This window comes from Erythrolamprus reginae, chromosome 3 (assembly GCF_031021105.1).
Source record: "Erythrolamprus reginae isolate rEryReg1 chromosome 3, rEryReg1.hap1, whole genome shotgun sequence".
In the NCBI taxonomy this organism is placed as follows: domain Eukaryota; kingdom Metazoa; phylum Chordata; class Lepidosauria; order Squamata; family Dipsadidae; genus Erythrolamprus; species Erythrolamprus reginae.
Window position 1 is genome coordinate 238,133,144 of NC_091952.1, and position 72,089 is coordinate 238,205,232.

Genomic DNA, 72,089 nt, shown 5'->3' on the forward strand with positions numbered 1-72,089 from the left:
CTGAAAAATACGGTAAACACTTTTGTTTCCCCCACTTCTGAACTTCATGCTTGATGTGGAAAAGAATGTAACTCTGACTTTGGGTTTTATGGATTGGATTGATAGAGCTTTATGGAAATAACTTGTTCATACAATCAATTTTACATGCTGTTGTGCACATTCAATTTTGTACAAAATAAAGTATTCAATGAGAATATTTCATTCATTCAGATCTAGGATGTGTTATTTGAGTGTTCCCTTTATTTTTTTTGAGCAGTTTATTTTAACAAACTGGGTTACTATATCTTATAGCAGCTGATCTTTATTATTAGGACTTTAATATAAGATTCATCCTGGACTCTTCTGCCATTAGCTACTGAATACTGGCTGATAGTTGTAGAGATTTATTGTCTTACTCTGGGGCAAATCTTTGAATGAAGGTTGGGTCATCCCCAGAGCTAAATATTCCGGTTTGATACCTCCAGCCTTCCTATTTCAAGGAGTAAGGGCACCTGCTTTGTGAGAATAGAATGAATGAGTTGGAAGGGACCTTGGAAGTCTTCTAGTCCAGCCCCCTGCTCAAGCAGGAGAACCTATACTATTTTAGATAATTGACCGTCTAGACCAGGGGAAGGCAAAGTTGGCTCTCCTATGACTTATGGACTTCAACTCCCAGAATTCCTGAGCCAATCATGCTAGCTCAGGAATTCTGGGAGTTGAAGTCCACACATCATAGAAGAGCCAACTTTGCCTACCCCTGGTCTGGACTCTTCCAGTGATGGAGCGTCCAATATTTCTGGAAGCAAGCTGTTCCACTGTTGTGGTTAGCTCTGGCCCAGCTCCTGCCCCAAGGACTGTGGATGTGGGGGAGACATCCACATGCTGCAGGCCTGGTTTGCCCCCGGTGGAATCTGAAGATGAAGGCTCCTCTGACCAAGAAGACATGAGTGACAGGGAGGAGGAGAGTGTGGTAGACAGCTCAGAAGGAGATCAATTATCTAGCTCCTCCTTGGATTCAGAACAAGAGTTAATGATACAGCCATGCATGCGGAGAGCGATGCATAGGCAACAACAACTGAGATTATTATCAAAGAAAATGAGGCCACCTGTGGTTGGGTGGGGCTGTGGTAATTAGTGAGGCTGCTATAAATAGCAGCCTGTGGGTTTGACCATTGTGGAGGATTATCTGATTGTTGTGTTTCGTAACTGCTTTGCTGGCTGACTTTTTGTGTGCTGATTTTTCCCTGCTTTGAAACTAAACCAGAGCAAAGTGTGTTTCACTTTGTGAAAGAAGGACTTTGAATTGCCTCACAGCTGCAAGCTAAGTATCACAGGACTGATAAAGGACTTGTATAAATTACCAGTTTGTTTGGAGACAAGTGCTCTTTGCTATACCAAAAGAGGGCTTAGTTTAAGTGAATTTTCATTATAAAGAACATTGTTTTGAATTTTCAAAGGTGTGTGGGTCTGAAATTTGTACCTGTGAATTTTTGGGAGGATTCTACCAGAGAGCCCGACAGAACATCCACTGGTTAATTGTCCTTACCATTAGGAATTTTCTCCTTAATTCCAGATTGCTTCTCTCTTGGATTAGTTTCCAGCCATTGTTTCTTGTCCTGTCCTGTGGGGATTTGAAGAATAATTTAACCCCCTCTTCTTTGTGGCAGTACTGGAATACTGCTATCGTATCTCTCCTAATGATTCTTCTCTTTAGACAGCCTAACCCAAATCCTGCAGCTGTTCTTTAGAAGGCAGAGAATTATCTGAAAGAAGGTATTCCCCTTATTTTCCAAACAGCCATGGCACACAGATCAAATGTGTTTTCAGCATTGAATGTAAACAGTCAAAAATTGGTAAGAATCCAAGACACCCAGTATCCAAGATCTTCAAGCATTCCAGGTGAATTTAAAAATATCTCTCCAGCAGAAGTAACAACAGGGCACAAGCTTTTACTTGCAAGCTTGATTTTAAAACCAGGATTTTGGTTTTTTAAAGCAAGACAATAAAATAAGAGAGAGGGGGGGGGGGAGAAGAAGGGAGGGAGAGAAAGGAAAATTGTGTGAATGTGTGTTTGGCAGCTATGTTTTAAAGTCCTTTTGATATTTATAGATGCTTTTTAATGTTAGAATAATATGAGATCTTTACCCACCAAATGCACCACAGGTAAAAAGTAGTGTTCCCTGTTTTTAGACATGCACATTAAAAACTGCTCAAGAATTACCTAAAAATTAAGCCTTTTGCAGGGTTTGTGAGTGAAATAGCCTGTTCTGCAGGGCATGACTAATGAAATAAATTACTCCACACAGCATGGATTCAATATTGTATCTCAAATTTAGCACACCCCCATGGTTTTTGAAGTTTATAATTCTATAGAAAAGGCTTTGTATCTGTCATGAATTAATCTTGCGCTAAAACCTATGGTCCATTTTTCTGGAAAGTGTCTTCCTTTTAAGAGAAATTTCTTTTTTTTTAAAAAAAAGAGAAAATGAACTTCTCATTCTCAGGGTGGTCTTGAACTTTTTATTCGATTAGACTACAAGCTCCATCAAACATAACAAGGTGTTTGAGGATGTCCCATGCACACAAACCAGGGATAAAAATAGAGATAATAAATAAGGAGCACATATATAAGGCTTTTAGTTAGAGCAGAATTAACTATAGAGCAATTTGAAGGTACCAAAAATATACCTATGAAAATATGGAAGATAAACAATGCATTAACCTTTAAAAAGGATGGATGAGAACTAAATAATTGATTCCCAGGATATGCGTACAAGACTGCAAATTCTACATCGTGTTAGTGGCAAAATCCTTGAAGTTGGGTCATTCCAGATGGAGACTTCTTCAGAATTAATAGATGGCAATACTGTACACCATTCAGTAGCAAAATGTAAGCATCTTCGTGATACCAAGTGCCCAGGATACAGCTATTGGCAGCTGATGCTTGTTAGCATTGTTTATTCTTCCATGCAGAAGAGGAGCCTAACTCAGATTGCTAATTATATGCTGTATTTCTTCAAGCACCTCTGCCTCTGACAATGACAAATGTGCGAGCTTTAGCAGGGCCCAGTTTCCCAGATACATCACGCAGGTTGAGCAGATCACGGTTAGACTTATATTCATGCTACATTTAAATCTATCTATCTATCTATCTATCTATCTATCTATCTATCTATCTATCTATCTATCTATCTATCTATCTATTTTTCTATCTATCTATCTATCTATCTATCTATCTATCTATCTATCTATCTACCTACCTACCTACCTACCTACCATCTATCTATCTATCTATCTATCTAATCTATCTATCTATTTTTCTATCTATTTTTTCTATCTATTTTTTCTATCTATCTATCTATCTATCTATCTACCTACCTACCTACCTACCATCTATCTATCTATCTATCTATCTATCTATCTATCTATCTATCTATCTAATCTATCTATTTTTCTATCTATCTATCTATCTATCTATCTATCTATCTATCTATCTATCTACCTACCTACCTACCTACCTACCTACCTACCTACCATCATTATCTATCTATCTATCTATCTATCTATCTATCTATCTATCTATCTATCTATCTACCCACCCACCCACCCACCCACCTACCATCTATCTATCTATCTATCTATCTATCTATCTATCTATCTATCTATCTATTTTTTCTATCTATCTATCTATCTATCTATCTATCTATCTATCTATCTATCTATCTATCTACCTACCTACCTACCATCATTATCTATCTATCTATCTATCTATCTATCTATCTATCTATCTATCTATCTATCTATCTATCTACCTACCTACCTACCTACCTACCTACCTACCTACCTACCATCATTATCTATCTATCTATCTATCTATCTATCTATCTATCTATCTATCTATCTATCTATCTATCTATCTATCTATCTATCTATCTATCCATCCATCCATCTATCCATCTATCTATCTCAGTGGTTCCCAACCTTTCTAATGCCATAATCCTTTAATACAGTTCCTCATGTTGTGGTGACCCCCAACCTTAAGTCTAGCGCCAATTCTCCCAACAGAGCTTTAAGCGGATGGGCAGGAAGGTCAAAGGGACCCCCCCCCACTGTAAACGCCTGATTGGTCAGATTGTAAAAATATGTTCCAAGGCGTCAGAATAGAAGCTTTAGTTCCTAACACCATGGGAAGTTTGTCATTCATTACCCATGGTCTTAGGTGAACCCTGTGAAACGGTCATTTGGCCCCCAAAGGGGTCCCGACCCCCAGGTTGAGAACCACTGAATCCCAAGTATCTTTCATTTTATATATATCATCTATGCATCTTTCAATCATCTATCAATTTAAGAGCTTCGGTGGTACAATAGTTAGAGTACAGTACTGCAAGCTACTTCTCCTGATCTGCCAGCAGTTTGACAGATCGAATCTCAGTAGGCTCAAGGTTGACTCAGCCTTCCATCCTTCCAAGGTTGGTAAAATGAGGAGCCAGATTGTTGGGGGCAATATGCTTACTCTCTGTAAACCACTTAGAGAGGGCTGTAAAGCATTGTGAAGCGGTATATAAATCTAAATGCTATTGCTAATCTATCAGTATATTATCAAATCCATCAGTCTATCTCTCTTTGTTTTTTCCTGTCTCTCCCCCCCATCCCCGTGGAGATTCACACTGCCCACACTCTCCTGGCCTTTTGAAAGGCCTTAAAAACAAGTCTTTGCTGGCAGGCCTGGGGCTGTTGAGTGCGAACTCTCAGCTCCGGCCAATGGCATGGTTGAGGTATGATTTCTTGTTGAATGGTTTTTAAGTTTGAGATTTTAAATTTTGTACTGTCTTAATACTTCCTTTTACGTTTGAGTTTTTAAAATTGTATTATTTTATCTTGTATGCCACCCTGAGTCTACTGGGGAAGAGCAGTCTATAAATGTATGTGCATGTATGTATGTATGTATGTATGTATGTATGTACATACATTTAGTTCCTCTACTTACGAACTTAATTCCCTCCGTGACCAGGTTCATAACTAGAAAAGTTTGTAAGAAAAAACAATTTTTCCCATAGCAATCAATGTAAAAGCAAATAATGCGTGCGATTGGGAAAACCACAGGGAGGATGGAGAGACCCTGTTTCCTCCCAGGAAATTCCTAGAGAGGCCCCACGGAGGCTTCTCCCCACCTTTTCCAGTACTGTTTCCTCCCAGGAGATTCCTAGAAAGGCCCCACAGAGGCTTCTCCCTGCCTTTTCCAGTTATAGTTTCGGAGGCTTGGGTTTGTAAGTGGAAAATGGTTCTTGAGAAGAGGCAAAAAAATCTTGAACACCCGATTCTTATCTAGAAAATTTCTTAAGTAGAGGCGTTCCGGAGTTCGCAATGGCTGTTGTCTTTTCATTTATAAATATACCTGGATCAAATACTTTTCATCCCTTCCTGAATATATCTTAAAACTGTGGTATCTCTTCAACGAAGCAGACCCAGTTCATCTCCTATCCAGAAACCTCTCTGCATTGCATTCAATATATGGCCATCACTGTCAGGAATTTGATTCCTTTTGAGCCTAACTGGATCAAGGATGACCCGGCCTTCCATCCTTCCGAGGTCGGTAAAATTACAACCCAGATTGTTGCTGACTCTGTAAACTGCTTAGAAAGGGAAGTAAAACACTATGAAGTGGTGTTCAGAGCTATTGCTATTTCTCAAGTCTAGCTGTTTTAAGATGGGTGGACTTCAACTCCCAGAATTCCGCTACCTGGGGAATTCTGGGAGTTGGAGTCCACTCATCTTAAAGCAGCCAGATTTGAAAAGCACTAAATTAAAGGCAACCCGCATTAATCCTGTTGAGCTTTCCCCGCTATTCTTCAGCTTCTAATTCAACCTCGACAACAAAAAGAAAAAAGCTGCATTTTGCATACAAGCTATAGAACAAAACTAAAAAAAAGTATTTTTTCCTCTTGATTTTGCGCCATGGAGGGAGAACGAGCAGCAAAGGGGAAAAGAGGGGGAGGGGAAGAACGAAAGGGAATTGGAATTATATTGGCTGGGGACAATGGGTGACAGTACTCCTCCCCATCAAAACGCAACCGAAACTCCGAGGGAAATAACTCGGCGCGGGCCGCTTTCTTCCGAGGGGGGCGGGGGTGGAGAAGGAGTCCCTGTACGGTGGAGAGAAAATGGCACCGCCCTGGCGATGCACAGAAGGCATCCATTGCCAAGAGTCCTTACCGCGTGACGTCATCACGCCCCGCCGTTTGAAATCGACGCAGGTTTGCGCGTCGGGAGGAGGGAGACGCCGACGACCGGGGAGGGGAGGGGGAAAGAGCCCATTACCCTGGACGGGACATAAAGAGGCCGCTGTTACTTGGACCACGACGGCTAGGTATTCTCGTGTCTATCGTTCTCTTTCACTCCCCGGGAACAGTTGGACTACCTCCTTCAGCAATCCCGGTCCAGTGGCTGGGAATGTGAGTCCTGTGTCCCTGCAAGTTATCGGGCGAAAGAAGGCTGGGATTGTAAACGTTTTGCATGTTAATAAAGACACGGTTTTTGTGCCTGAGACTGGGGACGTTTGGCAGACTGCCCCCAAAAGATGAGTGGTTTCATTTGTGGGAGTTTTGGGTTTGTTTGATTTTTTTTTTAAAAAGGAAAATCTGTAATTAATGGACAGATATTTCAGGCTTCCGTCCCTTTGGAACTGAGCAAATTAATAATAATAAAAACAACAGAGTTGGAAGGGACCTTGGAGGTCTTCTAGTCCAACCCCCCTGCACTACTTCAGACAGATGTTTATGCAACATCTGCTTAAAAACTTCCAGTGTTGGGGCATTCACAACTTCTGAAAGCAAGTTAAAGGTCCCGAATGCCAGTCTGATGTACAGTATTTATTTGATCCTGGTAAAATGCCACCTGAAGTTGTGGATGCTCCAACCTGAGGAGCTATTTATGCAAAATGGGATGGACTAGAAATCCTTCAAGATCCCTTTCAACCCTGGGTTTATGGGAACATAAAGGAAGCGGATCCAACAATAGGTTACCAACAAAGCAGAGGTTTTAGGAAGCCAAGGATGTCTATTTTATTTATTTATTTATTCTGCCAAGTACCTATTGGTAGTATACAAAGATATAACAATGTTTATATACATGATACTAATGAGAGAGAAAATGTGGTGCGAGTTCCAGACAGATTTACTGTATTCAAGGACTGGTCTGGCGAAAGTTCTGGAAAGTCAGCTCCCCAAACTTTCAAGACTAAAAGATATGGATTCTCCTGAATTGGTTTTAAGTCGTCTTCAAGCAGCTTTTTAAAGTTTGGCTTGGTGTAGCGGTTAGTTTATATAGGAACAGGGCAAGGGAGTCTGCTGTTGTGAGCGAGGATGTGCAAAAGTAATCTAGGGAGAAAGAATGCACTTTTCTAAATAACAAATAATAAGAATAATATTTACATATGCCTAGCTGCATGGCGACATGATAAAACGCACAACTCTAAAGGGAGCTCAGCATGTTTATGCAGAAATTGAACTGCTGTCTTTGTTTCTTTAAGGACTCCTGCACTGATCAGTTATATGCCCAAAACTTCTGCCTCTGTAGTCTTACAAATGTGTGAAATGTAAGGTTTTGAGTGTGGCATTAATTTGTAGATGGAGGACTCCAATGTAATTTAACTTTAATATGTCAATAACAAATCATCAGCATATTAAACATCTGTATCCAGCAGATTTATGTATACTTTGACATCCATTTTCCTTTTTTTCTATTTAATAGTTTGATTTTTTTACATTTTAGGATGTCTACACCGCCTCTAGCAGGGCCAGGATTGCCTCCTGGTCCATTTTCTGGACCACAGGGTCAGGCTGCACGAGAAGTGAACACAGCTTCGTTGTGTCGCATTGGTCAAGAGACTGTGCAGGACATTGTATTCCGCACTATGGAAATTTTCCAGCTGTTAAGAAATATGCAGGTAAGGAATCACCTGGTGAAATAATGCTATTCTCATCTCTTGTAAAAAACCTGAATTAAATTGAAAAAAGTGCATAGTAAAATATATGTAAGCAAAAACAACTTTAGCATTCAGAAAAAGAACTCCTTTGCCTCCTACATATTTTCATTAAAAATAACTGCTTTAACGATTTATCTGCCTTTCTCCCTAGATAATTTACTTTTAAAATGGGAGAATCTTAGCTTCACTAAAAATATAGTAAAGGAGGCAGATAATTCTTTTCTAATTAATCTGTCTTTGGAGAGGATTTGTTTTGAGTTCAAGATTTTTTTTAGACAAAATGTGCTGCTATAAAGAAAACAGACCAATTGCATATTCTAGTTAAAATATAGGTAAATGATTTATAAATTGATAATAGTAGGTATGTAAGTTCTCTCTGTTTTTTTCTTCTTTTGTTATATGCTTCAGTGAAGGCAGTACTGTATAGACATTGGATAACATTTGCTCTAAATAAATGGAATGAAGCTCAAATAGCATTGGAAACTAACAAAGTTTTTGTTAAAAACTTTTCATGCTTGTGGAAGAAATGAATGAGGGTTGTTGTTGTTGTTGTTTGTCATTGCATATTATCAACAATGGCTAAAATTTGATTTCTTGCTGTTAAATATTTGAATATTCCAGCTTCCAAATGGTGTCACTTATCATACGGGTACATATCAAGACAGACTGGGAAAGCTGCAAGAACATCTGCGCCAACTCTCTATACTGTTTCGGAAACTGAGATTGGTATACGATAAGTGCAATGAAAATTGTGCAGGACTTGAACCTATTCCAATAGAGGTAAGTGAAATGGGGAGGGGAGACAGAGACAAATCATCCAGTCCAGAAGAAGAGGGAAGCTGATTAATCTGTTTCAAAATCTCATTTATTCTAAAATCCTGAAATTTTCCATGTGAAACCTGGATTAGAATGGATACACCCAAATGCTAGTAATAAGTACCAATACTGAAAAACCTTGACATAATGGATCATTGGAGAAGGAAGGGTTCCATTAAATACAAATGTCTGTAAAGTTCAAATTTATCTTGTTTACATCCATTTATATTGTTTGCATAATTACCTAACTGAAGCGCATAGCACCATTAGCACTAAAACTTCAATTTAGTAGACAAATCCTCAATTTAATAGACATTTGTCTGTTAAATGGGATGAAGCCCAAATGAAATCTTTGTCCACTATATCTGAAGTCCACTCAGCTGAGGTTCATTAAAACAAGAGTTTACAAATAATTCCCTCTGCAAAAATACTCTCCTGCTTTACTTCATGGTTTCTCAATTGCTACAACAAAGAGAGGGGAAATTATTGTATTGCTCTTAGTGTAAAACTACTGAGAGCTAATGTACTACAGATTACTGAAGGATCTGCCAGAAGATCCAGATCAGTTTACATACGGTATCCATCATGATTTCCAGATGGTAAAACTTAATATATTTTCTGCTTATGCCTTTTGATCGCGGTTGAAAAACGTTTTAAAGAGTTTGCAAGTTGGTAAAAGGCAAAGTATATTTTTATTGCTTTGAGACATCTTAAATTTCTTGAAAATGTCCCAAAACAGATTGTATAATATAAGGGCTGTTAGAAAAAGAAACATTTCTGTAATTTCATATTCTCCTGTGCACTGCTATGGAGAATCCAAGCATGGGTTATCTTCTCATCTGATTGGCCAGGGAATGAGTTGCAGATTCTTTGGCCATACCTCTTCCTCCAGCCGAGCTCCTGTTTTTTCAACTCAGTCAACTTGAAGGGAGGCAAATTGAGTTGCTCCTGATTAATTTCAATTCATTGGATTTAATTCAGTTAATTGGATTTTTTTAAAAAACAAAAGAAAGAGTAGGAAATTTGAAATTTGGCTGGAAGTGCCTGGAGTGTTTGTGAGAGACGCCTAGCGCGATGTTCGGATCACAGTTTAGCTGCCATTGCCATGTGTCTTGCCTTCAATATCTTGCTTGCAAGAAGACCTCTGAGCAGCTTTTGGCTTCAAAGCCTCCTGATTGGCTGCCTCGTTAAATCTCCGAAGGGAGGCAACCTTTTCGACTTGGATCTCTGTGGGCAGCCATTTTGTGAGTGTTTTATTTCTGGCTGCAGCTCCAATCGGCTCAAAGCCCAGGAGGGGCGTGGCAAGTATTTAAAGGAGATTTGCACAGATATCCTTTTTGAAGAGAGAGGGGCTTTTGGCAGATCCCAGTCTGTTCCACGTATGTGACTATTGCCGGCTGGAAGTCGTGAGGCAGTCAGCATTTTCTGCTATAAGTATTTTCTGCTATAAGTATTAACAGTCTCACACTAAAACGACTTTTGGTTTTGGCTGTTCCTTCTGTTTCTGGCCATTGCTGCCGCTGTTGCTATCCTTGCTATTTCCTAATTCACAGTTCCTGTGAAGCATAGTGAGTACAGTACTGGGACAGAAGATCGATTGTTGGCTGAAGGCCTGCATCAGGTTGGCCTGTGAGCATCATGCCTGGCCCCCTTCTCATCACATCACAGCACACTTGACCAGGAGTGCGGTCACCAGGGCAGCATGCGCAATGCAGGCCTCTATCCTTGAGATTTGTAGAGTGGCCACATGGTCTTCGCCATTTGTGAGGTGAATTATAAACTGGACATGTTCACCTCGGCGGATGCGGCGTTTGGGGGGCGAGTGTTGCAATGGGTTCTACCATTGAGGGGACCTTGGACCAATCTATTTCCAGTCTGACATCGATTTAGCTTGGGTATATCTCATGCTTGGACTCTCCATAGCAGCACACAGGAGAATAAACATTGTCTTACCTGAACTATGTGCGCTGTGGGAGAGTCCAACCCCACCCTAGTTCTGGTATGGTCCAGGTGTATCGGATGATCTCTGTCTTCTCCAGATCTGGGTCTTCATTAAAAAAAACCTGGAGCTCGGCCAGAGGAAGAGGCGTGGCCAAATAATTTGTAACTCAATCCCTGACCAATCAGATGAGAAGATAACCCATGCTTGGACTCTTTCGCAGCATATATAGAAAGAATGCTCAGATAAGTTAACATTCGTTTACCATAATTAACATATTATGATAACATAGCTTCTCACCCCAGATCTTAATATAGGACTTTTTCCCATATTTATAGCAGCTCATTCCTTACGTGGAAGAGGATGGCTTTAAACATGATGACCGAGGAGCCACCAACCAGCTACTCTTTGCTAGTGAAGAAAGACAGGAAATCATGGAAGTTATCAAGGTAGACCATATTCTATTTCTGGGTACCTTGTTGTGTAATTGTAAGCCAAGTGTATACATTTGACTAATTGAAAACTAAGTAATACGGCCCAGAACACAAATGTTGATTTATAGTCAGGAAAAAGAAGTAGAATAGAATATAGAACAGCATATTCTTTATTGGCCAATTGTGATTGGACACACAAGTAATTTGTGTCTGCTGCATAAGCTCTCTGTATACAAATAAGCAACAAGTGATAAATCATGAGATACAATCATAAACCATAAGATACAACCAACAAAGCATAGTCATAAAATACCAATAGGAGTAGATAATAGGAAAGATGCAAAGGATAATAATAATAATACAACCCTGCCACCTAGTTAGATATCCTAGTGCATAGACAACGCTATGGGAATTAGGTGTTTAGCAGAGTGATGGCCTGGGGAAAGATACTGTTTTTGTGGCTAATTGTTTGGGCATGCAATGTCCTCTAGTGGTATTCTGAAGGGAGAAATTGAAACAGTCCAGTTTATGGAAGGGGTCTGTAGATCTATCTATCTATCTATCTATCTATCTATCTATCTATCTATCTATCTATCTATCTATCTATCTATCTATCTATCTATATCTATCTATCTATCTATCTTTATCTATCTATCTATCTATCTATCTATCTATCTATCTATCTATCTATATATCGGAGTTTATTGAAAATAGAAGATTCTATCTCAAACATTTCAGAACATTTCAGAACTTTTAATTTTTCATTACATTGTTTTCATTACATAGCCAAGTTGGCTCATCAAGCATATTAATAAACAAATTAAAAGTTATAAATAAATGGTCTGAAATGTTTGGTCTAATGGTTAAGGCATCAGGCTAGAAATTAGGAGACTTTGAGTTCAAGTCCCAACATAGCCATGAGTTCCATCTGGATGAGTTTGCACCAGTCATTGTCTCTCAGCTCAACCCACCTCACATAATTGTTACTTATGAGGAAAATAGAAGGAAGAAGTATGTTGCATATATTTTCTGCCTCAAGTTATTTCTAAAAATAATAAAGGCAGAATAGAAAGAAATATCATTTTCCTCCTTTAGTTATATATTAATTTTGCAGGAGATTATATCGCACTATTTTATTTATATTAGAAAAATATATTCCTTTTTCCGAGGCCAAATATGGCAATTCTGCATTTTTACATTTTGAGATGATGATATTCTGGATATCCTTAACTGATCATGAATTAGTGTTTGTTGCTGATTTTTATTAAATGCTAATTCTTGTAGGACACTGTCATTTTATGTTTTAAAAATCAATTATGTTAATCAAAATTTAGACATGGTACTGAAGTCTCAAATGCTCCTCTTATAATTCTTTTTAGTTCTGTGCCCTTATTGTACATGCTCAGTCCTTGTAGTAATTTCATTCATAAGCCATGGTCTGGATTTATTATTTATTTATTAATCATTTATTATTTATTAATCAGATTTGTATGCCGCCCCTCTCCACAGACTCGGGGCAGCTCACAGCAATAACAACACAATGTAAAACAAATCTAATATTTAAGTTAATTTAAAAATCCCAATTTAAAAGCAATCATACATACTAGCGTACCATGCATACATTTTATAAGCCTAGGGGGAGGGGAAAAGTCAATTCCCCCATGCCTGACGACAGAGGTGGGTTTTAAGGAGCTTACAAAAGGCTAGGAGGGTGGGGGCAACTCTGATATCTGGGGGGAGTTGGTTCCAAAGGGTCGGGGCCGCCACAGAGAAGGCTCTTCCCCTGGGTCCTGCCAAACGACATTGTTTAGTTGATGGGACCCGGAGAAGGCCAACTCTGTGGGACCTAACTGGTCGCTGGGATTCGTGCGGCAGAAGGCGGTCCCGGAGATATTCTGGTCCGGTGCCATGAAGGGCTTTATAGGTCATAACCAACACTTTGAATTGTGACCGGAAACTGATCGGCAACCAATGCAGACTGCGGAGTGTTGGTGTGACATGGGCATATTTAGGAAAGCCCATGATAGCTCTCGCAGCTGCATTCTGCACGATCTGAAGTTTCCGAACACTTTTCAAAGGTAGCCCCATGTAGAGAGCATTACAGTAGTCGAGCCTCGAGGTGATGAGGGCATGAGTGACTGTGAGCAGTGACTCCCGGTCCAAATAGGGCCGCAACTGATGCACCAGGCGAACCTGGGCAAACGCCCTCCTCACCACAGCTGAAAGATGTTTCTCTAATGTGAACTGTGGATCGAGGAGGACGCCCAAGTTGCGAACCCTCTCTGAGGGGGTTAGTGACTCCCCCCCCAGGGTGATGGACGGACAGCTGGAATTGTCCTTGGGAGGCAAAACCCACAGCCACTCCGTCTTATCCGGGTTGAGCTTGAGTCTGTTGACACCCATCCAGACCCCAACAGCCTCCAGGCACCGGCACATCACTTCCACTGCTTCGCTGACTTTGTATTAATTAAAGATAAGTTGATTTGTTGGGACTCCTGGCTTATAATGGTTTGATGAATTTTGTTAGGTGCTTTATTCATAAATTTATTGTGTGATAATTATTCAGTCACTTGCTTGATCTTTCTGTTTGTATAAGGATGGTGCTGGTTATTCATTCATGGAACACTAATTGGAAAAAAAAGAGTAGATTCTTCTAAAAGCTAGGACCTATTTTCTTTATTCAACTGGACTATTCTATCAAATGTCCTACATTATTCTCCCTTGAACTACTATTATCCATTGATAGTTACTTTTCATTAAACTCTATGCACTTCTTGGTACTCTCCGAGCTTGGTTGGTTGCTTGCAGACATTTCATTATCCAACTAGGCAACATCATCAATGCAAGCGGGTGTAGTGTTTTGCTGCCTATTTATAAAGTAGCTTATAAGAATTTCTATTTGGAACTTCAAGTATTCATATTTGTTTTTGTTTTGTTTTTTCCATGTAAGATTTTTTATTTTTTCTCCACCATAAAATAAAACAATATATAGTTATAAACACAATAACAATGCTTAAAATCAATCATATACAAACTTTTCTTTTTTTATTATTATTTCTATTAATTTTATACAATATTAGCAATTCTTAAAATTCTAAATTAAAATTTTTCCCTCACCATCTTACTACAAAAGGTTACAACAATGTAAAGAATAATAACATCTCTTTTATCTAAATTTTAATCTTATATCATATAGCTAATTAAAATTTTTAATTTTTAATAAAAGAATAACGAATCCCAGTGACCGGTTAGGTCCCACAGAGTTGGCCTTCTCCGGGTCCCGTCGACTAAACAATGTCGTTTGGCGGGACCCAGGAGAAGAGCCTTCTCTGTGGCAACCCCGACCCTCTGGAACCAGCTCCCCCCAGATATCAGAGTTGCCCCCACCCTCCTTGCCTTTCGCAAGCTCCTGAAAACCCACCTCTGTCGTCAGGCATGGGGGAATTGAAATTTTTCCCTTCCCCCTAGGCTTATAGAATTTAAACATGGTATGCTTGTATGTATGATTGGTTCTTTAAATTGGGGTTTTTTAGATTATTTTTAATATTAGATTTGTTTACATTGTCTTTTTTATTGTTGTTAGCCGCCCCGAGTCTTCGGAGAGGGGCGGCATACAAATCTAATAAATAAATAAATAAATAAATAAAAGAAATAATAATAATAAAAGAAACTATTCAAAATATATCACCTACATCGTAAAATACAGTTCTATATGTTTAAGTCTAAACAATAAGTAAATTTTGTGAAATATAGTGCTACTACCATTTCTCATCTTTGTTATTGGTTAAGTACATATAATCTGCTAATTTGAAGAAAGACTCATTTTGGACAGAAACTCTACAGCTTCTTCCAAAATTAACACCTGACTCTGAGATTTGACCATCCATAAGTAGGTGTCGTTTTTCACATTTAAAGGTCATGGATGTCCTCAATCATTTAACAATCTAGATCAATGATGGTGAACCTATGGCAGGCGTGCCACAGGTGGCATGCGGAGCCATATCTGCTGGCACCTGAGCCATGGCCCTAGCTCAGCTCCAGCATGCATGTATGCGCCAGCCAGCTGATTTTCAGCTCACACAGAGCTCTGGGAGGGCATTTTCAACTTCCAGAGTGCCTCTGGGAAGTGGGAGAGGACATTTTCACTACCTCGAGCTCCAGGGAAGCTTCTGGAGCCTGGGGAGAGCAAAAAATGGGCCCACTAGAAGTTGGGGAACGGGCCATTTCCAGCCTCCAGAGGGGCAGAGGCGGCCATTTTCGCCCTCCCTAGGCATTGAATTATGGGTGTGGGCACTTGCGCATGCACAATAGTGCACACACACATGCGCTTTCAGCACCTGAGGGGGAAAAAGGTTCACCATCACTGACCTAGATTGATTTAGAGTGTTCTATTTTTTTTTCCAGACAGTACATTTGGACACCACTATTTGTTTCCTTCAAAGGATTATTAGTTTTATTTTTTGGAGAGAAATTGCATGACTTTTTAAAAAAATCAATAACAATTGGAAGGATCAAATATCTGTAGATAAGTATTTGTCTGTGTTAGCTTTGCATGGATTGGTTTTGCTGCAAAAGGAGGCCGTAGAGGGGAGATAGGTAGAAAGATAGGGATAGAAAGAGATATTTTCCATTTGGTATTTAGAAGATGAAAAAGAGTGTGTGTGTTTCTTTAAAATAATAAGCCATGCTGAGTTGTATTCAACTGGTACCCTTGAATAAAATTCTTTATCCCCTGAAGGGAAAGCTTTTATCTCAGGAACGATTATGTTTTATCTCCCTGTCGCCTCTCCAACTTACTTAGTTTCCCCCAGTGTTTGTTCTAAAGGACCTGAATAATTGGGTGTTGTTGCACTGAGAAGGGAAGGATCACCATTTAGGCACATCCCGATATTTATTTCCATCTCTATGCTACTGTCAGAAACTGCCATAAGATCAAAAAGCCATTGTCAGCAGAAGGATGCCAACTGTTTATAATCCAGTATATATTCAGTTTAACCTACATAGGCCTAAAATTAATTGTCGCAGGTGGGCAGACTTTTCCTTGGTTCACTGATTTAACTCTCACAGAACAAAGTTTGTAGGTATAAAGTTAAGCTTGCAGGGAACAATCTTTTATGGCAGGTTTGTAAAGTGGCATGATGAACCTATAATAGAATAATAATAATAATAATAATAATAATAATAATAATAATAATAATAATAATAATAATTTATTAGATTTGTATGCCGCCCCTCTCCGAAGACTTGGGGCGGCTCACAACAACGATAAAAACAGTATTATACAGGCACAAATCTAATATTAAAAAAACTAAAAACCCTATCATAATTAAAACCAAACAGCACATACATACCAAAACATAAATTATAATAAGCCTGGGGGAAAGGTGTCTCAAATCCCCCATGCCTGGCGGTATAGATGGGTCTTAAGTAGTTTACGGAAGACAAGGAGGGTGGGAGCAGTTCTAATCTCCGGGGGGAGTTGATTCCAGAGGGCCGGGGCCGCCACAGAGAAGGCTCTTCCCTTGGGGCCCGCCAGATGACATTGTTTAGTCGACGGGACCCGGAGGGGGCCAACTCTGTGGGACCTTATCGGCCACTGGGATTCGTGCGGTAGCAGGCGGTTCCGGAGGTATTCTGATCCAATGCCATGTAGGGCTTTAAAAGTCATAACCAACACTTTGAATTGAGACCGGAAACTGATCGGCAGCCAATGCAGGCCACGGAGTGTTGTAGATACGTGGGCGAATCTGGGAAGCCCCACGATGGCTCTCGCAGCTGTGTTCTGCAAGATCTGGAGTTTCCGAACACTTTTCAAAGGTAGCCCCATGTAGAGAGCGTTGCAGTAATCGAACCTCAAGGTGATAAGGGCATGAGTGACCGTGAGCAATGATTCCCTGTCCAAATAGGGCCGCAACTGGTGCACCAGGCGAACCTGGGCAAGCGCCTTCCTCGCCACAGCCGAAAGATGATGTTCCAATGTCAGCTGTGGATCGAGGAGGACGCCCAAGTTGCGCACCCTCTCTGAGGGGGTCAATAGTTCCCCCCCCCCAGGGTAATGGACGGACAGATGGAAGTAAGAAGAGCTTCAGAGAGCAAGGATGATAGAACATCAGACAGAATTGAGTAGGTGCCCTGTTCTCTGAGTCTTCGGAGAGGGGTGGCATAGAAATCTAATAAATAATAATAATCTTCTTGTCCATCTCTGGATAAGGCTTTTATTTCCAAGACCTTGTGAGTTGGACACAGAAGTTGCTGAATGGTCAGAATAAAAGGAACATGAAAGGAATGAAAAACTCCATCTCTCCCCCTTAACTATTTTCTGCAAAGTGATGTGCAGATTTGCACGGAGGGGGAATTGTGTGAGTCTTTGTCATAATTTCTTCATGGCAGGAGGGAGGGGGAACACACTCGTTATGCTAAAGATGGAATCAAATTTTCAGCTTTGGTGTTAAAATCTACAGTTGCAAATTAACTTCCAAGTTAATGCAGCTGTCAAATTAGCATTTATGATTAAGGTACTTGAAGTGTGATGTCTTTTAGCCAGTTGTCTGCGAAACTCATCCTTGAGTTGACAAAGACAAATGCACAAATAAAATGGTGTAAGGCCTCATGGTGCAAAAAGCATTGAAGGAAAAGTTGGAAATGAGAGTCCAGAGGACTTTGGCGGCAATCCATTAGTAGTTTTCAGCTTTGGCGAGAGTGAAAGGTGTGTGGGCTTCATTTCCCAGGATGCCCGAGCCAGCACCCTAAAGTAGCCAAGGTTGAAAAATACCAGGATAGAGCAAAGATAGGGATCCTTTTATGTGATTCTGTCAGCCATAATCTGGAATGGTTAACATAGAATAGCTACCATGTGGATGATGGCCTGGGACAAAACTCCCATTTACTTAGAAACATAGAAACATAGAAGACTGACTGCAGAAAAAGACCTCATGATCCATCTAGTCTGCCCTTATACTATTTTCTGTATTTTATCATAGGATGGATATATGTTTGTCCCAGGCATGTTTAAATTCAGTTCCTGTGGATTTATCTACCACGTCTGCTGGAAGTTTGTTCCAAGGATCTACTACTCTTTCAGTAAAATAATATTTTCTCATGTTGCTTTTGATCTTCCCCCCAACTAACTTCAGATTGTGTCCCCTTGTTCTTGTGTTCACTTTCCTATTAAAAACACTTCCCTCCTGGACCTTATTTAACCCTTTAACATATTTAAATGTTTCGATCGTGTCCCCCCTTTCCCTTCTGTCCTCCAGACTATACAGAATGAGTTCATTAAGTCTTTCCCGATACGTTTTATGCTTAAGACCTTCCACCATTCTTGTAGCCCGTCTTTGGACCCGTTCAATTTTGTCAATATCTTTTTGTAGGTGAGGTCTCCAGAACTGAACACAGTATTCCAAATGTGGTCTCACCAGCACTCTATATAGCGGGATCATAATCTCCCTCTTCCTGCTTGTTATACCTCTAGCTATGCAGCCAAGCATCCTACTTGCTTTCCCTACTGCCTGACTGCACTGTTCACCCATTTTGAGACTGTCAGAAATCACTACCCCTAAATCCTTTTCTTCTGAAGTTTTTGCTAACTTGCAGAGAAAAAGGAACAGATTAACGGTGTCATTTATCTCCAATGCCTCCTGTTCTCACTCAATGCCCTGGGTAAGCATACATATAGAAAAATGAACGCTAAGTAGGGAGTCTAAAAAGCTCTGAACTCCAGCAGTCTTATTTGCAACGTCCCTGTGCAAAACTAATTTGAGTGTTGGTATGGAAATGCCAGACTACAGCCCTAATTCAAGTTTGATTAAAAATGCATAGAATAAAATGTGACTGCATTGGCTGGTTCTGCCTCAGCCTCGCTTCCTACCATTTGGCCTTCCATGTAGTAATATAGACAGACACCCTGCATGATTAAGAACCCTGATTGCGTTGAATTCCAAATTGCGTTGGAAACCTTCAAATTTATGGAGAGTAATGGGTCAGGCAACCCAGGTATAGCATAGTCAATGAAGCCCAAAGCCACATCCCTATTCTGTACTCATGCAATTCCAAACCTGAGGACATTTAATGCCTGAATACATCTTGGGCTGTCTGCATTTTGTTGTTGTTGTTCATTGTTTCCTTTCTTCCAGAATAAAGATATAATTCATACATTATATACAGTATAGTAGTCTTTTGACTGCAGACTTCTTTTTTTGCCACAATAAAGCTACAAATCTACATACTTTTTTTTAAAAAAAAACAGTCATTAAAATATATCGGAAAGGTGAAAAATGGCTTTTAAATGAACCAGTTTGACATTTCAGTTTCTGTCATTGCCAATTAGTGAGAAAAAGGATGCAAGGAAGCATTGGATTTCAATATAAAGGAGTGCTTAGATGTTTTTTAAAAGCAAAACAAAACAAACAAACAAAACCCCACCACAGTTTGAATTTGGAGAAGCAAAGTATTAGACTAAACTAATAATGTAACGTTACATAGGATTTTACTGTAATATGAATTTATGTGAGTGCTTTGCTTTCTCTAACTGTTAATATATTTACAGTCTCTTTTGGGGAAATTATACATTTTGCCCTCGTTGTGCACAAATGCTGATTTGTTTATCATCCTCCTTGGAGTGATCTTGTATGAGGAATTTCATAAATGTTTATGATATATGTAATTTAATAACGTCTTTAAAAAGCACACTGCTATCACTGCATTATGATTTTTGCCTTGAAAACTTTACCAGCAACCACTTTTTGCCCTTCAAAAAAAAAATTGCATTATATTCTCCTGGTTTAAAAAAAAAAATATTTTGGAAGGGCACTTTTTCAAAATAATAGCCTGGGATAAATATTTATTAGTTTCTGCAGAGCAACCCTGCTTGAAATAAACTTAGCCTGACTGATACCTCATGCAAAATGCATAAATGAGCAAAAAACTTCAGAATGCATAGGTGCACTATTGCTTTGGCCTCGGCTTCATTTGCAGTCCTAGGCTCGGTCATCTGGAAGTAAGGCGCATTGAACTTAGTAGAAGTTAAAAACTGAATAGACACGCAAGAGGCCTGTTTCATCAAGTCTAAAACAGCTTTGTGTTATCTCAGGGGTCTCCACCCCTTGTGGACCAGCACTGGGGTTTGGCATGCCAGAAATCGGGCCACTAACACAAGTGAAGTCCTACCTGTTGGATTATTATTATTATTATTTATTAGATTTGTATGCTGCCCCTCTCCGTAGACTCGGGGCGGCTCACAGCATACAATAAGACAATTCATAACAAATCTAATAAATTTAAAAAACATTTTAAAAACCCATGATTAAACCAGACATACACACAGACACACCATACATAAATTATATAGGCCCGGGGGAGGGAGGGGGAATGCCTCAATTCCCCCATGCCTGACGGCAGAGGTGAGTTTTAAGGAGTTTACGGAAGGCAAGGAAGATGGGGGCAGTTCTAATCTCTGGGGAGAGCTGGTTCCAGAGAGTCGGGGCCGCCACAGAGAAGGCTCTTTCCCTGGGGTCCGCCAGACGACATTGTTTAGTCGACGGGACCCGGAGAAGGTCAACTTTGTGGGACCTAATCGGTCACTGGGATTTGTGTGGCAGAAGGCGGTCCCGGAGATATTCTGGTCCGATGCCATGAAGGGCTTTATAGGTCATAACCAACACTTTGAATTGTGACCGGAAATTGATCGGCAACCAATGCAGACTGCGGAGTGTTGGAGTGACATGGGCATACCTGGGGAAGCCCATGATTGCTCTCTCAGCTGCATTCTGCACGATCTGAAATTTCCGAACACTTTTCAAGGGTAGCCCCATGTAGAGAGCGTTACAGTAGTCGAATCTCGAGGTGATGAGGGCATGAGTGACTGTGAGCAGTGAGTCCCGGTCCAGATAGGGCCGCAACTGGTGCACCAGGCGAACCTGGGCAAACGTCCCCCTCGCAACAGCTGAAAGATGGTTCTCTAATGCAGTGATTTTCAACCTTTTTTGAGCCGCAGTACATTTTTTACATTTACAAAACCATGGGGCACATTGAGCTGGGGGGTGGGGGTAAAAAAAGTTTGGGCAAAAAAATTCTCTCTCTTCCTCCCTTTCGCTCTATTTCTCTCTCTCTCCCTCCCTCTTTCTCTCCCTTTCTTTTTTCTCTCTCCATCCCTTTCTTTCTCTCTTCCTTCCTCTTTTTTGTTCTTTCTCTCTCCCTCCCTCTGTCTTTCTCTCTCCCACCTTTCCTCCCTCTCTTTCTCTCTCTCTTTCTTTCTCTCCCTCTTGCTCTCTCTCTCTTGCTCTCTCTCTCATTCTCTTCTTTCTTGCTTTCTTTCTCTCTTTCTTGCTTTCTCTCTATTGCTTTCTCTCTCTCTTTCTTGCTTTCTCTCTCTTGCTTTCTTTCTCTCTCTCTCTTGCTCTCTCATTCTCTTCTTTCTTGCTTTCTCTCTCTCTCTTGCTTTCTCTCTCTGAGCTTCACGGCACACCTGACCATGTCTCACGGCACACCAGTGTGCCACGGCACACTGGTTGAAAAACACTGCTCTAATGTGAGCTGTGGATCGAGGAGGACGCCCAAGTTGCGGACCGTCTCTGAGGGGGTCAATAATCCCCCCCCCAGGGTTATGGACGGACAGATGAAATTGTCCTTGGGAGGCAGAACCCACAGCCACTCCGTCTTATCCGGGTTGAGTTTGAGTCTATTGACACCCATCCAGCCTCCAGGCACCGGCACATCACTTCCACTGCTTCGTTGACTGGACATGGGGTGGAGATGTACAACTGGGTATCATCTGCGTACTGATAATACCTCACCCCATGCCTCTGGATGATCTCACCCAACGGTTTCATGTAGATATTAAATAACGGGGGAGAGGACATGCCCCCTCTGGACCACAGGAAAACCATCCTTGGTGTCCAAAATGTTGGGTACTGTTATGTTACATGACACCATTCTTTGTAATATTTTCCAGCATAAAACAAAAGGGAAAGAAGAAAGTTGCTGCCTTGTTCTTAGAGCAGTGCTCTACCATCCCGCTCCTTCAGATAGCAATAGCATTTAGACTTATATACCACTTCACAGTGCTTTGCAGCCCTCTCTAAACACTTTACAGAGTCAGCATCTTGCTGTCAACAATCTGAATTCTTATTTTACTGACCTCAGAAGGATGGAAGGCTGAGTCAGCCCTGAGCCTGGTGAGATTCGAACTGCCAAATAATTGGTGTCAGAGGAGGGAATGGTGCCCCGGAGCAGTGTTCTCTCTAATTTTTTTTTTTTGGGGGGGGCAGAAAAGTATAGTGTCTGAGCGGCAGTCCTTTCAGGACTGGGCGGCACAGAAATAATAGATAGGTAGGTAGGTAGGTAGGCAGGCAGGCAGGCAGGCAGGCAGACAGACAGACAGACAGACAAATAAATAAAAAACCCACCCTGTTTTGCCTCAGAGAATTTCAAAATAAAATACTGTACTGTGTGTCTATAACAGTGAGCTCATAATAGGGCAACTCTATCAATATCAAAATGCCACTTAAATAGTTGAGCTAGTTTCAAACTAGATTTTGATTTTCTTTCTCTCTTCCTTACTCCCATTCTTTTTCTTTCTCTTTTCCTTCCTCTCTTTTTTCTATCTGTTTCTCTCTCTTCCTCTCTCTCTCCTTCCCTCTTGGCTTCTGGGCAGGTTTGGAAAAGTCTGAGTTGATGATGATTTTTAAGTGAGCGATTGCTCACTGCTCAGCTTAGAGGGAACTATGCCCCGGAGTAGCCATAATTTTCTAGTAAGAGAACCATAATTATTTGACTTCCTCCCAGATTGCACTGGAAATTTGGAATAGTTTTCTTGTGTTTAGTTTATTACAGATAAGTGTTAAGGCAAAAAGATTCATCACATCACACACATGGCTTTTGCTTCTATTTGAAGAAAATACAATGCTTGTGTATTCTTAACAGATGTAAATCATCCCCATTGTTCCTTATCTGACAGTCACTATTTATTGGATTTTTATGCTACCACAATCGTGTGACTCTTGGCACTATACAAATAATCATGGTATGATTAATATAATGGAAAAGAACAGAGCCAATCAAATCAATATTAATTTACAAGCGGAGCAATCTGGAGGAATTCCTATGATGTTATCTAATTAATTTTTAAAAAGTATTTCAGAAGAACGCTACCTTGAGTTCATTGCTCAAGGCCAGAACCAAATTTTATTTCCAGGGAAATTTTATAAATTTTCTTTACAAAAAAAAAAGATTTTTGAACCTGTGAAGTACAATACCTAAGGAATTGGTCCCTAGAGATAACGAACATCTTTTTCCCAGCTCACCTGTAACTTGCTCACTGGGTTTGAAGTGTTGACAAGTAGAAAGTTTTCCTTGATTCCTGAAAAATAATAAATAGCAATATCACTCAGACTTGTATATTGCTTTACAATTCTTTACAGCCCTCTCTAAGCAGTTTACAGAGCCCCCAATAATCCTTGGAAGGATAGAAGGATGAGTCAATCTTGAGCCTGGTGAGATTCGAACTGCCAAATTGCAGGCAGATGGCAATCAGCATAAGAACATAAGAAGAGCCATACTGAATTGAGCCAAAGCCAATCGAGTCGAGCATTCTGTGTCACACAGTGGCCCACCAATTGTACAGCTTGAGCAGAAAGAGAAGGCAAAACCCTCCCTTTCCCTTGACCTCCAACAAATGATACTCAAGGGAATCCTGCCTGCCTCAACCAGCATAAAGGTGGCACATGGACATACATTTCAATAACCACCGATACACTTGGCATCCATGAATCTGTCTAATCCTGCCTTGAAGCTATCCAGGCTGACAGCTGTCACGACCTCTTCTGGAAGTGAATTCCATAAACAAATGACCCCCTGGGTAAAGAAGTATTTCCCTTTATTTGTCCTCACTTTCTTACCTATGAGCTTTAGCTAGTGCCCCCTCATCCTAGTATTGTGTGATAGAGAAAAGAATTTTTCTCTTTCCACCTTTTCTATCCCATGCATGATTTTATACACTTTGATCAAGTCATCCCTTAAACGCCGTCTTTCAAGGCTGAAGAGACCAAGGCGTTGCAACCTGGTTTCATAAGGGAGGTGCTCCATTTCCTTGATCATTCTTGTTGCCCTTTTTTGCACCTTTTCCAGTTTCATTATATCCTCCTGGAGGTGCAGTGGCCAGAACTGTACATAGTACTCCAAGTGTGGTCTCACTATCGATTGGTGGTACTGAAGTAGCCTGCAGTGCTGCACTCTTACCACTTCGCCACCACGGCTTTAATTAAAAAGATGGAATGCGCCTTTCAAAGCTGCTTCTTTGTTCTTCACACAGAGAATTTCATTTCTTCCTTAATATCAGCTTGTGCTGTTATTTATTTATTTATTTATTTATTGATTGATTGTTAGAATTGGAAGGGACCATGCGGGTCATCAAGTCCAACCCCCTGCCTAAGCAGGAACCCTATAGCAGTGTTTTTCAACCAGTGTGCCGTGGCACACTAGTGTGCCGTGAGACATGGTCAGGTGTGCCGTGAAGAAGGAAGCTCAGGTTTTGGTCTCGCAACTTTTTGCTGAGAGAGAGAGAGAGAGAAAGTAAGCAAGAGAGAGGGAGAGAGAGACTGAGAGTGTGTGAGAGAGAGAAAGCAAGAGAGAAAAGAGAGAAAGAGAGAGAAAGCAAGAGTGAGAGAGAAAGAAAGCAAGAGAGAAAGAAAGAGAGAGAGAGAGAAAGCAAGAGAGAGAGAAAGAGAGAAAAGGAGAGGAAGGGAGAGAGAGAGAGAGAGAGAAATGAGCAAAAAGGGAGGAAAAAAAGAGAAATGAGAAAATGATTGAGAGAATGAGAGGAAAGAGAGAGAAACAAAAGAGAGAGAGAAGTGACTCTTGATTTAAAGCATATGATAAAAAGCACCCAAAGAATAAGAAAGGAAAACCCCCCAGCCCTCACCTGTTTTTGGAAAGGGTTCCAGAATGTGTACACACACACACACAAGGGGGGGGGGGGGAGACAGGGATGGAAAAAGAAAGGAGAGTGTCTTAGGGTGTCATTTTGGTTGGTGGTGTGCCCCAGGATTTTGTAAATGTAAAAAATGTGCTGTGGCTCAAAAAAGGTTGAAAATCACTGCCCTATAGCATCCCAGCCAAAGGGCAGTCCAATTTCCTCTTAAAAATGTCCAGAGTATTGGAGTTCACAACGTCCGCTGGTTGATCATTCTGACCGTTAGGAAGTTCTTCCTTATTTCCAGGTTGAATCTCTCCTTGGTCAGCTTCCAGCCATTGTTCCTCGTCCGGCCCTCCGGTGCCCTGGAGAATAAAGTGATCCCCTCCTCTCTGTGGCAACCCCTCGTATACCTGTAGACTGCTATCATGTCCGCTCTGGCCCTCCTTTTCTCTAGGCTATCCATGCCCAGTTCCCGCAGTCTCTCTTTGTAAGTCTTGGTTTCTAGACCCCTGATCATTTTGGTTGCTCTTTTCTGCACCTTCTCCAGAGTTTCAATGTCTTTTTTGCTCTCTGTGGCAATCTTTTAAACTGGGGTTGCTAACTTGAACTAAGACTCGCCTTGGACACAATCTGAATGGAAACTTTTCGGGGTCAGCATTTGATTCTTTGAAGGGCACCGAGCCTCGCTCCGTTCGCTGCCCTCTATGGAGGACCAGCCGAAGTAGCCAGCGTGAACCGTGTGTCCCGTTCCTGAATCAATATTTAATTTGCACTTCCCTGTCAATGATGCAGACATATATTGAAGTGAATTAAATTGGCTGCAAGTCAAGGCTGCCTTTCACTGTAACCTACGCAGTCCGAAGCTGACATTTTACCAGCCTTTTTAGTGTTTGTGCTACATTTCAAACCGGGTCACCTTAAACCAGCTTCCTCAACCTGTAGCAATCTACATGGTTGGATCTGAATTCCCATCAAATCTCAGCCGGCTTGTTGGCAGAGATGGCCGAGAGTCCTGTAAGTTGAAGCCCAGGAGGTTTGGAAGGTGCCAACCTGGGAAAAGTTGCACGGTTAGTTTGCATAATAGAAACATAGAAGTCTGACGGCAGAAAAAGACCTCATGGTCCATCTAATCCAGTGATTTTCAACCTTTTTTACATTTACAAAACCCTGGGGCACATTGAGGGGGGGGGGGCGCTAACAAAATGTGGACAAATTTTTTTCCTCTCTTCCGCCCTTTCGTTCTATTTCTCTCTCCCTCCCTCTTTCTCTCCCTTCTTTTTTCCCCTCTCTCCATCCCTCTTTCTTTTTCTCTTCCTTCCTTCTTCTTTCTCCCTCTTTCTCTCTCTCTCTCTTTCTTTCTCCCTCCCTCTGTCTCTCTCCCACCTTCCCTCCCTCTCTTTCTCTCTCTTTCTTTCTCTTTCTTTCTTTCTTTCTTTCTTTCTTTCTTTCTTTCTCTCTCTTACTTTCTTTCTTTCTTTCTGTTTTTTATTTCTTTTATTTTCTCTTTCTTGCTTTCTCTCTCTTTCTCTCTCTCTCTCTTTCTTTCTCTTTCTCTTGTTTTCTTTCTCTCTGAGCTTCGCGGCACACCTCACCGTGTCTCACAGCACACTAGTGTGCCGCGGCACACTGGTTGAAAAACACTGATCTAATCTGCCCTTATACTATTTTCTGTATTTTATCTTAGGATGGATATATGTTTATCCCAGGAATGTTTAAATTCAGTTACTGTGGATTTATCTACCACGTCTGCTGGAAGTTTGTTCCAAGGATCTACTACTCTTTCAGTAAAATAATATTTTCTCATGTTGCTTTTGATCTTTCCCCCAACTAACTCCAGATTGTGTCCCCTTGTTCTTGTGTTCACTTTCCTATTAAAAACACTTCCCTCCTGGACCTTATTTAACCCTTTAACATATTTAAATGTTTCGATCATGTCCCCCCTTTTCCTTCTGTCCTCCAGACTATACAGATTGAGTTCATGAAGTCTTTCCTGATCCGTTTTATGCTTAAGACCTTCCACCATTCTTGTAGCCCGTCTTTGGACCCGTTCAATTTTGTCAATATCTTTTTGTAGGTGAGGTCTCCAGAACTGAACACAGTATTCCAAATGTGGTCTCACCAGCACTCTATATAAGGGGATCACAATCTCCCTCTTCCTGCTTGTTATACCTCTAGCTATGCAGCCAAGCATCCTACTTGCTTTCCCTACTGCCCGACCACACTGCTCACCCATTTTGAGACTGTCAGAAATCACTACCCCTAAATCCTTCTCTTCTGAAGTTTTTGCTAACACAGAACTGCCAATGCAATACAGTGATCCCTCGATTTTCGCGATCTCGTTCTTCGCGAAACGCTATATCACGATTTTTCCCACCCGATGACGTCACTCTCGTCCTTCCTTTCTCATCTTTCTTTCTCTCTCTCTTTCTCTATCTTGCTTCTTCCTCTCTCACACTCTCTTCCTCCCTCTCTCATCTCTTTCTTTCCTTCTCTCTCTTTCTCTATCTCTCCCCCTCTTGCTGGCGGGCGGCGGGCGGGCGGGCGAGCGGGGGCATCAGCGAGGAAGACCCAGGGAAGGTTCCTTCGGCCGCCCAGCAGCTGATCTGCTCGGCAGCGCGGCAGCAGCGAGGAGCCGAATCAGGGTTTCCCCTTTGCGTGGGCGGCGGGGAAACCCCGATCTTCGTCTGCTCGCTGCTGCTGTGCTGCCGAGCAGATCAGCTGCTGGGCGGCTGAAGGAACCTTCCCTGGGTCTTCCCCTTTGCGTGGGCGGCGGGGAAGACCCAGGGAAGGTTCCTTCGGCCGCCCAGCAGCTGATCTGCTCGGCAGCACAGCAGCAGCGAGGAGCCGAATCGGGGTTTCCCCGCCGCCCACGCAAAGGGGAAACCCCGATCTTCGTCTGCTCGCTGCTGCTGCGCTGCCGAGCAGATCAGCTGCTGGGCGGCCGAAGGAACCTTCCCTGGGTCTTCCCCGCCGCCCACGCAAACTCCACCATCTGCGCATGCGCGGCCATGAAAAAAAGGGTGCGCATGCGCAGATGGTGTTTTTACTTCCGCAACCCTACATCGCGAAAAATCGATTATCGCGAGGGGTCTTGGAGCGGAACCCTCGCGATAATCGAGGGATCACTGTACTCAGATTGAGGATTCCTTTTCCCCAAGTGCATTATTTTATATTTGGAAACATTAAACTGCAGTTTCCATTGCTTTGACCATTTATCTAGTAAAGCTAAATTATTTACCATATTACAGACCCCTCCAGGAATATCAACCCTATTGCACACTTTAGAGTCATCGGCAAAGAGGCAAACCTTCCCTACCAAACCCCTAAATCCTTTTCTTCTCATAGCAAATTATGTTTTCGCATATCAGATTTCTGTGTAAGATTATCCTTTCTTTGTCCCCTTCCTCCTCCTCCTCTTTCAATGGCTTAGGGCAGGTCACCTTGATTCCGAGAACATTATGCACTTGTGCTAGCACTTTTCACGGTTTGTTACCGATGAGTAGGCTCTTGTTTTCCTTTCCTTGGGAAAAAAAACAAAACAAAGCAAGCGTGCTTTGCAGTACCAAATATTCATGAGCTAATCTCTTCCCTCTCCACACCCCATTTATAATCTAAAACGAAATCTGGATATTCTTGCCATCTGAATAATTTAAAATGTGTCAACTTTCTTTTGCCGAAAGGACTTACTATTTAAATTAAAGAGCCAGATTCAGGGGGGCTGAGGAGTGGCTGGTTTTCTTTGTACAAATTACATTCTGGGTGCACTTCCCTCTTATTCATATGATATTTCTGGAATTCCAATCTGTGGCATTTCTTTTAATATGTATGTGTACTTGTGCTTAAGGCGTCTCTTTTAAACTTCGCTGCTTGCCTCCTAAGATTTGTTTTGCCATTCTTTCCTTTCACTTTTTAGAGAACCCAGGCCAAGTTGTTGAGGTGATCTCTCATTGTGTAAAAATGGGATGGGCAGAGTATAATATTATTTTACTGAAAGAGTAGTAGATCCTTGGAACAAACTTCCAGCAGACGTGGTTGGTAAATCCACAGTAACTGAATTTAAACATGCCTGGGATAAACATATATCCATCCTAAGATAAAATACAGGAAATAGTATAAGGGCAGACTAGATGGATCATGAGGTCTTTTTCTGCCGTCAGTCTTCTATGTTTCTATGTTGTCAGTGGCCTGGTTTTTGCCTTTGGATAATCAGTTGTTCGTGACAGAGTAGCATATGAGCCTTGGTGGCGCAGCAGGTAGAGCGCTGTACTGCAGGCCACTGAAGCTGACTGTAGATCTGAAGGTCAGCGGTTCAAATCTCATCACCGGCTCAAGGTTGACTCAGCCTTCCATCCTTCCGAGGTGGGTAAAATGAGGACCCGGATTGTGGGGGCAATAGGCTGGCTCTGTTAAAAAGGGCTATTGCTAACATGTTGTAAGCCGCCCTGAGTCTAAGGAGAAGGACGGCATAAAAATTGAATAAATAAATAAATAAAATAAATAAATTGATGACAGCCTATATACCATATTTTTTGGAGTATAAGATATACTTGAGCATTTTGTTGTTGTTGTTGTTTTTCTTTGTTTTGTTGGTATTTATTTGTCTGTTTTAAAATATATTTGAAAACTAATTTAAAATTTTTTTTTTAAAAAGATGCACTAAAGCAGCTGGGTCTTTTCCTGGGATTTCATGCCATAGCTGTTCTGAAATGCCAGGGAAAGATGCACCTGCTTCAAAAGATTGCAGACACTTTGCAACTTGCATTCTCTGAAATACCTTTCTGTAATCAACCCAGAATTACTTGCATAGTCAAATTAGTAACCCCCTTTGGAACATCATTCTATTGGCAATGGCCTTAATGTTTTGCACAACCACTTGAGTTAAAAGGCTTCCATTTCTCTGAGCGTCACTTCTTTCTGAAACATCCAATGCACTTTGCATCAGCTATTACAATTTATCTTTGCTTTGGTCTTTTTACATCCCCTGTTCTCTATCCTTCTGGGAGGTAAAACAACTCTGGCATAATCGCTACTGGTAGCTATTAAAGTTGGCAACATCACCTCCAAATCTAGCTGTGAAAAATTCAGCCTTCTTCTCTGGTCATTAGAGAAGTCCTTTCAACTCTAATCATCTACTTGTTTAGATATTTCAACCTTGCCCGTAGATTTATTTGTCTGCAATTGTAGTTATTATTATTATTTATTAGATTTGTATGCCTCCCCTCTCCGTAGACTCGGGGCGGCTCACAGCAACGATAAAACAATATATAATGACAAATCTAATAGTTAAACTCTAAAATAACAATAATACATTTTAAAAAGTCTAAAAAACAAGGAACCCCAATATATAAAAAACATACATACAATCATATCATACACAGAAAACTACATAGGCAGGGGGAGGTGTTTCAGTTCCCCCACGCTTGACGACAGAGGTGGGTTTTAAGGAGTTTACGAAAGGCAAGGAGGATGGGGGCAGTTCTAATCTCTGGAGGGAGCTGATTCCAGAGGGTCGTAGCCGCCACAGAGAAGGCTCTTCGTCTGGGTCCCGCCAACTGACATTGTTTAGTTGACGGGACCCGGAGGAGACCAACTCTGTGGGACCTAACTGGTCACTGGGATTCGTGCGGCAGAAGGCGGTCTCGTAGTTACAGGTGAAACTTGAAAAATGAGAATATTGTGCAAATGTTCATTTATTTCAGTAATGTAACTTAAAAGGCGAAACTTAATATAGGAGAGATATTCATAACCTGAACTCCATAGGGAATCTATGGGGCATTGCCGCGAGAAAGATGAGAGACATGACACGGAACAATGCAGAAGAGCTGAAGGAAGCTATTGAAGCATCCTGGTCTTCCATAACACCTGAGAAGTGCCACAGGCTGATATCATCCATGCCAGGCCGCATTGAAGCAGCAATTGCTGCCAAAGGGGCACAAACCAAGTACTGGACTGAGTACATTTCCATGCTTATACTTTTCAGAAGTCCGATATTGTTCGATGTACAATCCTTTTTTTATTGACCGCGTGTAATATTCTAATTTTCTGAGATGACCGATTTAGGGTTTTCATGAGCTGTCTCCAATTATCATCACAATTATGACAAATCACGGCTTGAACTGTCTTGCCTTGCATGTTATGAATATCTCTCATATACAGTGGTCCCCCGATTATCGCGAGGGTTCCGTTCCAGGACCCCTCGCGATGATCGATTTTTCGCGAAGTAGCGGTGCGGAAGCATGCGCAGATGGTGTTTTTACTTCCGCCGCAGCAGCGAGGAGCCGAAGATTGGGGTTTCCCCGCTGCCCACGCAAACTCCTCGCTGCTGCTGCGCCCGCTGCTTGTCCGCCCGCCGCTTGTCCGCCGCCTGCCTGCCCGCGCGCCCGCCCTTCGCCCGCCCACGCCGTTCGCTCGCGCCGCTTCCCAGCTGAGTCCTGAAGCGAACTTCCGCATTTGGCTTCAGGACTCAGCTGGGAAGCGGCGCTGGGGTTTCCCCACCGCCCACGCAAACTCCTCGCTGATGCCCGCCGCTCGCCCTCCCACCAGTAAGAGGGGGAAGACCCAGGGAAGCCGCCCAGCAGCTGATCTGCCCGGCGCCATCTACGCATGCGTGGCCATAGAAAAAAGGGTGCGCATGCGCAGATGGTGTTTTTACTTCCGGGTTGAAAAATCGCGATATAGCGTTTCGCAATGATCGAGATCGCGAAACTCGGGGGACCACTGTATTAAGTTTTACCTTTTAAGTTACATTACTGAAATAAATGAACGTTTGCTCTATACATGGGGCTACCTTTGAAAAGTGTTCGGAAACTCCAGATCGTGCAGAATGCAGCTGCAAGAGCAATCATGGGCTTTCCTAGGTGTGCCCATGTTTCACCAAAACTCCGCAGTCTGCATTGGTTGCCGATCAGTTTCCAGTCACAATTCAATGTGTTGGTTATGACCTATAAAGCCCTTCATGGCACCGGACCAGGGTATCTACAAGACCGCCTTCTGCCGCACGAATCCCAGCGACCAGTTAGGTCCCACAGAGTGGGCCTTCTCCGGGTCCCGTCAACAAAACAATGTCGTTTGGCGGGACCCAGGGGAAGAGCCTTCTCTGTGGCGGCCCCGGCCCTCTGGAACCAACTCCCCCCGGAGATTAGAATTGCCCCCACCCTCCTTGCCTTTTGTAAACTCCTTAAAACCCACCTCTGTCGTCAAGGGAACTGAGACATCTCCCCCTGCCTATGTAGTTCTAGTGCATGATATGACTGTATGTATGTTTTTTTTATATTGGGGTTCTTTGTTTTTAGATTTTTTAAATGTGTAATTGTTATCTTAGATTTTAATTATTAGATTTGCCAATATATATTGTTTTTGTCACTGTTGTGAGCCGCCCCGAGTCTGCGGAGAGGGGTGGCATACAAATCGAATAAATACAAATACAAATATTCTAATTCACCTGTATATGAATTGAAGTTACATTTGCCTTCTTCCAGTTTCTATTTTGAAGTTTCTAGTGGATTGGTTTCTTTCATCCCTGCAAAGACCTCTTCTCCTCTCCCTTCTGTGAACTATACTTCACTTTGACCGAGTTTGCGGAGAGGGGCGGCATATAAATCCAATAAACCTAATCTCCTTTTTACCTTATTGTCACTGATGACCTGATGTTTATATCTACCTTGCTCTCATGAAGCTACTGAGCCCTCCTACCATATAAAGTCCTCATTTTCTGGGAGAACATACACTCTTCTAAAATGTCTTGAGCTACTAACACTCTTTAAAGTGAGAGAACATTTTAATGGGATGTTTATCAGCTAGCAAAGGTAGCACTTGGGGTTGAGAAATCATACATTTGATCAGCTTTAAAAAAATTTCAGGTTGCAGCAAGAGGGAAAGGAATGCTTAGGCATCGAAATGTAGTACCAATTCCTCCCTCTCTTTCTGAATCCAGATCCTTGGATTATTTTTTTTAAAGGCCTATTGTTTGAAACAAGGTGGATGGGTTCCTGTTTATCTGGTGCCAGTGACTGGACCTTAATGACTGCTTTGTTTAGCTTACTTGCTTATTTATTTGTTTGTTTGTTTGTTTATTACTTCTAGAAGAACTAGGCAAAAGGACAGCTTTTCCCCATCCCATCACTCTGCTAAACAACTAATTCCCACAACACTGTCAAACCATTTAGTAAGACTATATTAATACAGTGATACTTCATCTTACAAACGCCTCGTCATACAAACTTTTCGAGATACAAACCCGGGGTTTAAGATTTTTTTGCCTCTTCTTACAAACTATTTTCACCTTACAAACCCACCACCGCTGCTGGGATGCCCTGCCTCCAGACTTCTGTTGCCAGCGAAGCACCCATTTTTGCGCTGCTGGGATTACCCTGCTGGGATTCCCCTGCAGCATCATAAAAACACAGAAGTCCGGAGGTGGGGTTTCCCAGTGAGGGGAGCCTCAATGAAATCTCAGCATCGCAAAAACACAGAGGTCCAGAGGTGGGGTTTTGAGGACTTCGGTGTTTTTGCGATGCTGCGACTTCACTGATGCTCCCTTCACTGGGAAACCCCACCTCCGGACTTCCGTTGCTAGTGATGCTGGGATTCTCCTGCTGGGATTCCCTTGCAGCATCACAAAAACACAGAAGTCCGGAGGTGGGGTTTCCCATGGAGGGGAGGCTCATAGGAATCCCAGCAGCACAAAAATGGGGGCTTCGGCTGGCAAAAGGGGTGAGTTTTGGGCTTGCACGCATTAATCGCTTTTCCATTGATTCCTATGGGAAACATTGTTTCGTCTTACAAGCATTTCACCTTAAGAACCTCATCCCAGAACCAATTAAGTTTGTAAGACAAGGTATCACTGTATTCTTCTTTCCATCTTTCCTATTACCTATCTCCTTCTCTACTTATGACTATTATTTTTGCTTGTATCTTTACAATTTGTTGTTTTAATTAGCTTCCTACTATGATTTATATTGATTTTGTCACTGTGTATTTTATCACTGTGTTGTATCTTATGATTTACGATGAATGTATTTTATCATGGCGATGATCATGATTTATCACTTAGAGCTTTTATGTGCAATGAGAGCTTATGCACCAAAGACAAATTCCTTGTGTGTCCAATTGCTCTTGACCAGTAAATAATTACTCTACTCTACTCCTCTACTCTACACTACCCTACCCTACCCTAAATTGCCATTTGTTTATTATTTATTTATTTTAGAAGATGCCCATTTCCTTCACAGAGTAACACACAGAGGAAGTGTGCAAGTAAAATATAAAAGCATAGAAAACTGTATATAAAATGTATTAGAAGGCCAAGAGAGTTATACAGTGTTCCCTCGATTTTCGCGGGGGATGCGTTCAGAGACTGCCCCGCGAAAGTCGAATTTCCACGAAGTAGAGATGCGGAAGTAAATACACTATTTTTGGCTATGAACAGTATCACAAGCCTTCCCTTAACACTTTAAACTCCTAAATTGCAGTTTCCCATTCCCTTAGCAACCATTTAGATTATTACTCACCATGTTTATTTATTAAAGTTTATTTTAAAAAAAATATTAAAGGCAGACGAAAGTTTGGCGATGACATATGACGTCATCGGGCGGGAAAAACCGTGGAATAGGGGAAAAACCCGTGAAGTATTTTTAATTAATATTTTTGAAAAACCGTGGTATAGACTTTTCGCGAAGTTTGAACCCATGAAAATCGAGGGAACACTGTAATTCCAAGTTAAGAGAAGACAGTTTTCAAGGCGCCTGCATGAACCCCAAGCATTCTCTATTTGAAGCTCCGAAATCATTCTCTTACTGGGGCTGTTTGTTAATATCTATTTTCTAGATTACTTCATTTTCTTCTTGATTTTCTGTTCATGTTTTATCCGTTATTATTTGATATGTTTAAAAAGCTCTCCAGACAGCTGTCCCCATGATAAATGGCTGGCCAAAGAAGAGCTAGTAAACTTTATAGGATTTCGTTCTTTAGAGTACTTCTAAAAGGCGAAAGAAAAAGGTTGGCCAGATAATTTGAATTTATTTTCCACCAGCCATAATATGCAATTATTATTTTTTTTCTCTGCTGTAAAAATAAAGTATGTTTCTCATTGTAACTTTATTGCAGAGGTTTTATTACAGCTACAGCAGCTGAAAAGTAATTAAGTTTAGCAGTTGGAAATGGACTTTTCACCAGACATGAAAGAAATTCAACAATTTCTCACATTTAACTCATTGAAAGCGGGTGTGGGGGGCACAGATTACTAAATCTTAAAGGAAAAGGGGGGACATGATCGAAACATTTAAATATGTTAAAGGGTTAAATAGGGTTCAGGAGGGAAGTGTTTTTAACAGGAAAGTGAACACAAGAACAAGGGGACACAATCTGAAGTTAGTTGGGGGAAAGATCAAAGGCAACATGAGAAAGTATTATTTTACTGAAAGAGTAGTAGATCCTTGGAACAAACTTCCAGCAGACGTGGTTGGTAAATCCACAGTAACCGAATTTAAACATGCCTGGGATAAACATATATCCATTGTAAGATAAAATACAGGAAATAGTAAAAGGGCAGACTAGATGGACCATGGGGTCTTTTTCTGCCGTCAGTCTTCTATGTTTCTATGTTTCTATGTTTCCTCAACAAAACATTTATTCATTCATTCATTCATCATTCATTTATTTATTTTGTCCAATACACAATGAGGGTTTTAATGGGTATATATCTATATACACATAGTAAAATACACGATGAAGGTTATAGAGGAGATACTCATAGTAAAATATATCTATGAAAGAATAGAAAAGAAGATATAGTAATAGAACATATCAATGAAAGAATAGAAGAAGAGATATAGGAATAGAGGAAAGGAATAGGAGATATAGGAGAGCAATAGGACAGGGGACGGAAGGCACTCTAGTGCACTTGTAATTGAATGTGATCTATAACAGTGTTTTCCAAACTTTAAGATGTGTGGACTTGGGCTCCCAGAATTCCCCAGCCAGTGTTGGACTAGAAAGTTGATGTTCCAATGGTACAGTTGCCAAATTTAGATAGAGTCAAGATCATGTGAAGTATTACACTAAAGAAAATCTTAGTAAGACCATATCTGGATTACTGTATCCAGTTTTGGACACCTCATTATAAAAAAGAGGTTGGGACTCTGGAAAAAGTGCAGTAAAGAGCAGCTTTATATATAAATCAAATCCAATCAATCAATCAATAAGATGATTAAGGACCTAGAGACTAAAACATATGAAGAACAGTCAGAAAAATTGGGTAGAGGGTCAATCTATTTTCAGTAGGGGGTTAACCTATTTTCCAAAGCACCAGAAGGCTAAACCAGAAACAACAGATGGAAAGTGTTCTGTTGGGCTCTCTGGTAGACTCCTCCCAAAAATTCACAGGTACAAATTTCAGACACACACACGTTTGAAAATTCAAAACAATGTTCTTTATAATGAAAATTCACTTAACCTAAGCCCTCTTTTGGTATAGCAAAGAGCACTCGTCTCCAACCAAACTGGTAATTTGTAAAAGTCCCATATCAGTTCTGAGATACTTAGTTTGCAGCTGTCAGGCAATTCACAGTCCTTCTTCTTTCACAAAGTGAAACACACTTTGCTCTGGTTTAGTTTCAAAGCGGGGAAAAATCAGCACACAAAAGGTCAAAGGCAGCAAAGCAGGCACGAAACACAACGATCAGATAATCCTCCACAATGGCCAAACCCACAGGCTGCTATTTATAGCAGCCTCACTAATTACTACAGCCCCACCCAACCACATGTGTGTATGTATGTGTGTTTAGAAAATGGGGTTTTTAAAATGTTTTTAGTAGAAATTTAGATTTGTTGTAAATTGTTTTTTCACTTTGTTGTGAGCCGCCCCGAGTCTGCGGAGAGGGGCGGCATACAAATCTAAATAAATAAATAAATAAATAAATTTTCTTTGATAATAATCTCTCAGTTGTTGTTGTTGCCTATGCATCGCTCTCTGCATGCATGGCTGTATCATTAACTCTTGTTCTGAATGGAGCTAGATAATTGATCTCCTGAGCTGTCTGCCACACTCTCCTCCTCCCTGTCACTCATGTCTTCTTGGTCAGAGGAGCCTTCATCATCAGATTCCACCGGGGGGGGGGGGCAAAACAGGCCTACAGCATGTGGATGTCTCCCCCACATCCACAGTCCTTGGGGCAGAAGCTGGGCCAGAGCTAACCACAACAGAAAGTAATCAAAGAGAGAAGCAACTAGAACTGAGAAGAAATTTCCTAACAGAGAAAAATTAACAAGTGGAATGGTTTGCTCTCAGAAGTTATGTAGCCTCCATCACTGGAGGTTTTAAAAAAAAATATTGGACAGCCATTTGTTTGAAATGGTATAAGGTCTCCTGCTTAAGCAGTGGATTGGCTAGAAGACATCAAAGGTGCCTTCCAACTCTGCTATTCCATAGCTTTGAAAAGCACTATAATATGGAATGGTTTTTAGAAAGATTTAGTACAGACCGGTTAACTTAATATAGTCATGAAATACATTCCAATATTTGGAAGTATTGAACTATGTCAAGAGTTCCTCGAAGAAGCCAAACAACACAAAAATCCATTGAGCACTATCTAGTTTAAAAGTCACAGCATGGCATGGCATTCATGTTGTAATCTGGAGAGAACCCCATGGGGCAGTTGAGGAGGAAAGCCACAACAGTGTGTAGCACTAAAATCTAAAGAGCTGAACCCCAGGAAAAGCATTCATCCGATAAAATATGCTTGAGTAGGCATGGCTCCTATCTTTAACTGCAAATTCAGATTGAGCTTGCTAACCTAGGAGGCAAAATGCTATGCAGCCGAACCAAATTGAACATTATTACTTTGGGACTGAATGTAAAATGGATTTGGGGTGGTGGGGGGAACGAGTGTTACATTCTTTATGCAGAGAGATCTAAGTGACATCACACTGTGAGACCGAAATTGCAAATGCCTCCGTTCTCAGGCATAGAGAAAGCACAGACTAAGCTATAATTTTTGGCCTTGGCAAAATCAAAGCGCTTCAATACCGCATTTGACAGAACTTTGTAGTAACTTAATTCATCTCTACGCCAGTCATTAATACAGCCTATTTGTACAAAGCTTTGCGGAGGCAGTCCGGTTTTCTGGCGTTAAACAAATGGTTTTAAATTGGGAAAGGAAGGGGCTGCCTTCAGTTTTTCTAAGCTTTGCCTCCACTTACTATGCTTATCTTTTCCTTTGTTCCTTAAATATTGAGGATAAAATTCAAGCCCTTGTGGCCTGAGATGAAGTGCTGTTCAACTCAGTGGGTTTTAAGTTCTGAGCAGATGTGGCACACCTACTCACAGCAATAAATAAATATATAAATACATAAAATAAAAAAAACTTAATAAATAATAAATAAATAAATAATAAATATATAAGTACATAAAATATATAAAAACTTTTCAACACCACGGACAACACCTCTACTCTCCGAAAAGACCTTGACTTTGTCTCACATTGGTCTAACACATGGCAACTTCAAATATCAACCATCAAATGTTCTACCCTCCACATCGGCAAAAAGAATCCGAACCTCATATATAAACGGAATAAACAAAATCTCACAGCCAACCGCCACTCAGTAAAAGACCTTGGAATACTAATATCAAATGATCTAAGTGCCAAAGCCCACTGCAACAATATCGCCAAAAAGGCTTCTAGAGTTGTTAACCTGATCCTACGCAGCTTCTGCTCTGGCAATCTCACACTACTCACCAGAGCCTACAAAAATTTTGCCAGACCCATCCTTGAATACAGTTCATCTGTCTGGAACCCATACCACATCTCGGACATCAACACCCTTGAAAATGTCCAAAGATACTTCACCAGAAGAGCCATTCACTCCTCCACTCGAAACAGAATACCCTACGAAAGCAGACTATCAATCCTAGGTCTAGAAAGCTTAGAACTACGACGCCTAAAACACGATCTAAGTATTGCCCACAAGATTATATGCTGCAATGTCTGTCTGTCAATGACTACTTCAGCTTCAATCGCAACAACACAAGAGCACGCAACAGATACAAACTTAATATTAACCGCTCCAAACTTGACTGTAAAAAATATGACTTCAGCAACCAAGTTGTCGAAGCGTGGAACTCATTACCTGACTCAGTAGTGTCAACCCCTAACCCCCAACATTTTTCCCTTAGACTATCCACGATTGACCTCTCCAAGTTCCTTAGAGGTCAGTAAGGGGTGTGCATAAGTGCAGCAGTGTGCCTTCCGTCCCGTGTCCAATTGTCTCTCCTTATCTCATTTATCTTTTCTTCCTTTCAAATACTTTTATATATTTTCTTCTATTCTTTTCTTTATTTATATTATTACATATTTATTCTCTTCAATGTGTATTATGTATTGGACAAAATAAATACATACATACATACCCTGTTTCCCCGATAGTAAGACACCCCCGATTGTAAGACGTATCGGGGGTTTCAGGGGGGTCGGCTAATATAAGCCGTACCCCGAAAGTAAGACATATGTCTTACTTTCGGGGAAACACGGGGGTATTGCCACCTCCCTCTGATCTTAATGAGCGCTGCCTCCTGCCCACTTCTGTGCCGCCCCCCTCTCCATACGTCACCGCGCCGTCCCCCTCTCCATATGTCACCACGCCGTCCCCTGCACTTGTCACTGCCGCCTCCTGCTTAAAATACGGTAATGCACACAGTATTAATCATACATCAGTAAAACATACACACTGGCATACTGGGGTATCATCTGCTGTTTTGTGGTGAATACAATACTATTCAGGTTGTTAATAAATGTTAATTTTATGGTTAAAACAAAAAAATTGACATTTTTCCCCCAATATAAGACATACCCCGAAAGTAAGACATAGTGGGGCTTTTGGGGATAAAAAGAAAGTAAGACACTGTCTTACTTTCGGGGAAACACAGTACATACATACATACATACATACATACATACATACATACATACATGCTAGGTTCAGATTCATTAGTCACCAGCTCTTAAAACGACAGGGAAATGGAGGTAAAAGTTGTCTTTCTTACTAAAATCCCCGCTGAGCAGAATGGTGCCTTAGACTTCTATTTCTAGTTCCAACGAGTTATTGGTAGATCTTTCAAACCTAATAGAATTCTGCTTGATTATTCATTTTCATGCAACAGGATTAGTCTCAGCTGGAAAGCAAGTTTGATATATCCACACGCACACACACATCTGCAGAGCTGGTAGGGCTTTTTCCCCCCATGGCTCCATCTACCAGTTGTTAATCCTTCAAGATGTAAACATCATTCTGCTGCAGGGCTGTCAAACCCACGGTGTCACGGCGTCACATGACATATCAGGACTTTTCCCCCCTTTGCTAAACTCAGGGGCGGGGGGAACCAGCACATGATGCATCTGGGCACGAATTTGACACCCCTGTTCTACTGTAAAATAGAATCTTCCAGTGAGTTTCTCCTTAAAAGAGGCAGCGTTGGTATTACAAAGTTTTGCTCCCATGTTTAAAACCAGTTCCTGCAGTAGGGATGATTCTGTAGCCCTCTCTATATATTCTCTGCATGATTTAAGAGCCCTGGAAAATGAAGGACCCTTCACGGGTAAATAAAGAATTTCCCATGTACTTAATATTCCACAATATGGAAAGGTGCATGCTAGGGGCTAAACCAGTGTGTGGAATTTGTTGCTTCCAGATACATATTGAATGTCAGTTTTCAGCCTGCATGGCTAGTGGTGAGGCAGCCTGGTTAGATCAGTAGGATTTGATCAGCAAAGGGTTTTCTATCTCTGAGGAAAGTATAGTCCTATTTGAAATATAATCTTTATTGCAAATAAATGGGGGAAGGGAATACAAAAAACAAAAGGTCTATTTAGACATTGGTACAAATTCGTGCAGTTTTAAAGTATGCAATTTTAAAATAGTATACATTATTTACATGGGGCAGGAAAAAGGAGATGTCTCTGGAGAGGGGCGGCATACCAATCCAATAAATAAATAAATGAATGAATGAATGATAGAGCAGGGAAAAAGGAAAAAGAGGGGTAGAAGGAAAGAGAGAAGAGCAAAAGGCGAGAAATGAAGAAGGAAAAGGAATAAAACAGCTAGGTAAGAGAAGAAAGGGCGAGAGCTTATAGAGAAAAGATAGAGAATAGGACCAGCATACGGCTGGTGTATCGTATCCTTACGACGTGAATATGGAAAGTATAGTCTTATAATATCTTTTTTTCTCTTCTCTTCTCCCTTCTCTTTCCCCTCCCTTTCCTTCCCTTTCCTTAGCTTCCCTTCCCTTTCTTTATCTTCCCTTCCCTTTTTTATCTTCCCTTCTCTTTCCTTTCCTTCCCTTTCCTTATTTCCCTTTCCTTATCTTCTCTTTCCTTTCTTTTCCTTTCCTTATCTTCCCTTTCTTTATCTTCTCTTCCCTTTCTTTATCTTCCCTTCTCTTTCCTTTCCTTCCCTTTCCTTATCTCCCTTTCCTTATCTTCCCTTATCTTTCCTTCCTTTTCCTTTCCTTTCCTTATCTTCCCTTCCCTTATCTTCCCTTCCCTTCCCTTATCTCTCCTTCCCTTTCCTTATCTTCCCTTCCCTTTCTTTATCTTCCCTTATCTTTCCTTTCTTTTCCTTTCCTTATCTTCCCTTTCTTTATCTTCCCTTCCCTTTCTTTATCTTCTCTTCCCTTTCTTTATATTCCCTTCTCTTTCCTTTCCTTCCCTTTCCTTATCTTCCCTTTCCTTATCTCCCCTTCCCTTATCTTCCCTTCCCTTTCCTTATCTTCCCTTCTCTTTCCTTTCCTTCCCTTTCCTTATCTCTCCTTCCCTTTCTTTATCTTCCCTTATCTTTCCTTTCCTTCCCTTTCCTTATCTCCCCTTTCCTTTCCTTATCTTCCCTTCCCTTTCTTTATCTTCCCTTCTCTTTCCTTCCCTTCCCTTTCCTTATCTTCCCTTCCCTTATCTTCCCTTCCCTTATCTTCCCTTCCCTTTCCTTTCCTTCCCTTTCCTTATCTTCCCTTCCCTTCCCTTATCTTCCCTTCCCTTATCTTCCCTTCCCTTTCTTTATCTTCCCTTATCTTCCCTTTCTTTTCCTTTCCTTATCTTCCCTTTCCTTATCTTCCCTTCCCTTTCCTTATCTCTCCTTCCCTTTCTTTATCTTCCCTTATCTTTCCTTTCCTTCCCTTTCCTTATCTCCCCTTCCCTTCCCTTATCTTCCCTTCCCTTATCTTCCCTTCCCTTTCCTTATCTTCCCTTCCCTTTCTTTATCTTCCCTTATCTTTCCTTTCCTTCCCTTTCCTTATCTCCCCTTCCCTTATCTCCCCTTCTCTTTCTTTATCTTCCCTTCCCTTATCTTCCCTTCCCTTATCTTCCGTTCTCTTTCTTTATCTTCCCTTCTCTTTCCTTTCCTTCCCTTTCCTTATCTTCCCTTCCCTCCCCTTCCCTTATCTTCCCTTCCCTTATCTTCCCTTCCCTTCCCTTATCTTCCCTTCCCTTCCCTTATCTTCCCTTCCCTTTCCTTATCTTCCCTTCCCTTATCTTCCCTTCTCTTTCTTTATCTTCCCTTCTCTTTCCTTTCCTTCCCTTTCCTTATCTTCCCTTCCCTCCCCTTCCCTTATCTTCCCTTCCCTTATCTTCCCTTTCCTTATCTTCCCTTCCCTTATCTTCCCTTCTCTTTCTTTATCTTCCCTTCTCTTTCCTTTCCTTCCCTTTCCTTATCTTCCCTTCCCTCCCCTTCCCTTATCTTCCCTTCCCTTATCTTCCCTTCCCTTCCCTTATCTTCCCTTCCCTTTCCTTATCTTCCCTTCCCTTATCTTCCCTTCCCTTATCTTCCCTTCCCTTCCCTTATCTTCCCTTCCCTTCCCTTCCCTTATCTTCCCTTCCCTTATCTTCCCTTCTCTTTCTTTATCTTCCCTTCTCTTTCCTCTCCTTCCCTTTCCTTATCTTCCCTTCCCTCCCCTTCCCTTATCTTCCCTTCCCTTATCTTCCCTTCCCTTATCTTCCCTTCCCTTTCCTTATCTTCCCTTCCCTTATCTTCCCTTCTCTTTCTTTATCTTCCCTTCTCTTTCCTTTCCTTCCCTTTCCTTATCTTCCCTTCCCTCCCCTTCCCTTATCTTCCCTTCCCTTATCTTCCCTTCCCTTCCCTTATCTTCCCTTCCCTTTCCTTATCTTCCCTTCCCTTCTCTTTCTTTATCTTCCCTTCTCTTTCCTTTCCTTCCCTTTCCTTATCTTCCCTTCCCTCCCCTTCCCTTATCTTCCCTTCCCTTATCTTCCCTTCCCTTCCCTTATCTTCCCTTCCCTTTCCTTATCTTCCCTTCCCTTATCTTCCCTTCCCTTATCTTCCCTTCTCTTTCTTTATCTTCCCTTCTCTTTCCTTTCCTTCCCTTTCCTTATCTTCCCTTCCCTTATCTTCCCTTCCCTTTCTTTATCTTCCCTTATCTTTCCTTTCCTTCCCTTTCCTTATCTCCCCTTCCCTTATCTTCCCTTCCCTTATCTTCCCTTCTCTTTCTTTATCTTCCCTTCCCTTCCCTTATCTTCCCTTCCCTTCACTTATCTTCCCTTCCCTTTCCTTATCTTCCCTTCCCTTTCTTTATCTTCCCTTCCCTTTCCTTTCCTTCCCTTTCCTTATCTCCCCTTCCCTTTCCTTATCTTCCCTTCTCTTTCTTTATCTTCCCTTCCCTCCCCTTCCCTTCCCTTATCTTCCCTTCCCTTATCTTCCCTTCCCTTTCCTTATCTTCCCTTCCCTTTCTTTATCTTCCCTTCCCTTATCTTCCATTCCCTTCCCTTCCCTTATCTTCCCTTCCCTTATCTTCCCTTCCCTTTCCTTATCTTCCCTTCCCTTTCTTTATCTTCCCTTCTCTTTCCTTTCCTTCCCTTCTCTTATCTTCCCTTCCCTTTCCTTATCTTCCCTTCCCTTATCTTCCCTTCCCTTTCCTTATCTCTCCTTCCCTTTCCTTATCTTCCCTTATCTTTCCTTTCGTTTCCTTATCTTTCCTTTCCTTTCCTTACCTTTCCTTCCCTTATCTTCCCTTCCCTTTCTTTTCCTTCCCTTATCTTCCCTTCCCTTTCTTTTCCTTCCCTTCTCTTCCCTTCCATTGTTGGCTCCTGACTATTGCCTGGACTAATCCCTACAGTTTTCTTGGCAAGGCCTTGGAAGTGGTTTCTCTCTGCCTAAATCCTGGGGTTAAGAGAGCATGACTACTAATCCAAGGTCACCCAGCTGCCTTCATCTCTAAAGCGGGACTGCAACTCACAGTCTCCTGGTTTCCTAACCACAACCCCAGGCTGCCTCATATCATCCTCATATTAACCTCCTTACTACCTGATCGGAGCCCGCATTTTGCTTATTTTCAGTGCTCTTATTCCTGTGTAGCCCCTACATCGACATAAGCTTGCTAACAGGGAAATACCTTTTTAAGTAAAGGAGACGTGCTGTTTTATTCCAATTTGGCTTAGAAGTTGCAGCCTACAGTTGGGAAATCAAGAGGAGGGCCAAAAGGAGATCCTCTTCTTTGACTGTCTCGTAACTCATTCTCTTTGCAGACAATGGCTACCGGCTATTAATCTTGAGCTTTCTACCTTGATTTGGCACTGAGCAGTAGACTTTTTTTTTTTTTGCTGTCCTGTATACTGCCGTTGCCTCAATTAAAATTCACAGTGTGTAGCCCAAACAAGCAGCGCTGTTGACAGTTTATTTCCCCCCCCCCCCATCTTTCTTCACAGAAACTGAAACAGAAGAATCAACAGCTGAAGCACATCATGGATCAATTGCGGACTCTCATTTGGGACATAAATGCCATGTTGGCGATGAGGAACTGAATACGTTTTCTTTCTATCTCATGGTGATATTTGATGTTATTTGTTAAAGAAGAATAACTTTTTAAAGACCACAGATATTTGTACCTTAAATAAACATGTATATATTTGTTATACTTCAGTTTATGTATATTTAAGCCTTGAATTTCTAGGCAATGGATAAATTCAATGTAAGCTTTAATTTTCGGATCCAACTTTTATTTCTGAATTTCTTTTATATGAAAATAGTAACAAGGGTCTGTTCTGGGTCCTATTCTTTTTAATATGTTTGTGAGTGACATAGGGGAAGGTTTGGTAGGGAAGGTTTGCCTATTTGCCGATGACTCTAAAGTGTGCAATAGGGTTGATATTCCTGGAGGGGTCTGTAATATGGTAAATGATTTAGCTTTACTAGATAAATGGTCAAAGCCATGGAAACTGCAGTTTAATGTTTCCAAATGTAAAATAATGCACTTGGGGGAAAGGAATCCTCAATCTGAGTATTGCATTGGCAGTTCTGTGTTAGCAAAAACTTCAGAAGAGAAGGATTTAGGGGTAGTGATTTCTGACAGTCTCAAAATGGGTGAGCAGTGTGGTCGGGCAGTAGGGAAAGCAAGTAGGATGCTTGGCTGCATAGCTAGAGGTATAACAAGCAGGAAGAGGGAGATTGTGATCCCCTTATATAGAGCGCTGGTGAGACCACATTTGGAAAACTGTGTTCAGTTCTGGAGACCTCGCCTACAAAAAGATATTGACAAAATTGAACGGGTCCAAAGACGGGCTACAAGAAGGGTGGAAGGTCTTAAGCATAAAATGTATCAGGAAAGACTTAATGGACTCAATCTGTATAGTCTGGAGGACAGAAGGAAAAGGGGGAACATGATCGAAACATTTAAATATGTTAAAGGGTTAAATAAGGTTCAGGAGGGAAGTGTTTTTAATAGGAAAGTGAACACAAGAACAAGGGGACACAATCTGAAGTTAGTTGGGGGAAAGATCAAAAGCAACATGAGAAAATATTATTTTACTGAAATAGTAGTAGATCCTTGGAACAAACATCCAGCAGACGTGGTTGGTAAATCCACAGTCACTGAATTTAAACATGCCTGGGATAAACACTGTAAGATGAAATACAGGAAATAGTATAAGGGCAAACTAGATGGACCATGAGGTCTTTTTCTGCCGTCAGTCTTCTATGTTTCTATGTATAAAGTTGATTTCATAAAGAAAACTAAAGAATAGTTTGTCCTAGAGAATGCATGCTTGTTCTCAACAAGAAGTAGGCTGGAACAAATAATGTAATTCTGAATACATTTTCATACACTGCCTACAACAGGGGTCTTCAAACTGGGCAACTTTAAGACTTGTGGACTTCAACTCCCAGAATTCTCCAGCCAACATGGCTGCTGGAGAATTCTGGGAGTTGAAGTCCACAAGTCTTAAAAGTTGCCGAATTTGGGGACCCCTGGCCTAGAATGTACCAGTTTGCACAACCTGCTGATGACTGAAAGCCTAGCACTCAAACAGGGAAGAGGAAAACAGACTGGAGAATGTTTTGTTTTTAGCAATGTTGGATACGATTTGAATTTTATTTTTTAAAACACAAAAATAGATGTTGCCTTAATTTAAAATAATTTCCAGCAGTGTTGCCTTGTTTGTTTGTTGCAACTAAAATGGAGAAATGAACTTGAGAGCACAACAAGACTTCAGAATTATAGAGGCTGTTGTGGTTCCGTCTGAGGCCCCTCCGGGAACGGCTGACCTTCTGTCGGTTTCCAGCTCAGAGGGAGAGGCTGAGGAACAGGAGGTGCAGACAGACGAGGAGGAGGAATCCCAGGCTGGAGAAGAGGGAGGACAGCCAGAGTCCCACCAGGGGGAGCTCTCCCCAGCAAGCAGCCTGGATTCCTTAGAGGAAAGTGCACAAGCCATAATTGATCTGCGACAACGAAGAGCTAATCAGAGACGGAATCAATTGGCTAAATACTTTCAGCATTAAAGTGGCAACAGCTGGGTTTGGGTGTGGTGCTCTTGGGAAAGGCTAAAAGGCAGACCCACCCTTCCTGGCTTGTGGAGTTTTATCTTTGAGAGTCGTGGGACCTGGCTGTGAACTTTGGCGTCTTGGAATCCTGGTTTGTGCCTTTGACTATTGAAACCTTGGGGGGGGGGGGGGTGCCAGCAAGAAGCTTGCTGTATTGTCTGGACATCAGGACCCTGCTGTAACGTATTATAGCCTGTCTGTTGGGAAGAACAGGTTTTCCTCTGTGCTTATTTTTTCCAGTTATAAAATACTTTTGGCTTTTACCAGAGTGTCTGGCTGTTTTTTCCAGTTGGTGTTGAGGTCTGGGGGAACCCAGACAGAACAGAGGCCAGCCACATTGCATCACAAATGGGATCAGAAAGGACAGCAGAAGCTATCCCCTCCTCTTTTCCCGCAGATAATCAGAAATGTTTCAGAACAAAATACTAGCCTCCATCAACCTACCATTTTAACATCATAAAAATGATTTTTTTCCCCATTACATTTGATAGGTGACACCCTGCCTGTAGTGTATTAATAAAGGTATTAATAAATGCATTCAGGATTGCCTTCTTAATCAGATGCCTTTTAAAGTGCCTAACACTATTTTGGTAGGACTTTCTGGAAAATGAATGTTTTTGATATATTTTTAAATGCGTTGAGTCCTTTTCACCTAAGGGGGGAAAATATAGCTATGTATCTTTTACCATGATTTTCCCTCACATCGAAAGAAGAGTCTGGCCCCAAAGTTCTATGGACTGTTGTGGTTGGCTCTGGGCCAGCTCCTGCAACAGGGAAGTTGGACGTTGATTAGGGGAATCCTCATGGTCACAGAGACTGGTATTATTGCCAGCAGCTTCTGATAGTGAAGATTCATTGCCAAGGTCAGACGGTGGCGAAGCTGAATCAGACGGAGACATAGGTGCAAGCCAGCCCATTAGTTAATGACCCCATTAGTGAGTCATCAGATTCGGAGGAGGATCGGTGGATAGATGCCCAAATGCGCAGGCTCATGGCTAGAAGGGACCAACTCTGCAGGTATCGTTGGAGATAAGGGAGAACACCTATTGCTCAGGCAATTAGGTTAATGGGGTTGATGATAAATTACGGGCGTTGGGGAGTGCGCATGTGGGCGTTTATTTGTTTGGAGAAGGATCATTGCCAAGGATTTCTGTTGACTCTGGACAATTCACAGTTAACTCTTGTGGACTCAAAGAAGGGGGAGTTGTGAGGAATCACAGCTGCCTTAATTGTTCTCTTTTATTTCTTCTTTTGACCACAGGACTATTATCTGGGTCAGAGAAATTTGCCTCTGCTTAAAGGTGTGTGCTTTAAACACTTTCAGATAAACTACTTTTATTTCTTCTGCCCGGCGTGTGTGTGTTTGACTTTGCATTCCTCACTGGGGGCTATTAATGAGAAGCCCGGCATAACATGGACTGGGTTGAATTTTCTGAGGATCCGCCTCCCTGATGATGGATCCTCAGTCCTCTGTTCTTGGATGCAATTTTCATCGCTCCTTGAGGTCAGGATTTTTGGGACTTTGTTTCTAGGAACTTTTCCTGGACTTCCCTAACATTGCTGTGGCTTTTTGGTGATCAAGTGGGCTGCAGAATGTGCTGCACTGTTTTTTTCTCTCCAAGCGGTATCCAGCTGAGTATCAGGTAAGAACTAACATCCACTTTATTGACTTGTGAAATGTAGGAATTCATAGAAACATAGAAAACATAGAAGATTGACGGCAGAAAAAGACCTCATGGTCCATCTAGTCTGCCCTTATACTTCCCTTATAATTCCCTGCATTTTATTTTAGGATGGATATATGTTTATCCCAGGCATGATTCAGTTACTGTGAATTTACCAACCACATCTGCTGGAAGTTTGTTCCAAGCATCTACTACTACATTCCATTCAGATGTCATCCATTTGTTGAAACTGATAGTTCCGTGAGATGCATTTTGTATGTGTTGGGATCCAGTCCAAGTCCATTTATTTATTTGTTTGTTTGTTTGTTTATTTATTTATTGGATTTGTATGCCGCCCCTCTCCCTAGACTCGGGGGCGGGGGGCTAACAACAGTAATAAAAAGAGCATATAACAATCCAATATAAAAACAGTTAAAAACCCTTATTATAAAACAAAACATACTTACAGACATACCATGCATAAAATTGTAAAGGCCTAGGGGGAAAGAGTATCTCAGTTCCCCCATGCCTGGCGGCAGAGGTGGGTTTTAAGAAGCTTACGAAAGGCAAGGAGGGTGGGGGCAATTCTAATCTCTGGGGGGAGTTGGTTCCAGAGGGCCGGGGCCGCCACAGAGAAGGCTCTTCCGCTGGGTCCCGCCAAGCAACATTGTTTAGTTGACGGGACCCGGAGAAGACCCACTCTGTGGGACCTAACTGGTCGCTGGGATTCGTGCAGCAGAAGGCGGTTCCTGAGATAATCTGGTCTGGTGCCATGAAGGGCTTTATAGGTCATGACCAACACTTTGAATTGTGACCGGAAACTGATCGGCAACCAATGCAGACTGCGGAGTGTTGGTGTAACATGGGCATATTTGGGAAAGTCCATGATTGCTCTCGCAGCTGCATTCTGCATGACCTGAAGTTTCCGAACACTTTTCAAAGGTAGCCCCATGTAGAGAGCATTACAGTAGTTGAGCCTCGAGGTGATGAGGGCATGAGTGACAGTGAGCATTGACTCCCGGTCCAAGTAGGGCCGCAACTGGTGCACCAGGCGAACCTGAGCAAACGCCCCCCTCGCCACAGCCGAAAGATGTTTCTCTAATGTGAGCTGTGGATCAAGGAGGACGCCCAAGTTGCGGACCCTCTCTGAGGGGGTCAATGATTCCCCCCCCCCAGGGTGATGGACATCCCTAAGTAGCTGTCAAGGATGGTGGGAAATATAGTCCCCAAGGAACACACCAAATTTAAACGAACAAGAACTTGCCAGGCATAGTTTAGCAGGCACTGTGATTTGTACGGCTGCTTTCACAGCCTAAGAAGGCAAACATTTAATTTGCCAAGACAAACCTTTTTATCTTGTTTGGGGGGTGAAAACTGGCAGCTGATATATTTCTTCAGTTGTTGGGTTTTTTAAAAAAAAAAGATGGTGTGATAAGGGAAAAAATTCCCTCTATTTGCAACTAAAGTATATACAAATCAAGCTGTCTGGATGCTATGCCTGGAAGTGCTGTGGGAATTTGTAAACAAACCCGCTGACAACTAATTTTATGGAATCTGAAACAGCTAAAGAAGGAATGAAACGGCAGACAAAAATAAATGATTCCTTTAAAATTGCCATTAGGTAACTTGCTATTTAAACCTGCAATTACTTACTCAAAACTAAGCCTCCCTGATTCAGGTGGGGTTACACCTAGGGAAGGTGTGCTGGATTGGGACGTCTTTCATATTTATTCACTCTAATAAGATGTAGAGAAAGAGAATCACCCAGGGCAGAACTCAAAATGTTAATAAAGCAGTAGCTCCATTGCACTCAATTGCACAGTTTTGGATTTATAGCAGCATAACTGGGAGCAGAATTTGACTTCATTTGTTCATTCATAAGGCACAGATCTTACTAGACGAAGAGCCGTGCATTTCCACATAGTCATTTTATGTTTCAAATGCTAATGGGCTAAGCTTGCACAAAGAGCATAATATATCTGGAACAAGTGCACCCATTTATTTGTTTGTTTTATTTACACCCTTTCTTTCCCTCCAGGAGCTCCAGGCAATATGCCCTGTATTTGTTTTCTCATAGTTTTCCGTATGACACCAATTCTGTGGGTTCCGCTAGCCAAGATTGAGCAACTAGTTCATTCACCCAGTGAGCTTTCATAGCCCAACGTGGATTTGATTTATTTATTTATTTTTATTTATTTATTGGATTTGTATGCCGCCCCTCTCCGTGGACTCGGGGCGGCTAACAACAGTGACAAAAACAGAATGTAGAAATCCAATACTAAAACAGCTAAAAAACCCTGTTCTAAAACCAATCATACATACAAACATACCATGCATAAATTGTAGAAGCCTAGGGGACAAGATTATCTTAGTTCCCCCATGCCTGATGGCAGAGGTGGGTTTTGAGGAGCTTACGAAAGGCAAGGAGGGTGGGGGCTATTCTAATCTCTATCTCTAACTGTATACATGGTATGTTTGTTTGTATATATTTTGGTTTTTATATATTAAGGGGTTTTAATTTGCTTTTAGTATTGGATTTTATTGTATATTTTCATGATTGTTGTTAGCCGCCCCGAGTTTTCGGAGAGGGGTGGCATATAAATCCAATAAAACTTGAAACTCTGGGGGGAGTTGGTTCCAGAGGGCCGGGGCCGCCACAGAGAAGGCTCTTTATTTATTTATTTATTTATTATTTAGATTTGTATGCCGCCCCTCTCCAAAGACTCGGGGCGGCTCACAACAAGATAGAACAAATCATAAATAATCCAAATAACTTTAAAATATTTAAAGATTTAAAAGAACCCCATATACTAACAGACACACACACAAGCATACCATGTATAAAATTAAACATGCCCGGGGGAGGTGTTTCAATTCCCCCATGCCTGACGGCAAAGGTGGGTTTTAAGGAGTTTACGGAAGGCAGGAAGAGTAGGGGCAGTTCTAATCTCTGGGGGTAGTTGGTTCCAGAGAGCCGGTGCCACCACAGAGAAGGCTCTTCCCCTGGTCCCCGCCAACCGACATTGTTTAGTTGACGGGACCCGGAGAAGGCCCACTCTGTGGGACATAACTGGTCACTGGGATTCGTGCGGCAGAAGGCGGTCCCTGAGATAATCTGGCCCGGTGCCATGAAGGGCTTTATAGGTCATAACCAACACTTTGAATTGTGACCGGAAACTGATCGGCAACCAATGCAGACTGCGGAGTGTTGGTGTGACATGGGCATATTTAGGGAAGCCCATGATTGCTCTCTCAGCTGCATTCTGCACGATCTGAAGTTTCCGAACACTTTTCAAAGGTAGCCCCATGTAGAGAGTGTTACAGTAGTCGAGCCTCGAGGTGATGAGGGCATTCTGGTTTCTTCCAGACTGTATAAGACACCTCCATCCCTATCTCACACTGGCTATCAACATCCCTTCCTACACATCGAAGGGTCTCATTAGTGCAGAATTCTAGGCCTTGTGATTTGAATCAATGCAATGATGATGAACGATGAAATGTTTCATTGGGTTGTAAAATCTAGATTTTTTTATAGCTCTCTGAGCTTTGATTGTTTGCTTTCCAGGGTATTGCCCAACTGGATAAATAGGTAACTTCATCAGTACAGTGGTAACTCTACCTATAAACGCCTCTACTTACAAACTTTTCTAGATAAGAACCGCATGTTCAAGATTTTTTTTGCCTCTTCTCAAGAACCATTTTCCACTTACAAGCCCCAACCTTCGAAACTGTAACCGGAAAAGGCAGGGAGAAGCCTCCTGGGAGGAAACAGGGCTGGTACAAGTGGGGAGAAGCCTCTGTGGGACCTCTCTAGGAATCTCCTGGGAGGAAACGGCTGGAAAAGGTGGAAAGAAGCCTCCATGGGGCCTCTCTAGGAATCTCCTGGGAGGAAATAGGGCCGGAAAAGGGGAGGGAGAAGCCTCCATGGGGCCTCTCTAGGAATCTCCTGGGAGGAAACAGGGCCTCCACCCTCCCTGTGATTTCCCCAATCGCACATATTATTTCCTTGTACATTGATTCCTATGGGAAAAATTGCTTCTTAAGAACTTGTTCATGGAACGAATTAAGTTCGTAAGTAGAGGCACCACTGTACTGTTGAAAAGGAAGAGGTGAAAATTCGCAAGTAATTAACTGCATTTCCAGAGGATTTTGCATTGCACATCATTGTCTAGTCAGGTCTACAAAGTCATTACAAGACTTACAAGGTACAAATTAGCTCCTGTGCTGGTCACTGGGATGCTGTCAGAACCATTCAGTTTAATTTTGAAACCTAAAATAGATTTTGCTGCTTGTCTCTTAGCCTGTTAACACCGCTGTCATTGCAACAAAGCTGTCCATCTCTCTCTCGCTCTCCCGATGCATTTCTTCCATAGAAAAGGATGTTCTCTTTTGGTGCATCTAGATTTAGATGTTCTGGTTCAGTAGTGAGCTGTTGCATGGATGGTCTGGTGCACAGTCCCGGTTGGAACAATTGAGATGTGCACATGTCACCATATCCCCCACATACAGTATACACGTGTGCGCCTGCATGAGATTCAACTTCTGCATATGCACAGTGTTCTGTTGGGCTATCTGGTAGACTCCTCCCAAAAATTCACAGGTACAAATTTCAGACACACACGTTTGAAAATTCAAAACAATGTTCTTTATAATGAAAATTCACTTAAACTAAGCCCTCTTTTTGTATAGCAAAGAGCACACGTCTCCAAACAAACTGGTAATTTGTACAAGTCCCTTATCAGTTCTGTGATACTTAGCTTGCAGCTGTGAGGCAATTCACAGTCCTTCTTCTTTCACAAAGTGAAACACACTTTGCTCTGGTTGAGTTTCAAAGCGGGGAAAAATCAGCACACAAAAGGTCAAAGTCAGTAAAGCAGTCACGAAACACAACGATCAGATAATCCTCCACAATGGCCAAACCCACAGGCTGCTATTTATGGCCCAGCTCTTGCCCCAAGGACTGTGGATGTGGGGGAGACATCCACATGCTGCAGGCCTGTTTTGCCCCCGGTGGAATCTGCTGATGAAGGCTCCTCTGATCAAGAAGACATGAGTGACAGGGAGGAGGAGAGTGCGGCAGACAGCTCAGAAGGAGATCAATTATCTAGCTCCTCCTTGGATTCAGAACAAGACTTAATTGTACAGCCACGCATGCGGAGAGCGATGCATAGGCAACAACAACTGAGAGATTATTATCAAAGAAAATGAGGCCACCTGTGGTTGGGTGGGGCTGTGGTAATTAGTGAGGCTGCTATAAATAGCAGCCTGTGGGTTTGGCCATTGTGGAGGATTATCTGATCGTTGTGTTTTGTGCCTGCTTTACTGACTTTGACCTTTTGTGTGCTGATTTTTCCCTGCTTTGAAACTAAACCAGATCAAAGTGTGTTTCACTTTGTGAAAGAAGGAGGACTGTGAATTGCCTCACAGCTGCAAGCTAAGTATCACAGAACTGATAAGGGACTTGTACAAATTACCAGTTTGTTTGGAGACGAGTGCTCTTTGCTATACCAAAAGAGGGCTTAGGTTAAGTGAATTTTCATTATAAAGAACATTGTTTTGAATTTTTAAACGTGTGTGTGTGTCTGAAATTTGTACCTGTGAATTTTTGGGAGGAGTCTACCAGAGAGCCGGACAGAACACCTCCTAACTGGGTTAAGGGGATATGACACAAAGCATGTTACGAATTACTAGGAGGGGAAAAAAGCCTAACCCTAAACCTCTTTATTTTTAATCTTTGCACCTCTATCCCCATCTTCTTGACTTGGTGCATTCCTTTTTTTAAAAAAAAAAAGCCCAGATATAAAAAGTTAGAAATGACCTAGTTCAGTCTGGATCTTTAAGAGGATCCGGGTGGCATACACATTGCTTACCGCCACCTCCTCATCTGTAACACAACCCTGTATGATTTGCTAGACTGGAAAGATGGGTGTCTTGTCTGATCTTCCTTCAAGGCGCTGGTTGGGTTTAACACTCCTTGTGAAGGTCTGAAAACTAAAATGCTGCAAAGGAGAGTAGGTTCTCTCCAGATGCCAAAACTAACAAGAGCCTCAGTGAGAACCATCGCATAGCGCTACCTTTTGTTGATACACCTGGGGTGCTTGGGGCTTTGCCCTGAATATCCAGAGTCTGCATTGCCAGTTTGTCTACAAATGCTTCATTCACTTGATGTGTCTTCATTCTACACTGTCAGGAACTTGAGGGGGAAAAAAATGGAAATGAAAGCAATGGATAGTATGACCTGGATAGGCAGCCTGAGCACAGCCTCAGCTGGATGCTTCTCTGTTTAGCATTTTGCAAGCCATGCTACAGTGAGATTTTACAAACACATATTTCAGGACTGAAAGGATTCTTGTTGGTTTCAGACTTGGACCATGTGGGTGCCCAGCAGGAGAGCACAAACAGCCAGGTTCATCGTAGAAATCAAAGAAGGCTTTTGACCTTGAAAACAATGGCCGTGTGAACAGAATTCTTTGTTTAGAGTGGCATTGGAACAAATGGCCAAACTTTTGACCCTTAGCTTAAGTGTTCATGCCTAGGCTGAATACTCTGAAGTATACTTCATGTCTGGGTTATATGATTATTTGACCTAGCTTAAGTTGGTAATGAGGCAAACTCAGATGTGGGTTTCAGCAGGTTCTGACCAGTTCAGGAGAACCTGTAGTGGAAATTTTGAATATTATTATTATTATTTATTAGATTTGTATGCCGCCCCTCTTCGTAGACTCGGGGCGGCTCACAACAATAACAAAGACAATGTAAGAACAAATCTAATAATTTAAAAAACACTAAAAAACCCATGATTAAAAGCAAACATACACACAAACATACCACGTATAAACTGTATAGACCCGGGGGAGATGTCTCAGTTCCCCCATGCCTGACGGCAGAGGTGGGTCTTAAGAACGTTACGAAAGGCAAGGAGGGTGGGGGCAGTTCTAATCTCCGGGGGGAGCTGGTTCCAGAGGGTCAGGGCCGCCAGAGAGAAGGCTCTTCTCCTGGGTCCCGCCAAATGACATTGTTTAGTCGACGGGACCCAGAGAAGGCCAACTCTGTGGGACTTAACCGGTCGCTGGGATTCGTGCGGCAGAAGGCGGTCCTGGAGATATTCTGGTCCGATGCCATGAAGGGCTTTATAGGTCATAACCAACACTTTGAATTGTGACCAGAAATTAATCGGCAACCAATGCAGATTGCGGAGTGTTGATGTAACATGGGCATACCTAGGGAAGCCCATGATTGCTCTCGCAGCTGCATTCTGCATGATCTGAAGTTTCCGAACACTTTTCAAAGGTAGCCCCATGTAGAGAGCATTACAGTAGTTGAACCTTGAGGTGATGAGGGCATGAGTGACTGTGAGCAGTGAGTCCCGGTCCAGATAGGGCCGCAACTGGTGCACCCGGCGAACCTGGGCAAATGCCCCCCTCGCCACAGCTGAAAGATGTTTCTCTAATATGAGCTGTGGATCAAGGAGAGGACACAAGTTGCGGACCCTCTCTGAGGGGGTCAATAATTCCCCCCCAGGGTTATGGACGGACAGATGGAATAGTTCAGAGAACTGGTAAACATTACCTCTGACTGGCCTTGCCCTCCCCATCTCTGCCTCCCAAGTCCCAGCTATTCCCTGCCTCCCAAATCCCAGCTGATTATTAGGAAATGGGGATTTTTCAGTATCCTTCCCCTGCCATGCCCACCAATACATGCCATGCCCACAGAATTCGTAGTAAAAAAATTAGAATCCCACCACTGGCAACCTCAACTGCTGAACACATCGACTCAAGTACTATATGCCATGCCCAGCAACAAAACAATATTTTGACAGTAATTGATGCAAAAGTCAAAGGACTGATATCTTCACCTCCCATTTTTGAAGTAGAAAATATTTTGGGTGGATTCTTTCCAAATATATATCCTGATCATGCTCCTTTAAATTGTAAAGGAAAGGAATGCTATTCATTTCAACATTAATAAAACTTATCAAAGATTCTTCCAAGAAACTCAGGTAAAGTAACTTTGTGTAAACTATTAGAGCATGGAGTTCACATCCACTTAAGTAAGGACTAAGCTATTGTTGAATAACATGTTCATTCACTGGGCTAATTAATAAGCCATTAGTCATTAATTTAACATGCCTAGAAGTGACTTAGTTAATATACTAAAACAAAAAGTTAAGCTCCATCAATATAGGGAATTTACTCAATAATGTAATTTTAAGCCCACAATTTCATTTCTTCGCCAATCTTACAGTGTTTTGATGTTTGGTAGAAGGCTGAGATAAATTTGGAGTGGAAAAATCATAATTTTATTCCCTGCACTTAATAAAGTTAATTGCAAAATTCAATTGGGATTGTCTTGGGTTTGGTAAAAGGTTCCACCACCACCACCCCCAAGAAATAAAGGTATAAAAGAAGCAACTCTTCCAGTGTTAGATTATCTTTCTTTTATTCCACTCTCTCCCCAAATAATCTGAAATTATTGTTTAAATCCAGATAGCCCACTCTATCTCGTTCCACCATATTTAAAGAGCTGCCACTAGATTTAGAAGGGAGTGTTTATTTTATTGGTGCCATGCAGCATTTGGGATGTACATAAATCAAAGGTCTCACCCTACATGGAACTGTTTTAAAATGCTTGCACAATTCATGGCTGTCATGACTTTAGGTTGACTCTGTGTGATCTGAAGCAGCTTCTCATTGGCAGGAAGTGCAGGCTGTATGTCTCTCTTTGATTTGATAAACCCCTCGCCGGGCTGTTGGAGCCGTTTTGTGCAACATGCCTTTCTCCAAAACAGCCCTTTATCTATTCCATTAAAGGAAACGGTTTCGCTTGTTCCGCCTTCCCAAATGTCAGTGCAATGTGGGATTGACAGCGCTGTCAGTCACATGCCATGACTGCTTGGCATTTGGCTCGGTGCTATTTGCATGAAGGCAAAAAATAGCTGGAACAGATCTGCCCACCACAGCCTTCCAATTTATGTCAGTCTGCCAACCTTTCCAACAGAAGGAAAGCTACACATTAGTCACTTCTCTTGGCTTAAAGTGGGTGGAAGACTTGGCAGCCTGATGGCACAGAAGATGGAGAGCTGGAAGTTCTACTTCGGACTCATATTTCCCTTTCTGAATGGCAGGGTTTGATTGCCAACCTGGGCCACAGCCGAGAGCTTCAGAAGAAGCTGACAAAAACAGAGATTTTAGTTATAACAATGGATGAAATCTGAAGGAAAGCTTTAAAAACACCCATTTTAATTTAAATTGAGAGGTAGCTTAGGGTTGCTCTGTTTTCAGAGGGTTGGTGAGGACCAATTTTGGGCCTCTTCTTGAAAAAATTGAGTTTGAGTGTGGGAGAACAAATTATTGTGTGTGATTGGAAGTCATGTAAATTGTCAGACAAGAATGACATATAAATCCATCTCTGTTAATGAAAGTGGATTGCGTACATCATTGTGATGTGACCTTTGATGGCTTCCAAAGGATTTTGAGGTTGCTTAGAACTTCTCATAAAACGTTTGGCTTCTGCCTTATTTTATTGTGAATTAATTGTATTGTGGGGTTTGAGTTGGTTTTCTTACAATTGTGACTCAACTTTCACACCAGATAAGTGACTTTTCAATATTTTAATCCAAGCTAAATGTTTTAGATGGAAGAATGAAAACCCAGTCAGGATAGCTTCCAGAATTAAATATAACTAATACTAGATTAGAGATTAATAAAAACTAAATGATAACAATTCTCAGAATTCCAGCAAATTTTCAACAAATAAAATGAAAAGCCTTTAGAATTTTTAAAAAATCCTGCAGTTATATTCTGTGGTCCCTGGGTGAGATTGAACCCAACAAATCTCAGATAAAGAAAGTAAGAAGTATTTCCATTACAGTCCTTAAAACATGTAAATGGAGTAATATGAATAAAGGCAGTCCTCCACATTTTTAAATATGAAATTTAATAAGGCTTATAACTTTAATGTAGGATTTTAATGGACTCAGAAATCTAATGAGTACTGGGGAAAGGGAAGACTATTTAAGCAGCAGGGGGGTCAAACTGGCAGCCCACGGGTCAAATTCATCAAGCAGAGGCCACACCCACCTCAGTTTCTGCAAAGGGGAAAAAGATTGTGATACGGCATGTGACAGCAACATTACGACATTCTAGGCTGAAAAGCTTGGGATGGCCACAAGATGGCAGCAGAGAAACATCACAAAACACCAACGCTTTGTTGCCATCTAGTGTTTTCCCCAAATTTTGTAGCCCCAGTTAAATTTACAGGAAAATTCTTAAAAGAAGCTTCAGAATAATTATCCAAATTCATCAACATTTTGGGGCAGACTTTTAATTAGGTTTAAGGTTGGTTTGGACAGCTTGTAAATCATGAATGATTTTTTGACAGCCCATTAAAAAAATCATGCTGCTGAAAAAAAAAATCCACAAATATCTCCACTTTCAGACGCACACAAAAAACTGTAAATACTGTGACACCCACAAATGTGATTCATCTCACTCAAATCTGGGGTGCAGAACTGCTGAAAATATAATTCCTCCTCTTCATTGGGCCTCATGTTCATTGTTTTGCCTGCCATTGCAAAGGGGAAAAAAAGGACAAAAAATCAGTAGTCCTAATTTAAATAGCAGACAATCAATTGCAAAGTTTTGGGTGTCTAAAGAAATTGACTGCCCTTGATCAGCAGTTCTTAAGAGGTTTCATTTAAGGCCAGCAACCTCACGCGCTGTAAACAGCATGCATCATCTTTCTCTCTTCCCTACAGCTGAGACAAGTGCTTCTTAAAGCCAGACTGGATGTGACTTTAAATCTATATTTGCATTTAATTTGCCCTTCTTACAAAAAAAAATAAAATACAAAAGCCAGCTGGATAGTAGGAGGAGTGAGGATGAGTGGCGTTTCCTTCCCTTCTGGAGCCATTTCTCCCTTCTCACTTCCTTGCCGTTTTCATTTGGGGGGAGTAACTATAACACCAGCAGAATGGATCAAATGTCTTTTTCTTAATATGGGATGCAGCATTCTGTTGCTTTGGAGCAGTGTTTCCCAACCTTGGCATTCGCTGGCTGGGGAATTCTGGGAGTTGAAGTCCAAATATCTTCAAGTTGCCAAGGTTGGGAAACACTGCTTTAGAGAATGATCTTTAGGAGATCATGTGATTTATTTATTTATTTATTTATCTATCTATCTACCTATCTATATCTATCTATCTATCTATCTATCTATCTATCTACCTATCTATATCTATCTATCTATCTATCTATCTATCTATATCTATCTATCTATCTACCTATCTATATCTATCTACCTATCTATATCTATCTATCTATCTATCTATCTATCTATCTATCTATCTATCTATCTATCTATCTATCTATCTATCTATCTATCTATCTATTAGATTTGTATGCCGGCCCTCTCCGTAGACTCGGGGCGGCTCACAACACAATAAAACAGTTTATAATAAATCTAATAATTTACAATTTAAAATATTTTAAAAAACCCATTATTAAGCAGACATACATACAAACATACCATATTGTATAGGCCCGGGGGAGATATTTCAATTTCCCCATGCCTGACGACAAAGGTGGGTTTTGAGGAGTTTACGAAAGGCAAGGAGGGTAGGGGCAGTTCTAATCTCTGGGGGGAGCTGGTTCCAGAGAGTCAGGGCTGCCACAGAGAAGGCTCTTCCCCTGGGGCCCGCCAACCGACATTGTTTAGTTGACGGGATCCGGAGAAGGCCTACTCTGTGGGACCTAATCGGTCTCTGGGATTCGTGCAGCAGAAGCGGTCTCGGAGATATTCTGGTCCGATGTCATAAAGGGCTTTATAGGTCATAACCAACACTTTGAATTGTGACCGGAAATTGATCGGCAACCAATGCAGACTGCAGAGTGTTGGTGTAACATGGGCATACCTTGGGAAGCCAATGACTGCTCTCGCAGCTGCATTCTGCACGATCTGAAGTTTCCGAACACTTTTCAAAGGTAGCCCCATGTAGAGAGCGTTACAGTAGTTGATCCTCGAGGTGATGAGGGCATGAGTAACTGTGAGCAGTGACCCCTGGTCCAAATAGGGCCGCAACTGGTGCACCAGGCGACCCTGGGCAAATGCCCCCCCTTCCTTCTCAACATTCCTACCGTATGCAAAATATAAGTGATTAGCGATATGTGAGGTTGCAACCCATCTTATTAGCAACTTAGCTGACAGACATATTCAGGATATTTATATCTATTCACAATTTGTCCTCTATAAAACTACAGAGTTTATTTGTATCAGAAGCATCACAATTAAAACAATAGAATAGAATTCTTTATTGGCCAAGTGTGATTAGACACACAAGGAATTTGTCTTTAGTGCAGATGCTCTCAGTGTACATAAAAGAAAATATACGTTTGTCAAGAATCATGAGATACAACACTTAATGATTGTCATAGAGATCAAATAAGCAACAAGGAAGCAATCAATATTAATAAAAATCTTAGGATACAAGCAACAAGTTACAGTCATGCAGTCATAAGTGGGAGGAACTGGGTGATGGGAATGATGAGAAAAAACTAGTAGTAATAGTACTGCAGACTTAGTAAATAGTTTGACAGTGTTGAGGGAATTATTTGTTTAGCAGAGTGATGGCGTTCGGGGGGGGTGAAACTGTTCTTGTGTCTAGTTGTCTTGGTGTGTAGTGCTCTATAGCGACATTTTGAGCATAGGAATTGAAACAGTTTATGTCCAGGATGTGAGGGGGCAGTTAATATTTTCCCCGCCCTCTTTTTGACTCGTGCAATATACAGGTCCTCAATGGAAGGCAGGTTGGCAGCAATTGTTTCTTCTGCAGTTCTGATTCTCCTCTGAAGTCTGTGTCGGTCTTGTTGGGTTGCAGAACCAAACCAGACTGTTATAGAGGTGCAGATGACAGACTCAATAATTCCTCTGTAGAACTGTATCAGCAGCTCCTTGGGCAATTTGAGCTTCCCGAGTTGGCGCAGAAAAACAAGGCATACTATATGACATAAAACCTAAAATCTAAAATACAAGGTTAAAATATGTACAAATTAAACAGACCTTGCCCAGAGGTCCACTAAATGTCCTTTGAGACATTTAAACTAGCAACATTGAGGTCCTTAAATGTACCCTGATCTGGCCACAAAGAGCAGGTATAAATTTGTGTTGTTATCTGCATGTCACCACAATCACAAAGAGCAAACGCCACTGGATTTGTTCAGATTGTGTCTGGATCTTCTTGCACCCGTGGGTAATCTATTCAATGATTTACATTCTTCCCAGATTTCTATATGCCCACCCAGAGAAGGCTAAAGCTGATAGATCCTGATAACAGACACTAGGCTTAGGGATCAATGTGAAACAAACCTGTGATTCTCTCTGTTAGTCAGTAGATGTCACAGAGCACCAATTTTCCAGGATCTCTGCTTGAATGGAAAATATCTTCCGAATAGCACAGGGATCTCTAAAAGAATGTTCTGAGTTACACTAATAAGGTATTTGGAAAAAGGAAGGCCTACAGTATACAAAAGACCATCCATCCATGGAGGATTCAAAGAGACACCTAGCCTAATTAAATATCAATGTCTTCTAATAAGAGTATTTAAAATGTTTCCTTCTTTGAGGCTTCTCGTCCTAGAATTGATTCTGTGGTATCCACACAGTATGGACAAAGAAGAGGGAGATTGTGATCCCCTTATATAGAGCACTGGTGAGACCACATTTGGAGTACTGTGTTCAGTTCTGGAGACCTCACCTACAAAAAGATATTGACAAAATTGAACGGGTCCAAAGACGGGCTACAAGAATGGTGGAAGGTCTTAAGTATAAAACGTATCAGGAAAGACTTAATGAACTCAATCTGTATAGTCTGGAGGACAGAAGGAAAAGGGGGGGACATGATTGAAACATTTAAATACGTTAAAGGGTTAAATAAGGTCCAGGAGGGAAGTGTTTTAATAGGAAAGTGAACACAAGAACAAGGGGACACAATCTGAAGTTAATTGGGGGAAAGATCAAAGGCAACATGAGAAAATATTATTTTACTGAAAGAGTAGTAGATCCTTGGAACAAACTTCCAGCAGACGTGGTTGGTAAATCCACAGTAACTGAATTTAAACATGTCTGGGATAAAAATATATCCATTGTAAGATAAAATACAGGAAATAGTATAAGGGCAGACTAGATGGACCATGAGGTCTTTTTCTGCCGTCAGTCTTCTATGTTTCTATGTTTCTAAGTCAAAACGGCAACTGCGATAGTGCAATCAGAGCTCCTTAATAAAAACAAAAAGTAGAACACTTTACCATAGTAGCTGCTGCTTTGACTTCTTTGTTTATGCCTGGGATATCCAATCCTAGCAACTTTAAGATGTGTACACTTCAACTCCTAGTCTATGCCTTATGGGCATCCTTGGTTGGTATAATTGGAGAAGGGGGAAAGAAAGTTTTGGCCACCACAATGTAAAAAGGATGTTGAGACTCTAAAAAGAGTACAGGGAAGAGCAACAAAGATGATTATGGGACTGGAGGCTAAAACATATGAAGAACGGTTGCAGGAACTGGGCATGGCTAGTTTAATGAAAAGAAGGGCCAGGAGAGATATGATAGCAGTGTTCCAATATATCAGGGGTTGCCACAAAGAAGAGGGAGTTGAACTATTCTCCAAAGCACCTGATGGTAGAACAAGAAGCAATGGGTGGAAACTAAACAAGGGTAGAAACAACTTAGAACTAAGGGAAAAAAATTCTGACAGAACAATTAATCAGTGGAACAGCTTGCCTCCAGAAATTGTGAATGCTCCAACACTGGAAGTTTTAAAGAAAATGTTGGATAAGGTCCAGGAGGGAAGTGTTTTTAATAGGAAAGTGAACACAAGAACAAGGGGACACAGTCTGAAGTTAGTTGGGGGAAAGATCAAAAGCGACCATAGTTCTCTCTAAGCTGAGCAGTGAGCAATCGCTCACTTAAAAATCATCATCAACTCAGAGTTTTCCAAACCTGCCCAGAAGCCGAGAGGGAAAGAGTGAGAGGGAAGGAGAGAGAGAGGAAGAGAGGAAGAGAGAGAAACAGATAGAAAAAGAGAGGAAGGAAAAGAGAAAGAAAAAGAATGGAAGAGAGAAAGAAAATCAAAATCTAGTTTGAAACTAGCTCAACTATTTAAGTGGCATTTTGATATTGATAGAGTTGCCCTATTATGAGCTCACTGTTATAGACACACAGTACAGTATTTTATTTTGAAATTCTCTGAGGCAAAACAGGGTGGGTTTTTTATTTGTTTGTTTGTTTATTTATTTATTTATTTATTATTTCTGTGCCGCCCAGTCCCAAAGGGACTGCCGCTCAGACACTATACTTTTCCGCCCACCCCCCCAAAAAATTAGAGGGAACACTGAAAGCGACATGAGAAAATATTATTTTACTGAAAGAGTAGTAGATCCTTGGAACAAACTTCCAGCAGATGTGGTAGATAAATCCACAGTAACTGAATTTAAACATGCCTGGGATAAACATATATCCATCCTAAGATAAAATACAGAAAATAGTATAAGGGCAGACTAGATGGATCATGAGGTCTTTTTCTGCCATCAATCTTCTATGTTTCTATGTTTCTATGTTTCTTGGATAACCATTTGTCTGAAGTAGTGTAGGGTTTCCTGCCTAAGCAGGGGATTGGACTAGAAGACCTCCATGGTCTCTTCCAAGTCTGCTATTATGATGATTATTGGGATTATTGTGGTTATTATTATTATGATTATTAGTCCTAGATTAGGGAATTGTCAACCTTTATTTTATCTTCTAAAAGCTCAAATCCTTCAGCTAAAGCAGGGATGTCAAACACAAGGCCCGTGGGCCAGATCCTGCTTGCCATATGGTCACATCTGGGCCACAAGGCCATTCTGGAAAATGTAAGGGACTGCCATGTCACTTTAGCCTGGTCCACCCAATGTGAAGAGGAAACGTGGGGAGGTGGCATCAAGCTGGCCACACCCATCCAGTCGGCCATGCCCAGTGAGTGATATCAAATTGGCCACGCCCACAGAGTTGTTCACACCAACTCAGTCATTCTCCCCCTCCCCCCTCCAGGTTAACCACAGCCCTGATGCGGCCCTCATTGAAATTGAGTTTGACAAACCTGAGGTAAAGTGTCTTCTGCTGATTAATCATTGCTGCCCTAGTCCTCATTCTCTCCTCAAGTCTACCTTCATGTCAAACATCCATCTAATCCTGCACACTCACCAAAGTATATGTTCTATTACTATATCTTCTTTTCTATTATTTCTTAGATATATTTTACTATGAGTATCTCCTCTATAACCTTCATCATGTATTTTACTATGTGTATACAGTGATCCCTCGATTTTCGCGGGTTCAAACTTTGCGAAACGGCTATACCACGGTTTTTTAAAAAAATATTAATTAAAAAATACTCCACTGGTTTTTTTTCTATACCACGGTTTTTCCCACCCGATGACGTCATACGTCATCACCAAGAGTCACTTCTCTCTCTCTTTCTCTCTTTCCTGTCATTCTCTGCTTCAATCATTTTCTCATTTCTCTTTTTTCTCCCCTTTTTTCTATCATTTCTCTCTCTCTCTCTACCTTCCACTCTCCCCCCTCTTGCTCTCTCTCGCTCTCTCTCTCCTTTTTAATCTGTTGCTCTCTCTCTGTGAGAACGCCTGCCCCGCCTCTCCTGCAGCCCCCTCATTGACAGCTGGGATGAAAGCGCTCTCAGCTAAGGGACTGCGAGAGGGGCGGGGCGGGCATTCTCAAAGCGCTCAGAGCGGCTAGTGGCCGAATGAGGAGGACGAGAAGCCGTAGCCGCCAGCGCTGCTGCAGGAGGACCCATGCCCCAAGAAAGCCGGTGAAAGGGGCAGATCAGGCATAGCCAAAAATGGTGTGTTTACTTCCACATCTCTACTTCGCGGAAATTCGACTTTCGCTGGCAGTCTGGGAACACAACCGCCGCGAAAATTGAGGGATCACTGTATAGATATATACCCACTAAAACCCTCATTGTGTATTGGACAAAATAAATGAATGAATGAATGAATGAATGAATGAATGAATGAATGAATGAATAAACAAACAAACAAACATTCTGAAACAATTAGAAAATAAGAGATTTGTCTAGTTTCTGGCAATAAATGTCTCATAGCAAACAATGGTTTTGTTTGACAACTATGGCGTCCACTTAATGACCACATTGTTCACTTTATGACTGCCACGTTCGCTTAACAAACCACCACAAGAAAGGTAACATTGGGTGCCGTCACATGGTGACCTGATTAATGATTCTTATGACTTATGACAAAATTTGATTGTGTGACCATGGGGATGTTGCCACAGAGATAAGTGTGAAAAATGGTCATAAATTACTTTTTTCGGTGCTTTTATGCTAAACAACACACTGAACAAATGATTCACTAAACAAATGGTTGTGAGTAGAGGACTACCTGTGACCTGGTTTGGGCCTCAGTGTGCTTGTCTATTTATACTGGATAGACGTTTACTCTACTTACAATAGGTAAGTATCTCACATACTGTTCCTTTTCCTGGCTAGTAGTTATTAGTAAGTAAGTATTGAGAAGGATCTTCCTCACCCTGAACAATTGTTTTCTCTAGGACTTCCAGGTGGCACTCATCTTTATTCATGCTGGAGCCAGATTAGAGCTATTTGATCGAAATCAGTTTTGAATGGCAGCTTCAGTAAGGTCCTTCAGCTGTTGTTAGTTTCCTAACTATAGCTGCTGTTTTCAGTTGGTTTGAATGGTTTTCATGTTTTATGCATGCATGCACACACCTCTTTTCCACCTAAAACTCAACCTTCGGTGGGTATTTTTCTCAGTCTGCAAATTCCAAATATAAATGGTGAGATGAACTGGTCACCTCTGTCTTAACTTTCTCTTGCAGGGAAGGGAAGGGAAGGGAATGGAGGGAGGGAGGGAGGGAGGAAAGAAAGGAGGGAAGGAGGAGGAGGAGGAGGAGGAGAAGAGAGAGAGAGAGAGAAAGAAAGAAAGAAAGAAAGAAAGAAAGAAAGAAAGAAAGAAAGAAAGAAAGAAAGAAAGAAAGAAAGAAAGAAAGTGTTCTGGTTAGCTCTGGCCTAGCTCCTGCCCCAAGGACTGTGGATGTGGGGGAGACATCCACATGCTGCAGGCCTGGTTTGCCCCCGGTGGAATCTGCTGATGAAGGCTCCTCTGACCAAGAAGACATGAGTGACAGGGAGGAGGAAAGTGTGGCAGACAACTCAGAAGGAGATCAATTATCTAGCTCCTCCTTGGATTCAGAACAAGAGTTAATGATATAGCCACGCATGTGGAGAGCGATGCATAGGCAACAACAACTGAGAGATTATTATCAAAGAAAATGAGGCCACCTGTGGTTGGGTGGGACTGTGGTGATTAGTGAGGCTGCTATAAATAGCAGCCTGTGGGTTTGGCCATTGTGGAGAATTATCTGATCCTTGTGTTTCCTGACTGCTTTACTGACTTTGACCTTTTGTGTGCTGATTTCCCCCGCTTTGAAACTAAACCAGAGCAAAGTGTGTTTCACCTTGTGAAAGAAGGACTGTGAATTGCCTCACAGCTGCAAGCTAACTATCACAGAACTGATAAGGGACTTGTACAAATTACCAGTTTGTTTGGAGACGAGTGCTCTTTGCTATACCAAAAGAGGGCTTGGGTTAAGTGAATTTTCCTTATAAAGAACATTGTTTTGAATTTTCAAACGTGTGTGTCTGAAATTTGTACCTGTGAATTTTTGGGAGGAGTCTACCAGAGAGCCCGACAGAACAGAAAGAAAGAAAGAAAGAAAGAAAGAAAGAGGAAAAAGAGAGAAAGGAAGGAAGAAAGAAAAGAGAAAAGAAAATAAATAAATAAATAAATAAAAGGGAGGAAGGAAAGAAGAGAGAATGAGAGAGAAAGAAGGAAGGAAAGAAGAAAGAAGAAAAAGAAAGGAAAGAAAGAAAGAAAGAAAGAAAGAAAAGAAAAGAAAAGAAAAGAAAGAATTGGTCACCTCTACCTTAATTCACTTACAAGAAAGGAAGGGAGGGAGGGGAGAAGGAAGGAAGGAAGGAAGGAAGGAAGTCTGCCTCTCTTCAAAGCTGTCATTGCAACTCAATAATGCCGTGTTACATGAATCTGTCTAACAGTCCCTCTGCTTGATCCAATGAACGGAACTTGTGCCAATTTCAGAAGCCGAGCAGCGACCACAACAAGCCAATCTGCTGTTGATCAGACCTTGAATGGTGAGGAGGGGGCTCTGTTATGTTTAGCTGCTTTTTTTTAATCCTTCTGTGGTTGGTTGTTTTTGGTGGGTTTTTTGCAACTTGTTTGTACATGCTTGTAGCCAACAGATGTCCAAGAGCATTCCTGGGGAACTGAAAAGGGGGAAGGCTATGTATACACACTGTGTTTGCCTCTCTGAATAAGGAAGGACACAATCTGTCCATAACCTCTCATCCACTCGATTTTGGTCAAAATATTTCTAATCACAAGCTGGGTTGAGAGATTCCCCCAATTTTATTACTTCCACCTGCATTTCAAGCATAGGGCTCCCTAACACAATGTGTAACCTTTGACATTATTCTTTGGGAATTTCTCTGTTTATGACTGTGCGTTTGTGTGTGCGTGTGCGCACACACACACACAAGCACACACTTTTTCCTTTTCATATGAAATTGGCAGCTCTAGAGATATGGGGTTTTTGCCAGACTTCTGGCTCTCTTTATGGGCTTCTCTGAAAAGCCAGCCTGTACTGTAATCTGCAAATGGTTTTAGGTATTGTCATGCCAGCGTTCTGTTTAAAAATAAAAGATAAATAAGGAGAGGAGAAGATGATGGGAAAACTGCCCTGAGAAAAAAATGAATTATTCAACCTGAATGGATTAGAAATTTCACAAGGTTCTTTATTTTTCCCTGTGAAGCAAATGTCTTATACACTGCTCAAAAGAAAAAAGGGAACACTCAAAGAACACATCCCAGATCTGAATGAATGAAATATTCTCACTGAATACTTTGTTCTGTACAAAGTTGGATGTGCACAACAGCATGGGAAATTGATTGTCAATCAGTGTTGCTTCCTAAGTGGATAGTTTGGTTTCACAAAAGTTTGATTTACTTGGAGTTATATTGTGCTGCTTAAGTGTTTCCTTTATTTTTTTGAGCAGTATATTTCTGTTAGTACAGGGTACATGGTTGTTAGGGATTGCCATTGTAAACTGCATATTGTACACTTGTACCAAACTTGTACTGTCACTTTAAATGTTACAGTTGTTACTGTCACTTAAAGAGTTAACTTGTACTTGATTCTGGATTGTTTATATTTTGTTTATATGTAAATAATACTTATTTAACTAAGTCTGTGTCTTGGCTTTATCACACATCCACGCTCTGTTAAAATTCTCTGTTCGGTGATGTCGAAGGTTTTCATAGCATAGCTATATCGAGACAAGCCAACATTGGTTATGGGCCCAGAGAATCATGGTTTGTTAATGTGTGGTTTATTTTAGCCGGCATTGTATCACAGTTAGTTGTTGCTCTAAGTATTGTTGGAGAAGTAACAAGAAGGGGGGGAAATGGCAACGTTTCAGTCCTCTAGTCTAAAACTTTCTCCATTGCTAAGATGGATGGAAGTAACTACAGCGCATGGGCTGAGAAATGCACTATGTTTTTGCAATGTGAGGGACTGTGGGAAACTTGGTCAGCATGATTTTGCAACTCCCTCACCCAATCTTAAATGCTAGAAACTTCCTTGAAATGCTCAGGAAACCGGCCTTCCTCCTTCATTCTGGAATTTTCCAAAATTCCCATAAAATTGTGGGAGAGCATGCCTTGAATGCAATGCTAACCCTCCTTCCGAAAAGTCAGTATGCAATGGAATAAAAGAGGAAATAGTTTTTATATTTGCTGGGGTTAAAAGTAGTGCGAATTAAACCTGTGAGACATTTTTAACATTGATAGGGCTCTGTCATGTGCATTATGCACTGTTAAGGAGGTCAGCATTGCTGATATGTTCATTTCTGTCTAAGCTGTGCTGGGGGAAGCATCAATCAATGGTTCTGTTTAGACTCACACACTCGGAAGGGGTCTCTGGGGTCATTATGACTACACTGTAATTCTAGGGTGTGGAAGAGTGGCTGTGCATGAGCGTGCACACACATAGTTATATACAGACACAAAGGGAATTCCTTACTGAAAGCAATTATGCCTTTCGTATGTTCGCATCTATATTGCAAACATTTAAGTCGGGCCCCCTTTGTAGAGGGAAGGGATTTAAAACCTGCCTGACCAAAGTCTCAAAATGCCAACATGGCAGATAATATTTCAGATAAAGGACCACTGTGAAAGAAAGAAAGAGAGAGAAAGAGAAAGAAAGAAAGAGAAAGAAAGAAAGGAAACAAAGAAAGAAAGAAAGAAAGGAAAATTAAGAAAGGAAGGAAGAAAGGAAAATTAAGGAAGGAAGGAAGGAAGGAAGGAAGGAAGGAAGGAAGGAAGGAAGGAAGGAGGAAGAGAGAGATGAAGCACCCAAATTGCAAATGGTCTAAAGTTCAAGATCCTGCAAATCCAGATTTGAAAAGCGATTCCTTAGAGATTTTATAGTTAGTTCCGACAATTTTTATGGATCAGAGTTACCCAAAGATTTTTGGTCATCTATAAAATCCACTGGGTGACTTAAGCCCTTTCATACTTTAATATTTGCAATTATTCTGGACTTAAAAATCTTTTGGAGATAGACTTATTGGTTTAATGTACATATTTTGAATGCAGACATATTTCCAGCACATTTGGTAGAATCTCTGGATAGTTCCACACAGGGTTGTCCAAAACTCATGAAGTTTGAAGAGGGCCTCTTTAGATGACAAGACCAGATGGACAGATTCAGTGCTGGTCATTGTTGTCCAGTGTGTTCTGATTCAGCATCATAGAAGGCTTTAAATGAAACAAGGAATGATTACACAACTTTGAAGCTAATGCAGCTTCACGAAAAGTGGAAGTAAATACATTTGTTGGAATACTGAATCAATAGACATTATGTGATTGAGAAGTTCCAATAAAGTTCCCTAGAAAGCCTTTGTCAGTCCCTATTTCTCAACGCAAATAGAGTTGCGATTCTACTGGCATGAGTTACAAGAAGGAGGAATATAGATAAATAATATAAATATCATAGAACTAATTAGACCCATGAAACCTTCATTACTGCATCTCTGCGCCTGGAAAGCATGATTTTCATGCCAGGATAATGTTGATTTTGGCCAGTTGCGCAGCTGTTAAAAAACCTCTTTGAGTTGTAAATCCCTTGACTAGAGGCCAAGATGATGAAATAGCTGTCTTTGTAAAAGTAGAGCCTTTTGTTAGAACAACTTGAATATCTTCAAATACATTTCCACTATCATGAGGCCTATATTGATTTAAAAAAAAAAAAAATGAAAGTAGAGTGATTTGGGATTCCAGATTCTGTGCCATGGACAGAATTCAACGTGTCTGGAATGGGGTATGAGGTATCCTGACAAAATTCAACCTGTTTGTATGAAAAGCAAATATGGAATAAACCAATCAATGAGCTATATTGAAGAGTGTTTGGAAACTACAAATTGTACAGAATGCAGCAGCGTGAGCAGTCATGAGACTACTTAGACATGTCCACATCTCCGGGTCCCATCGACTAAACAATGTCGTTTGGCGGGACCAAGGAGAAGAGCCTTCTCTGTGGCGGCCCCGACCCTCTGGAATCAGCTCCCCCCCGGAGATCAGAACTGCCCCCACCCTCCTTGCCTTTCGTAAAGTTCTTAAGACCCATCTCTGCCGTCAGGCATGGGGGAACTGAGACACCTCCCCCGGGCCTATGCAGTTTATACATGGTATGTTTGTGTTTATGCTTGCTTTTAATAATGGGGGTTTTAGTGTTTTTTAAATTATTAGATTTGTTCTTACATTGTCTTTGTTATTGCTGTGAGCTGCCCCGAGTCTATGGAGAGGGGCGGCATACAAATCTAATAAATAATAATAATAATAATCTCTCCAGCACTCCGCAGTCTGCATGGGCTGACAATTGGTTTCCGGACACAATTAAAAGTGTTGGTTATGACCTATGAAGCCCAACGTGGCATGGGACCAGAGTACTTATGGGACCGCCTCCTGCCGCATGAATCCAAGTGACTGGCCTTCTACAGGTCCTGTCAACTAAACAATGTCGCTTGGTGGGACCTAGGGGAAGAGCCCTTTCTGTGGTGGCCCCGGCCCTTTGGAATCGGCTTCCCCTGGAGATTCATACTGCCCCCACCCTCCTCGCATTTCGTAAGAGTGTAAGGACTCACCTATCCCGCCAGGCTTGGGATCATTAGATTCTGCCTCCTGGCCAATGAACGTATAGTGGGTTTGTTGATTGAATGGATATGTGTGTATTTTAATTGGTTCTTTAGTTTTTATTTATTTATTTATTAGATTTGTATGCCGCCCCTCTCCGAAGACTCGGGGCGGCTAACAACAGTATAAAAAGACAATGTAAACAAATCTAATATTAAAAATAATCTTAAAAAACCCAATTTAAAGAACCACTCATACCTA

The 72,089-nt window shown here is 41.5% G+C and overlaps 1 protein-coding gene across 2 annotated transcripts; it reads left to right on the top strand.

The window, feature by feature from the left end:
* The first annotated feature begins 6,102 nt into the window (after positions 1-6,102).
* Positions 6,103-44,970, top strand: MED30 (mediator complex subunit 30). Of its 2 annotated transcripts, none has more exons than XM_070749249.1 (5): positions 6,103-6,346; positions 7,750-7,924; positions 8,585-8,743; positions 11,057-11,167; positions 44,762-44,970. In XM_070749249.1, exons 1-5 carry the CDS (start codon positions 6,141-6,143, stop codon positions 44,855-44,857), a joined length of 747 nt encoding a protein of 248 aa, XP_070605350.1. In that variant the 5' UTR covers positions 6,103-6,140; the 3' UTR covers positions 44,858-44,970. The 2 variants fall into 2 exon arrangements, with proteins under 2 accessions (XP_070605350.1, XP_070605351.1); XM_070749250.1 differs by lacking the exon at positions 6,103-6,346 and adding an exon at positions 6,352-6,431.
* The last annotated feature ends 27,119 nt before the right edge of the window (positions 44,971-72,089 follow it).

Coding starts and splice junctions, on each gene's coding strand:
- MED30 (XM_070749249.1), top strand. CDS start 6,141: ATGGCACCGCCCTGGCGATGCACAGAAGGCATCCATTGCCAAGAGTCC. Junction 7,925..8,584: donor AGCTGTTAAGAAATATGCAG/GTAAGGAATCAC, acceptor TGAATATTCCAG/CTTCCAAATGGTGTCACTTA. Junction 8,744..11,056: donor TTGAACCTATTCCAATAGAG/GTAAGTGAAATG, acceptor CCATATTTATAG/CAGCTCATTCCTTACGTGGA.